General features: G+C 46.2%; 1 protein-coding gene and 1 long non-coding RNA gene across 2 annotated transcripts; both read right to left on the bottom strand.

Moving 5' to 3' along the window:
• Positions 1 to 29,506: 29,506 nt before the first annotated feature.
• LOC132243930 (uncharacterized) lies at positions 29,507 to 31,436 on the bottom strand. The gene is made up of 3 exons (XR_009455487.1): positions 31,407 to 31,436; positions 30,353 to 30,448; positions 29,507 to 30,259 (listed from the first exon to the last, which is right to left on the bottom strand). It is a non-coding gene; the product is annotated as an uncharacterized LOC132243930 (long non-coding RNA).
• An 8,365-nt stretch (positions 31,437 to 39,801) lies between these two features.
• LOC132243798 (olfactory receptor 10A7-like) lies at positions 39,802 to 40,737 on the bottom strand. Its single transcript, XM_059714187.1, has one exon. The coding sequence runs from the start codon at positions 40,735 to 40,737 to the stop codon at positions 39,802 to 39,804; it is 936 nt and encodes a 311-aa protein (XP_059570170.1).
• Positions 40,738 to 72,089: the final 31,352 nt, after the last annotated feature.

Raw genomic sequence — 72,089 nt, forward strand, 5'->3', positions numbered from 1 at the left:
TTTTTGGACCACAAAATGATCTGCAAGATGTGCGGGCCGGGTGCGAACCTACAGCCCTTGTCGCGCTGCACGCGGGCTGTGGCCGGCAGCCCGGGCACGCCGGGTCGGAGAGGGCGGACGCCGAGCTAGAATTAGGCACAGACGCGTAATGGTAGATTTTAAAATTGTTTACTTACACCGGGATGGTCGCGGTGCAGGCTGGAAAACTTGCTTGAGTTGCGGTTACAAACAAAAAGAACACGAACAATCATGTGGAGTTTGCTAGGCTCCACGCAAACAGAACTCCGGATGCCCTGGACAAGCGCGCCATGAAGCAGAAAACTCATACATACGTCTTAAGAGAGGTTACCGCACGAAGACGGGAAGAGGTGGGAGGTGGATCAGGCCACCAAACTCCTCTGAGTCTCACACAGGGTTTCTATTACCCTGCCGTGTACCCAGAGTCCCCACGAGATGGATGTGGAGTCCTCTTCGGCTTGGGAGGAAACCGCTCAAGCCTCTTATACGGCTAGCAGGCCAATCGCTAGCCACCACGTGGGAATAATTTAGAACTAACCAATAGCGGGGAACAAATTTGCATTCAAAGAGCGGGAACTCTTTGCGCCGTGCATTTCTGTGTTGCAAAGGGAAATGCACCCTGCAAAGACAGCTGCAAAGTGGCGGGAACTCTCTCCTTTGCACGCGGGTTCTCTGTGCAGCAAAACTCCACCGTGCAATGAAGCTGTATACCCACGGGGATAATTCTAGTGCCAAAGCACACACAAAATCATACCTTTGGGTCATGACATCTCCCCTTGCTGAAGGCACAATAGAATTATACTACATGTCCATCATCCGGGTTATTAGTGGCTCTGTTAACGGTTTGTGAAACTAAACGAACAAATACAAAATTAGTTAACAATAAAAATTCATCCTCAAGGGATCGAATCAAATAATAGCCAGCACACACACATATACATAAAATCACATTCGTAACAAAAAACTGGATGATCATGGCTTCAGTGGGCGTCATGGTGGAATCGTGCGTCAGGCCTTCTCTCCTTTCAGTGATGTTGTCTTTCTCTGGGCCTCTCTCCACCACACACTCCGAATCCCTGATCTGTAAAAGAACTTTCTTAAAAAGGGTTATTTCACTAATATTTACAAAATTACACGGGACCGCATGATAATGCAGTCGATTAAACTTACTATCACTATTAAATACAGATATTTAAAACACGATTCTATGTTGGACAGCCCTTTCTCTCTTTTTACACTCAACAACTCGACGAAATCGTCGAGGAGTCGTCGTCACCCTCTTCTAGGTAATGAAGACCTAACTCGTAGGCTAGTTGCCATTGTCCTGCGTCCCCCAAAATCCAAAGCTGTCGCTTATTAAGTCCAGAACGCTACAGGAGGAATCCAAACATGTAATCGCTCCTCTTGCGCTCTCTGGTGTAATACTGGACGTTCGGATTCGTGGCGTCTTGTGTTCTGAGCCTCAGTTGGGCATTGACATTCCCGATCACTGGGCAGTTTCGGCTCCATTAGGACACGCAGTCCTGGCAACTGATGAAGGAGACTACTCACAGGGTGGTCGACCATTGGGTTAAGTGCTATTCGCAAAACCACTATGTTCCTCTGCCCATAGATCTTAAGACAACTATCTATGCTGTCGAGAGTTACTGGAACGGTTCCAGGGTCTCGCAGGTGACAATGAGGCCATGGTCACATTCCTTGGAGCGGTGTCAGTCCCAACGTACATACTCTTGGGTTCCAGGTGCAATACGAGACTCCGATGATAGCCAGTACAAGCTGCTCTGCACCGGTGTGCTCTGGTCGTCCGTTGTGCCATGCGTGGGCCTTTTGTTCGATTACTCCTGCCACAAGCGCTGGAATTGGAATAGGCCAGTGGACACTAAACGACACCATGTCAATGTCAGTGACATGTCCCCTACTCCATGAAGCTTGTCTCACCAAGAAGCTTGCCTCTTCCTGGTCCAGGAGGTCGGACCCAAGCTCCATGACCAGATGTCCCAACCACACAGCCAGAGTTTCCTCAGGTTGGATCCTGGATTCTCTACACAAATTTTGCAGTTCGGCTCTGGAGCGAGCGTAATAGGTAGTAGCATGAACTGCACTCTGTGGACCGATGACTTGGCTGCTTGATGCTGCAGGCTGATCAATTTCTTCACGAGTCGTTGTTGTTGTTGTCTCTGTTGGAGCTGTAGTTATTGTTACTGTGGGGGTTGTTGCTGTTTCAGGTGGGAGGGGCGGATGCACTCCTCCGCTTGACTCCCCCTCCCGTTGGCAGAGGGACGTGGTCGGCAGAATCGACGCTACGTTGCTGGGCGGAGTCACTGGCCGAACCCTCGCGGGTTCCTCTGAAGTTCCATCCCTCTTTTCCGGCTTCTCCACGTGGTCTTCTCTCTGCTCGGCGCCATCTTGTTGTGGCATTTTAAGATCCCCTCTCTCAGCCGTTTCTCCGACCGCCCGAACGGCCATACGCAGCTGGGTCTTTAAACTTAGAGTTTTGTTCATTAGATCCGTCATGGTTTGAAAAGTTGCATTCAATTCTCCCCCCTTGTCGCACCGTAGGACCACTCTCTCATCTACGGCGCGTCCCTCCGTATCCGGGTCCTCGCGGAGCTCAGACGGAAGATCGCGACCCCTCAGTCTAGGTATTACCACGCAAGGGGAGAGCCAGCCGATCGGCATTGGCTCTCCCATCTCCCGGGCACATCGCGAGCAACGGACACACTCCCGGGTGAGGGTCGGGCCCACTGCGCTCGCCGGGTCGACTTCGGCAAGTGTTACAGCATCGAGGGGCCTGTACAGGACCCGCTCGTCACTCATGATACACCCGAACGCCCCGGGGTGAAGATACACTTCTCTCCCTTCTAGGGCTCCATTTCTGGGAGCTCCCTCTTCTCCCTTTAGCGAAAGGCATCCACTGACACATCTCCTGCCCGTTCCGCCCGCCTGATGGTACGCGATGTGCGCCTCCAGTTCCGCAACACTTGCTACGTTGCGTCTCTCACTTTTCCAAGGGCAGTTCTCAACTAATTCTAACTCTAGCGAGCCCTCTCCTGATCCCATCCTTGTCGCCATGTGCGGGCTGGGCGCGAACCCGGGCCCTTGTCGCGCTGCACGCGGGCTGTGGCTGGCAGCCCGGGCACGCCGGGTCAGAGAGGGCGGACGCTGAGCTAGAATTAGGCACAGACGCGTAATGGTAGATTTTAAGATTGTTTACTTACACCGGGATGGTCGCGGTGCAGGCTGGAAAACTTGCTTGAGTTGTGGTTACAAACAAAAAGAACACGAATAATCACATGGAGTTTGCTAGGCTCCACGCAAACAGAACTCCGGATGTCCTGGACAAGCGCGCCACGAAGCAGAAAACTCATAGATACGTCTTAAGAGAGGTTACCGCACGAAGACGGAAAGAGGTGGGCGGTGGATCAGGCCACCAAACTCCTCTAAGTCTCACACAGGGATTCTATTACCCTGCCGTGTACCCAGAGTCCCCACGAGATGGATGTGGAGTCCTCTTCGGCTTGGGTGGAAACCGCTCAAGCCTCTTATACGGCTAGCAGGCCAATCGCTAGCTGCCACGTGGGAATAATTTAGAACTAGCCAATAGCGGGGAACAAATTTGCATTCGAAGAGTGGGAACTCTTTGCACCGTGCATTTCTGTGTTGCAAAGAAAATGCACCCTGCAAAGACAACTGCAAAGTGGTGGGAACTCTCTCCTTTGCACGCGGGTTCTCTGTGCAGCAAAACTCCACCGTGCAATGAAGCTGTAAACCCACGGGGATAATTCTAGTGCCGAAGCACACACAAAAATCAGACCTTTGGGTCATGACACAAGATATGGACCGCTCTCTTCGTGCATGGTGCCAATGATACAAACATAACAGATCAGGGATGGGGAAGAGACTCAAATCACCCAAATTCTGAAACCACCCAGCAAACAAGCAAATGGAAGAAAACCTGTAACAGGGAAGAGCAAATGAGAGAACAGATTATGCTGAGGATGTTTGGCAAGTACTTATTATTGAGGGGATTTGCTAAGGAAAAATTGCAAACCCAAAAGACAAAAATCACATTGGATTTAAGAAGATCAGGTTGCTCTTTTGTACCCAGGAATCTGAGCAGCTAAACAGCACACTGTGTCATTGTCTTCTCTGGAAAGAAGGCACCAGATAGAGCTAAAATTGTCCCAGACACCCCATCTTCCTCCACCCATCTCAGATCAGTGGGGGAACAAAATAAGTATTGAAACTCTCATTCAGTTTCTTTGCAGCTTTTCTCAGAGCTCCATGCATGTTCTTGTTTCTCAAGCTGTAGATGAGGGGGTTGACCACGGGAGTCAGGACAGTGTAGAATATGGAGAAGACCTTGTCCAGGGCCCTCAGCCTTTTGGTTTTAGGGAACAGATACACAACAATTAAAGTCCCATAGAAAAGGGTCACCACAATGAAGTGAGAAAAGCAGATGGAAAAGGCTTTCTGTCTCCCAGTAGTGGAAGGGACTCTCAGGATGGTGTTAATGATACAAACATAAGAGATCAGAGTTAATAAGAGAGAGGGAAGTGTTAATGTGGAAGAAAATTTGGTGAGAGAGGCAACGAGCTGCTGGGAAGGGATGGCCTCCACCTCTCTCTGCTGGGGAGGAGGCTCTTCTCAGCCAGACTGGCTGACCTGTTCCACCGAGCTTTAAAACTAAGCCCACTGGGGAACGGAGGGACTACCGCCACTGCTGGCCCACTGAGCAACCCTTGCAAAGCCAGCAGGCCAAGGCACTGAAGGGAGCCCACCCCTGGAACAACTGGCAGGCAAGGCAAGGGCCCTGAAGGGGCTACTTGCCTGCCTGTACACAAATGCCAGGAGCTTGAGGAATAAACAGGAGGAACTTGTCCTCCTACTTAGTGCAAAAAATTCCAATGTCATAGGGATAACAGAGACCCAGTAGGACTCCACCCATAACTGGGCCACAGGTATAAATGGCTATACCCTGTACAGGAGAGATCAAGTAGACAAAAGGGGAGGAGGTGTAGCTTTCTATGCTAAGGAGAGCTACACATCCCTGCAAGCCAACATTGGTGACCAGGGTGGATGGCTGGAGACCCTCTGGGTTAAAATCCATGGGGAACATGGCACAGGGGACACAATAGTGGTAGTCTACCTCCCACTTGAGGTCAAGAGCTTGACTAGTAGTTGACCAGGGCTGGGGCCACATGCTCTAGTTCCACGGTTGTCATGGGAGACTTCAACTACCCAGACATCTCATGGGAAGAGCGCTCGGCTAAATCCAAGCAGTCACAAAGCTTTCACTTGTGCATGGATGACCTCTATCTGACACAAGAGGTCTGCGGGCCAACAAGAGGTAAAGTGCTGCTCAACCTGGTACTGGCAAATGGGGATGACCTAATCAGTGACCTAATGTTTGAAGGGAAGCTGGGCGACAGCGACCATGAGTTGATAAAGCCGGCAAGTCAGTCAGCAATACAGAAGTCGTTGACTTCAGGAAAGCTGACTTTGACAAGCTCAGAAGGCTTGTCGGGGAGTCCCTAAGGGACCACAATCCCAAGGGGAAGGGAGCACAGGAAGACTGGTTGCTCCTCAAGGAAGCGATCCTTGGTGCACAAGCTACTGCTATTGTGTCCTGGAGGAAAGGCAGCAAAGGGGCACAGCAGCCCCCCTGGCTCTCCAGGGAACTAGCAGACCACCTACGGCACAAAAAGAAAGGTCTACAAAGGATGGAGAATGGGATTCACCTCCAAGGAGAAATATTTCACACTGGTCTGGTCCTGCAGGGACTCTGGAAACAGACGGACGAGAACCTGAAGGTGTTTAACATCAAAAAAAATGCAAGCTTCTCCACCTTGGGAGGAGAAACCCGCAGCATCCTTATAGGCTCTGTAGTGCTACACTGGCTAGCACCACAGATAAAAGGTACTCGGGGGTCATGACTGACCACAAGATGAACATGAGTTTTCAATGTGATGCTGTAGCCAGTAAAACAAACAAAACTCTGGTTTGCATCCATAGATGCTTCTCAAGAAAATCCCAGGACGTCATTCTCCCATTGTACTCGGCCTTGGAGAGGCCACAGCTGAAGTATTGCATCCAGTTTCGGGCTCCACAATTCAAAACGGACGTGGAAAAACTTGAGAGAGTGCAGAAGAGAGCCATGCACATGATGAGGGGTAAGGAAAACAGACCTTACGCTGACAGGCTGAGAGCTATGGGACTCTTTAGCCTGCAAAAGCACAGGCTCAGGGGCAATCTGATGGCCATCTATATGTTTATCAGGGTTGCTCACCAGGACCTGGGGGGACAATTGTTCACCAGAGCACCCCAAGAGATGACAAGGTCAAACGGTCACAAACTCCTGCAAGACTGTTTCAGGCTGGACATAAGGGAGAGCTTCTTTACTGTTCAAGCCCCCAAGGTCTAGAATAGCCTGCTGCCAGAGGTGGTTCAAGCATCTACTTTGAACGCCTTCAAGAGAAATTTGGATGTCTTTCTTACTGGGATCCTATGACCCCAGCTGACTTCCTGCCCCTGGGGCAGGGGGCTGGACTTGATGATCTTCCAAGGTCCCTTTCAGCCCTAATGTCTATAAAATATGTAATCTATGTAATATGAAAATATGAAAGCCAGCAGCTCTACCAAGTGCGTTTCATTACAGGACAGTCTGATCAGGAGGTGCTACTTTACAGTCAGGGCGGCTAGGATCTGGAACCAACTTCTAAGAGAAGTGGTGCTGGCTCCTACCCTGGGGGTCTCTAAGAGGAGGTTAGATGAAATCCTTGCTGGGGTCATTTGACCCCAGTGCTCTTTCCTGCCATGGCAGGGGGTCAGACTTGATGACCTGTCAAGGTCCCTTCTGACCCTACAAACTATAAAACGATGGGTAAAGTCAAAACAGGAGTAATCAGATTTACTGGGCCCACAGAACTGCATTTGTGACATTAGGCATATGATTATAGGAATACACATAAATCCATTCATCCAAGAAACAGCAATGATCCAAGATACACAATCTAGCATTCATAAGAAATGTGTAATGCAGGGGTTTTCATGCTGCTACCTACTGATCATAAGGCATGGCTGCAAGGAGATAGCGTTCTGTATCTGCTGAAAAGCCAAAGAAAGCTGTATGCTACAGCTTCTGACAGAAATGGTTCTGTCCCCAGTCAAGAAGGTAGCCAGCAGTCTGGGCAGGATGTTTCTTGTGTAGCAGGTCACCAAGCAGGACAAACTTCCCAGGAAGAAGTACATGGAGGATGAAGGAGCTGATCAGCCACAACCATTACAATTATAAGGGAGCTCCCAGAAGCAGTCACAGTGTAGATAGTTAGGAAGAGAAAGAAGCTGTAGCTCAGGGACATTCCCAAATCCTAGGAGGAGGAAAATGACTGTTTGATTTCCCCATTAAATTTCTGCCATGGATTATATCTAGGAAAAAGGAGACACAAAAGCGAAGGAAAAAAAAAAGAAAAGATGAAATCCTTCTGTGAGATACCTTGAAGAAGATCAGTCTAAATTTTAATGCGATAATACCAGTTTGTCAGTAGTATTTTCTCAGCAGCCTAAAGGGGTGAGGTGTGCATCTCTTATGAACACCATTCAGTTACTGGTGGCATCCAAGAGGATGCACCTCTCTTATACCTGTTCCTTAATGTGTTCCATGAATACTTTTCCCCTTCCGTTAACTGAGCTAAAGTGTTGTGCTACATTGCCGTTACATCAGGAAAACGGCCAGTTTGTGTTATGATTAGGTAGCAATCTAGTGGGGAAAAAACACCCTTCCTTCCAGCAGCCTCCCAAACACAGGTTTTTATAATCCAAACACAAGATTATGGATTTCCATGTCTTGATGTGTAAAAAATATAATTAGGCAGTGTCTCTCCTTTCTTTCTTCCAGGTGGCTGGGGGGGGGGGGGGGGGGAGAGGACAGGGGGGACTGGGACGGGGACGGGACCTATGTGGCTTTTTGAAGGATTTTCCACAATAGAATTATAGAAAATGAGGATTGGAAGGGACCTCAGGAGATCACATCTAGTCCAACCAGGTTGACTAGATGTGTAGGGAGTGCATGGGGGTGCATGTGCACCCCCTGAGAGTGCCAGGGCTTTGTCAAGCTGGACCCTAAAAAACCTCCAAGGAAGTAGATTCCAGCACCTCTCTAGGTAACCCAGTCCAGTGCTTCACCACCCTCCTGGTGAGAACGTTTTTCCTAATATCCAACCTAATCTTCCATTGCTGAAACTTGAGACCACTGCTCCTTGAGACAGAAAGCCAGGTTGCTACCTCCCCTCTGTCAGGACTTCTGTACATTCTTTCTCCACTTCAGATTGCTGCCCTCAACTCCCCCTGTCATTCTGTCCTCACAGGGCCTGCCTGCACTGCAGGGGGATACAGTAGGTATTCTCAGCACAAAACATTTGAGGAACCTCTCCAGCAGGACCACAGAAATACTAAATAATGAACACCTTAAAATACAAGTTACCAATATCTGTTATGTTGTGAGCTGCTGCCTATTATTATAGAGTAAGTTCTGCATATGCTGCTCTTCTTGTAATTTTTTTATTACAAACAATCTTTTGCATGTGCTTCTTCTGGAAGTAGAAGCAATCATCAAAGATACCCAAGACCAAATTTATACCAAGGGTGGAATTCTACTTCCCCATTTCCTAGTGGTTGTTTTTTGGGCAAGTAAGTTCCAAAAACACCACTTACACATAGGGAGTGATTCTATTTCCTAAGCAGTGCGGATGCATCAGTTTGCATGCACACACACAGCTACTCATTGGCTGCAGAGATACACACCCACAAGGAGCCCGTGAATGTAATGGAATCTAAGGTCCAAAAATGTATTCAGCCAGAAACACATGATGAGTGCCTAACACACTACAGAGGAGACGAAAAGCCAGAGTTTCTACCTGTCCATAAATGTATGGATAATGTATATATAAAAAAAGAAAAAAAAAAAGAGGGTGGGGGGGGTGTTAAAGTGCTCTTCTGTGAAGTCCATAAAATATTCAGATTTTCATGAATTCTATAGACTGTTGGCAAATCTGTCCCCTGATGCTACCCATTGGGTCCTTATGAAGTTTCCAGAAATGCTTCAGGTATTGTGCTTGCTGGAGTGGGGCTTCCTGTCCATTTGCTCTTGCAGGGAGGGAGGGGACCTTGTTGGCAGGGAGCATAGCCCGAAGCACAGGGATGAGGTTTCGAACGTCCCCATCTCACACCGTTTCCTCCCTCCCATCAATGTTGTTCTGCATGTACATCCCCTGTGTGTCCCACCAGGGGAGGAAGAGGTTGTTTGCAGGTGCAAAAGATCTAGGAGCAGCAGTTGTAGCAAAGAGGGGGCTACTAAAGGCACCTACACATATTCCAGATGTGTTCAGCATCCCTGCATTTCAAATTGCAGGAGAGGCACTTTAGCTAAAGCTCAAACAAGCTTTGGTTAAAGTGCCCCCCCCCCCCCACCATTTTGAAGTGTGGGATGCTAAATACATGTGATGCTGAAGATGCCAGTCACAGCAGTAGCAAGCTCCTGTAATGGGAGGAGCAGTGCAGAGATCTTTTGCACCTCCGCCCTCCTCTTGAGGGTGTATGCAGTGATTTGGCAGAGGTGAGACTGCATAATAGGGGGTTAGAGACATATACCCCTGCCTTCCCTACACTAACATGGGAAGTTCATTTGGGGAAGAGCAGCTGATGAAACTTCTAGTTGATATATGCAGGGAGGTTATTACCAGGTAAGGTAGTTGTGAAAAGTTGCCTCTGGATTCAGCACTGGATTTTTCAGCACGCTGTTTTGTGCCCAGCCAGGCTTTAGCTCTCACTGCTGGAGGAATGATTTTGCTGCACAAAAACACAGTAAGATTCTGGGTGTGACAAAGCACTGAAAATTTCTGTATTTAATATACAGGAAATTTAAAAAGCCCTGGGTTTCTGGAGGAGCAGGGGAGGGGATTATAGTCTGCCTATAAACTGAACAAATAGAGCATATATTTTGTACTTTTTTACATTTTACACAATGTAAAGGATGTACAAAGTCCATACAAAGTTTGCAGATTGTCAAAAAAGGGGGGGAAAAAAATCTTGCACTGGCAACCCTGAGAAAGGTCCTCCCAGGCTTTAACTCCTGAAAACTGAGTACTTTGGACCCTAATATAGGAATCCAGGATGCAGGCGCTCAGCCTCTGTAGAGAGGGTTTAAAATGTGCATCTCCAATTCCTAAGCACAGTGCTCTGATCACCACTATATAATTGAGGCTTTATTCAGAAACTTCTCCAGTGCTCTTTTTGAAGCTGGGCCCCAGGGCCACTAAGAGAGGATATACCTGAGTCCAAGAAAGAGGCACCAAGACAGGGTGTGTGGCTCATTTAGATGGTCACTGGTCTGAAAGAAAGGATGTCACAGCTTCTAGCCTGGACTCTTATATGTAATGAGATGAGACAAATGATCTCTCTCTATTAAAGAGTCCTCCTTCCATTTTAGCCAATGACTAGCCAATGGAAGGAGGGCATCAGTTTCAGAAAGGAGCACTGGAGAGGGGCTTTGTATAATGCATGATCTGTGGTACAGTGGTAGATTGCTGAGGGAGGAAGGGGTGGAAAACCAGAATAGAGGGGGAACAAGGAGGGGTGTGGGATGCATTTGTGCCCACCATTTGGCTGTGTGGCCCATGCGGTGACTTGTGTGAGCTCATCAGTTTCTCAGTGTGGCTCATGTTGGAGCTGCTGCCTGGCAGAGTACTAGAAGCCAGGGACTGAATGCCATTGTTGCAGCTAAAGCACCAGCTCCAGCAGAATGCATGGTGACTAGCTGGTGAGCTCAAGGAATGCAGATGAGTCTTCCTCCCTTTCCCTCTCCTCCTCCCCAAAATTCATTTTCTGAATCCACCCCTGAATCAGAGCAATACAACTGGGGAATGACTAGCTAGATTGCAGTAATGTAGGCAAAAACCTGGGGATCACAATAAGCAAGCTGGATATGAGCCAGCAGTGTGTTCTTGTGGAAGAGGCCAAGATTACCTTGGGCTGCATCAACAGGAGTGCCATTTGCAAATCAAGAGAAGGGTTGTTCCTGCTCTGTTCAGCACTGGTGAGGCCTCACTTGGAGTACTACGTTCAGCTCAGGGCCTCACACTTCAAGAAAGATATGGACAGATCAGAAAGCAACAAAAATTATTAGAAGCTTTAGAAACACAACTGATGAGGACAGGCTGAAAGAGCTTGGGTTATTTAATCAGGAGAAGGGAAGACTGGGGGGCGGAGGGTGGAAGATTTGATAACAGTCTTCCAATACCTGAAGAGCAATTACAGAGAGGCTGGATATGGACTTTTCTTTGTGGCCATAGGGGATAGAAATAAGAAAAAATGGCTTCAAACTTCAGCAGAGGAAATTGAGGTTGGAGATTTAGAAGGAAGTTTAACTATGAGGTTAGTCAAGCATTGGAGCTGGGCGCCTAAACAAGAAGTTGTGGAAACTCCATTGCTGAAGATTTTCAAAAGCAAGTTGAACAGACATTTGGCTGGATGGTTTAAATCAGGCATGATCCTGCCTTGAGCAGGGGATGCACATAATGACCTCGTGAGGTTTCTTCCGGCCCAATTTTTTTATGGTCCAAGTTCAACACACACTCTGGGTAAGGAGGGCTTAAACTTGATGGGGGCCTATTTGGACAAGTACCCCAATTCCTTAGCTATTGGGGCTAAAGTACTGATTGGCCCTCATCTACAGGCACAGGATGGTGCATCTAAAACCATAAAAGTCAAGGCAAAAATGGCAAGATAGACCATTATAAATCTGCCACTTAGATGTGCAAATAGAAATATGAATCCATTTCTCTAGGTTGCTCAGTACTTAACATTACACACACAAGACAGTTATGCATTTGGGAAAAAAAGAAAAAAAACAAAACAAAACAGTAATTAAGCTTTATCCTAAGAAGCATAGTTATCTAAATAGTATAGATAAATATATAGATACAGATAAATTTATTTACATAGCTATCTAAATAATAGCATGTGTCAACACTATTTAACTTAAATCTAACTTGGGTATTCCTACCCACATTGAACTCACAACTTTGACTGCAAAAAGGAACCTTACCATTGTCTCTGCATATCAGGATATCTATGTTTTAAATGGAAGAGTATATTAACTTTTCTTCATGATGGATATAGAGTGCACCTCTGAAATCCTTCCTCCAAAAGGTTTCAGTCACTTTGCTCTTGAATAACAAACTGGTTAGAAAGTGATAACCATTACAAATTACATTGGCGTACCAATCACATGGGAAGGTATCTAGTAGGGCTGTGTGAAGCTTTGGGTGGTGATTCAATTCAGAGGAGATTTGGCCCAATTCGGTGCCCGAATCTTTCAATTTAATCAGGGGACCAATTTAAAGGTCTGTATTGATTCAAAGCTCTCCAAATCTTGGGAAAAAGATTTGGAGAGCTTTGATGATTCAGGCAGTCCCTGGTGGCTGCAGCACGGAGCTGCAGCTGGACTCCAAGCTGGTAAGTACTAGGGGCAGGGGAGGGGGACAATGACCCCTGCCAGCCCCCCGACCACTGCCCCAGCCCCCCCCCCCCCCCCCAGGCTGCCCACATCTGCCCCAGATCGGTACTTAAAAAAAAAAAAAAAAAGCCCAGGGGGTCACCAGATGCTGCTTGGCTTGGGGGGGGGGGGGAGCGGGGAATCCCTGCTGGGAGCTGGGGCAGGTAGGGCAGCTATTGCTGGTCTGGGAGAGGGGCAGGGAATGGGGCTGACACCGGGCTGATTTGGAGATTCAACAGTAGCCAAATCTGTGAATCAGATTCAGCCGAACCGAAAAAAATCGGGACAGTGATTCAAAAATCACCAAATCGATTCACCGTCTTCCGAACTGAACGAATCTGAATCCAAGGCAAATATTAGCCACTTCGCACAGGCCTAGTATCTAGCCAATTTCATTAGAGATGGGGCTTTAGCCAAGTTTAAACATTTAGTGCCTTACAGATAGGTTGGTTGGAAGACCTGGTCACATGTCTGCTACTTACTGAGTAAGTTTACTTGAAAGTGGTCACATCTACACGGAGACACTGACTGCACAGTAGCCTTGTGTGGCAGAAACCATGATGCAACTTTAATGTGCAGTAGTCTCAGGCTATGGTGCAGTCAGCATCTCAAAAAATACCATTTGTCAGCACTACTGCACAGTAACTTGAGTGACTGTACAGTCACTTAATACTTGTTTGTACAAGCACTAAATAACTGCACAGTAATTGTCTTATGTAGACATGGTTAGCAAGATCTTTGCTGCATCACAGTGGGGTAGTTCTGTTGTGTGCCTGCACCCAATGGCTTTAGCCAAGAACAGCCATAGAACCAGATTTACACTATAATGACAGCCACAGCCTTGGTTCAGGTAATAGGCTCCTATACAAATGCAGGGGGCAGTGAGGAGAGGCACCTAAGAAATAGTCCTGTAACAAGTGGAAGGCTGAGCAGTGCTCCTGCCTGTCTGTGTAGCATTAAGTGTCTGTGGTATATTAGTCACTTTTGGGATAGCTATCTTAGATCCTACCTGACAGACAACAGAAGTCAAGGGGAAATGTCCACTAACTTCCATGTTACAAGAGCTGCCACATAGTATATCATGCCTCTGAATGGTCTGCGATACATTAAGGCCATTCTTTTGCAATTTAAGACCAGCTGGCCTGTAAGATGATCTAGACTGACCTCCTGCAATAATACAGGATGCACATTTACCCAGTTTCCCTTGGGTTGAGGTCAATAACGTGTGTTGGACTAAAGCTTTCACTTCTACTAGTTAGGTAAGGGGTAGGGCAGGGCATCGCCTTATAGACTTAACTAATTAGGAGAGGCCTGGGTTTTCAAAGACAATAGCCCATGTCATTATATACTAGGAACTGATTAGCAGAAATTGGAGAGGGGGGGGAAGGGAAAGTGTATAGGGAGGGAGGCTGGAACTAGTAGTAATAATCTCATTTTTGGCAATGATGGGTTAAAAAAAAAAAAACAACCCACAAAACAAAACATGACCCCACCCCCATAAGAATTAGTGTCACTTATTTTGGAAAATAAATAAGTTCAGGCCTAACATATTTTTCCTGCATTGTTAAAGAAATTAAAAGTGGTTTCAATTTTTTCTATGTTCACTGAAATTAAAGGATCAGACATTTAAGGTTGCATACATTTATAAAACTGTAGAAAGCAATCTTTACTGGTGCAAATGCCTTTTGATTTTTTGTTTTGTTTTTAATTTGAATAAGATGAAAAAGGATATTCCCTGAAATGAAATAAAAAAAAAAAAAAACAACTGGACCAAAGAGGGAATGTTTACTTATGGTATATACTTGTGAACTAGAGCTGAAGTAACCAGATATATACATTACATGTTTAATTACTTCACTACTATTCTATGGCTGTTTTCTCTTTCAGTTCAACTTGCATAATGTTATTCAAAATTGTATACTGCACACAGTGTTATTACAATTTTTAGAAATATTTTCCATTTTGTATGTAGTCAATCATGAAATGTATGACTGGAAACACATTTCATTGCAATCACCATGGATTTATTTTTCTACATAGGTGTCCACGAATTCACTGGAGCTGTAGCACTTCACACCAGAAAATGTGGTTGATTCAGTACAGTTTACAGCCTCTTGGAGCTAGAAGCTTTTAGTCTTAGCTTAGCCGTCAGGAGGAAAGAATCTGAAGTCAATGTGTCAGTATATTTGAATATATACTTACCTCTAAAGCAGGTGTACAACAAAGTGGAATCTCTTCACTCAGCAATTTCCTAGTCCAACTGAAAAAAATGTTTTCCAGGACTATGAGACAGTTTCCACATTATGTCTTCAAACCTCATTGCCTCTTGAACTTCATTTCCCCCAACAGAAGATTGATGTACCAATAACGACTTATCCTGAGCTTGTGGTCCTACTTAGTTCATTGCATTCTATATCCACCACCTGTTCCATATCAATGCTCCTCCTGAATCTCTCTTGGTCCATTAAATGAGTGATGGAACTCTCCATTGACATTTTTGTCAACCAATATTTTTAATGAAGGTAATAAAAAAGTGAACGTCATTGTCCTTTTCTAATGACAGCCAGAATTAAACTACTCACTTCTAAGCTTGGGGGCAGGGCAGGGGAGGGGAAGGAAGAGAAGTGATTTATAGACTCATAGGATATTTCTTTCTATAGGGTAAGTAAGCTTAATTATGAGTAAACAAGCTGAAAAGTTCTGGGTCTAATGATTCAGCTCCCCACTAAAACACTTGTCCCATTTTATGCACTTGATTAGGCCCTCAGTGGGCGGGGGGGGGGGGGGGGGGGAATAAAAAAAAAACCCTGTACATTTTAAAACAACATTGGCTTGCTTTACTGTTCAAATATTTTCCATCTAGGTGGAATAGGGTGGACTTAAGTAAGGTTTTCTGGTGAAGCTCCATATGTTATTCTCTTAAATAAACTGGAAAAATATGGGCTAGAGGTGGATATTCTCCTTTAGGGGTATAAATAACTGAAGTAATTGCTGCTTATGAAGTATGAATTTGAATGGATCCATTTTAGAATGCCAAAGGTTGTATGCAGAGTTTCTTGGAGATCCCTTCTTGGTCCTGGCATGTTTAACATTTTCACCAGTAATTCAGATGCAAGAAGAGAGTTTCAGTTATGCTGCTGATGCAAAGCTGGAACCACTTTATAGGTAAGATTAGAATTCCAAAAAGAAATTGATAGATTAGAGTACTAGGCTACAGAAAACAGAATTAAAGTAAGGTGTTACCCTTAAGGAACAGAAAGAGTTGGTAAGTTCATGTAGTCAACCCTGTGCCCTGGACAGGAACAGGTGCCGGGATCATATCACCCCAGCCAAATATCTGTCCAGCCTCCTCTTGAAGACCCCCAAGGTAGGAGAGAGCACCACCTCCTTGAAGCCCATTCCAGAACCTGGCAGCCCTAACTGTAATGTCTCCTGATGTCCAGCCTTAACCTTCTCTCTAACAATATGAGGCCATTATTCCTAATAACCCCAGGTGGTGCCTGGGGGAACAGAGCCTCCCCCAATTCCTGCGGTCCCCCCCTGGTGAGTTTGTAAACAGCCACCAGATCCCCTTTCAGACTTCTCTAGTGGAGACTGAATAGGTTCAGGCCCTTTAGCCTCTCTTCATAGGACCTGCCCTGCTGCCCCTGATCATGTGTATGGCCCTCCTCCGGACCTTCTCAATCCTACATCTGCATGCCCAAAAGCTTTTAAAATCATTATCAGATTCTTAATAGCAACCATCCTAAGGAAAAGTGCCCCTGCATTGTGAGAATGAACTTGAGTCAGACAAGGATGTGCGATTTCTTCAATGCATTTGTGTCTTTATCACAGCCATTCCTTATCTCATCTAGGACAAACTTCTATCTGGAGTCAGCATCTAATATCATATTAACAGAACCATTTGATGTTAAAGAGGTCCATGGTTCAAATCCAATACCTCCATTAGTGATCTCCAGTGACGATGGTCACTCAATTGAAGAGCTTCCGGTCACTCCTGATTGCTTTTGTAAAGCATATGGAGTAGACTCACTATCAGCTTCATTAAAACCAAGATTCTTCATCAGTCCACTTCAAACCAACCAACTTCTCCTTCATGCATTACAAGTAGAGGACAATCTTTGGAGAGTGTTGAATATTTCTCCTACCTGAGTAGCCACCTTTCCCAAAAAGTAAACAGACAACAATATTCAACATCAGCTAAAGTCTAATAGTGCTGCATTTGGATGCCTGCAAAATCATACTCTTGATTATTATGATGACATTGGGACCTAAACCAAATTTCTTACCTACCAGACTCTGGTCACCCCTACCCTACCCTGTTGTAGGAGTGTGAAACTTGGGTACCATCAGAAATACCTTAAAGCTTTGGAGCATTAACAACACCAGGGACCTCAGAAAAATCCTCTATATAAATCAGAAGGACAGAAGAATGCCAGAGTTCTGGCTCAAGCAAACATCACCAGCAGAGCCATATTTATATGGTGCCAGCTCCAACCAGACAAGACATACCATAGCGATACCTTATTACCAGCTCACAACACAAATCCTTTACTCCCAGACTGCTAATGATTGCAGCTGTAGAGGTGGGGAAAAGGAAGGAGTCGGGGCGCCTCGAAAGCCAATTCAGAGAAATGCAATATGATGTAGCAGCCTTTAATAAATGGACCCACCTGAACAGAATGGAAAGAGCTGCCTGGCAGAGACAGAGTTTGTCCCCAAGTGGACACTGTAGGCTATGAGGGCAAGTGAAGCTGTTTGGGAGCAGCCCTGTTGGAAGTGGGAGGGGTGATGTAACCCCAGCACAGTTTGAAAGACAGCCATTAGCAAAAGCTCGGGAAGGGCCCTGAGCTGGGATTGGCTGAGAGGCTTGGATAAAAGGGGGAACAGTTTTTCCTGTGGGGGGGACAAGAGAGAGAGAGGGGGCTGATGGACAGGCTGGAGACCGGATTGAGAGTCTCAGCACAGTGGTCCCTTGGAGAGCCCCTGAGAGAGGCCTGCAGGAGCAGCATTGGAGAAGCTGCAGCGGCAGGAACAGGCAGGGACTGCTGGTGTGGAGAATCCAAGCCTGGAGAGACCTGACTGCAGCTGGCGTGGCTGGGTGAGCACAGAAGAGCCAGGGAGGACTGCTGGAGTCTGCCCTAGTTTCCCTGAGGGGTGAGGGCCCCCAGGGGTAGGCAAAGCCCAGGGAGGGGCTGCATTTGCTGGGGCTGTGAGGCTGTGTGGGGCAGGAGGGTTGCTATAGCCTGCAGCCCAGACACTACTCACAGCAGAGCCAGGGAAGGGGTCAAAGGCAGGGGAAGGCTGTCTTGTAGGAACTACAGAGGAGCCACTGCTTGCTGCGCAGAGACTCCAAGAGCACGGAGACAGACACCAGTGCCAGGCAGCGTCCACAGACCACGTGCAGGACACAGGCAGTCCAGCTCCCTGAGATACCCCTCAGGGGCAGTGCACTTGGGATCCCCAGTACACCGTGTGCAAGTGAGAGACTGTAAATAGTTCTTGAGGGTTTATTAGACAGTATATCCATGTGCTTATTTAATGATTATTTCTTATGATGTAAATAATTAAATCTTGTAAATAGTTTGAGAGCTGTCTGCAAGGGTGCTTGATTGTATGGGGAGGCTCTCCACTCGGGGCACTGCAGTAGCTTCCCGGGGGGCTGGGCAGGGCTACTGGCTACCAGGTACCCCAGGATCCCATTATTCAGGTGAGGGCGCATGTAGTGTCGTGCCCAGCATTACAATTACAATACCTAGGAGACTCAATACTGAATCATCCCCAGTGGTGCCATGATGTATGATGATGAGGCATCAAATCACCAAGTAAATTCATTTCACTTTGGAGGCGGATAGTGGAGATAGACAAAGGGAAAGAGCTGTGACCTCACACCACCTAGATCTCATCCTTACTCCTGGAACTATCTGACCCATCTACAGGATTAGCCTCCTCAGTCATCTACAGCCTCACTGAAGACTTCCCCATTTCCCAGGGGACTGTCAACAAGATGAATAAGCATTATCAAAAGTTAGCATGTGTTCTGAGCAGTTGCACGGTATTGCTTACTATGATCTCCCAAGCCGAGACTCTGCTGCTAGCAGTGGGAGGTATGGGGAGGTGAGCCTGGCAGAGTGCTAGTCCTGGAATTGGAGCTGACTGGAGGCTCTGGTACAGTCCTGAGGTTTGGAAAGATAATCAGCTGATTGCCAGTCCCAGCCTCATTCACTACACCAGAGCCAGTTCAAGACTGCTGGGGCTGGGATTAACAGTTTTATCTGGAGTCTTGAACTGGCTTTTCTAAGATACAAGGGCTGGGACGGGGACCAAAAAATAGCTGGTCCCAGCTCTGGTACCACAATGTTCTTGTCAACCCCAGAACTAAGTGGAAAAGAGCCTGCAATATAAAAGAGCAAGCATCAATAGATACATTTTAAGTGTGACATGTTAGTCTCTGAGAAACTGTCTGAGAGCTGCTCAGGAAAGAAAACTATGAATTCAAACAGACAAGGTCTGTTTATTGTTTTAACTGGGAGGGGGAAAGTAGATGGCAGAGTTTCTCCTGCTCCCCAAACAAGTACCCTAACACCTTGATGCAGCAAAACAACCAACCAGCCAAAAAAAAACACCCAACACAGACACACGCCACATAGGAGGAGTCCCTTTTTCTCCCCGATTTCGTTTCTCACACCTGTGACAGCTGAAATTATTTCTGTGTGATAAAGGTGCTTGCTGAAGGTTGTATGAAGATTAGACTAAGAGTTTTTTTTTCTGTATTTGTTTAGATATTAAGCTTTAAGTTGTTGCTAAAAGCCTATTTAAAGATTAAGATGTAGTGAGGCCTTGTATAAAGTAAGGCCTAGTAAATTTAACAAAGCCTTGAAGTAGTAAGGCCCTGTGAGATAGTTAAAATTACCTTAGCAAAGGAATGCAAAGCTTGTACTGCTATTGGTCAGTCTAAAGACAATTAAAGTAAAAGGAATCTGAGTAGTTGTACATTATCAGAACCATTCAAGAACTTTAAATTGGCTAAAATATCTGAAAACCATTCAGAAGGAAGATGCAGCGCTGTGAAAAGGATTAGTTAGGTGTTGCCTGGATCCGTGGGCCCGTGGAACTCGAAGAGCCCAAGGACTGTATTCCAGGGTCCTTCCCAGTACCTGTTGGACAGAGCTGTTTGGGGACACCTGACTTCACTGAACTTTGTGGAAAGAAAAGCTTGTTGTGTATCGGGCATCAGAGGGGACTGCCAATAAGTTGCCAATGTGAATTACTTTTGTCTGTCATTGTTTGTCTTGTTACTATGCGTAGTTGTGTTTTTGTTAAGTCAATAAACCTTTCTTACCTTTCTATCCCTGACCATGCTCTCAATCCCAGACACTACGCAGGTGGCTGGGACATCAATTGGCACCACAAACAAGATTGAGAGGCTCTGGTCCAGAAAAAAAAGGTCAGAATGTAGGGAGTTGTATGGGCCCCGTTAGTGGCATTGCTTAAGGAGGTGATGGGGATGGAGAATCCTGGGTGAGATAAGGATAGGTTGAACCCTGCCTAGAGTGACCAGGGAACTTAACCCGATCATTGGGCTAGGTTTGCTGCTGCTGCCCTGGGCAAACCCAGGAAGGGACTGCGGATAGGGGTCGACAAGAATGCCCAGCTCTGAGAAGAAGTCACCTGGCTGATTATCGAGTTAGAAGATGTAAGAGATTCTAACATCATGGTGTGCAAGGCTGTGCGAGCTATACAGAGCTGCTTGAAAAACATTAAAATGGAAGGAAGGAAAAAATATTATCCCGCGCATAGCCGCTTCCCTCCAGAAGAAAGTGCACTTAGCACAGGCTGTGGAGCGATCCTCCCACAAGTGTCTGTATAGAGATAAACCAAAAGGTAAGCTCTGGGAAGGTCAAAAGAAAGAGACTGATGGAGAGGAGGAGATTTATGATGAGCCTGGTGCTCAAACACCCCCGTATGTTCCTGCCCAGAGGGAGGAACCTAGCCAGGCCTTTCCCACGCCGAGCGAGAAACTCAGCCAAGTTTTTCTCATGGTGATAATTCATTCAAGGCCGCAAGTAGGGAATCCCCAAGCAGAGCTGCATTCCTTTACCTGTGCAGACATTAAAAATATTGAAAAGCAGCAGAAGTCCAAGCCAGGAGACCTAGTAATAGACTGGCTAGTTCAAATGTATAGTGAAGAAGCATTTGCAATTTCAGTGAGTAGAGCTGAAGCTGCAAAAATGGTTGTATGCCCTGAGCTCCAGTTAAATCAGTTTGCAGGAAGTAATGAAATGTTACTTTGTTTTCTGCTGTTCTCCAAGCTACTGCAGACAGTTATGGTAATAGAGAAGAAAAGCTTAACCCTTCCCCTCAGGCATGGGCCAATTTAAAAGAGGCTGTCCACTGCTTGTATCTTTTATCACTAACTGAAATAATTTGTGCAGCGGTTTGGACTCACACGCCAAATGCAGAAGTCGTGACAGCACCGTTGTGAAAGAGGTTTTGCTGACAACCACCAACAGAGCACATCTCAGACTTGTTGGCCTTGGAGCCAGAGGCAGTTAATCACCTGGTAAGAGATGCGAATCAGCAAATAGTGCAGCTTTTACCCATTTTGCAGAAGCCAAGGCTTACCAAGCTGATGAAACTGCCAAGGCCATGGCAGTGGTCTCAGTGAAAGATAAACCCCATGACCCCCCTGAATTTTTGATAAAAGCTGGGAAAGGCCATCCCAAGACTCCACAAGCAAAAAGTGTGGAATGACTTGTTAGCTGCCTGTTACAATTAAGTGCAAATCAATAAACTACCCATCAATATCTTGAGAGGGCTAAAGGCTAAACACTGTATCAAGAGGGCAAAACCTAAAGCAGAGCCGTTGCCACCACCACCAGTGTCACTAGAGAGATTTTCTGCCTTGAGAGCAAAACTTTCAGCATTTTCCCAGGCACGTGCAGGGCCACCAGCCTTTACCCCACCTGATCACATGGCCTAAGGAGTCTGGCCAACCCAACCCCCAAAGAAAGGAGACACAATGCCGGTAGTAGCAGACCAAGGACCGGTATCTAAAGTTAACATTGGCCCCTTAATTCAGATACCTGTACAGATTCAATTAAGTGAAAAGTCATTTGATATGCTATTAGACACAGGTGCCCAGATTTGTATTTCAGATTCTGCAGATTGGAAGGGGGAAAAAGGAACCCCTTTAACAAGTAATTAGAGTCGAAAGCACCAGATGACCAGGACATGTAGTCTGAGCAACCTTTGCATTACCTAATGGCTCTAAGGTAAGAGCAGCAGCAGTAATACTTAAAGGGAGACCAAGCTTACTGGGATTTAATGTATTAAAAGGACAGCGGTTTGCCCTTGAACAAAAAATTGGCAGTTTGGGTGCACAGTGCCTCACCGAAACAGAAGCAGCAAAAGAAATGGCTATAACAGCTGTAACTTGATGTAGCATGATCCCACTCCCCCTGCCTCCCATGAAAGGAGTACACAGACCCCAGTATCAAACTCCCTGCTGAGGCCATACAACCTATCCAGTGTATTATCAGTCAGCAGTTAAAAGATGAGACTACTATTCAAACCTACTCTCCATATAACAATCCAGTGTGGCCAGTGTGCAAGCCAAATAGAGGGTGGCAGTTGACTATTGATTTTTTATCTTTGAATGCTAATACTGACCCCTTGACAGCTGCCATCCCATCACTAGCAGCCTTGACAGAAAGCATTCAGAGTTATAAGCCTGCATGGAGAGAATCCATTAGTATCAAAGATATGTTGCAACACTATGTGTTTGTAGCTGTAAAAGTTGTAACAGAAATAATGTTTACCTCAGCTAGAGCTACAGCCCAGGACACTTGTAAAGCACTAGAAACTTTATTAGCTGTGTATCCACCACCTATAGAACTACAGGGCAATAATGGTCTTCATTTCCACAATCATCTTGTGTATGAGTGGAGCACGAAACACACCATGTTATGGACATATCACTTCCCATACCATCCACAGTCTAATGGGATTGGTAGAGTAAGCCAATGGCACCCTCAAATGCAATTTGCAGGTAGGCACTGGCCCAGCTCATAAAGACTGGGGCTTGAACCTGAATCGAGCTATCAATTGGGCCAATAACCGGCACCATCAGGAGGTAGCCCTATGCAACAGGCCTTTTGATTGGGGGGTCCCCGCGAGCTGGCAGTAGAGAGACCTAGGCATGGTGACCTGGGAAAGCTCCAGGCAGGAGATTGGGAAGTAGTGAATCATCCTGAAGGAAATAAAAACGGGAGGGGAAACTATTAGCAAAAGATATGCATAATACATGGTGAGTCTTTAAGTCAGATTTATCTAACAGGAGCCAAGCTCCTTGTTGTCTTGTTCCTACAGAGTGGATCTGTCCACAAGTGCAACCATAACCATTTCTAATTGAGCCTGCCACTGAAGAAGAGTCCTTCTCTGTCACCAGTCTAAATTAACTGGCACCATGAAGTGGTGGACTGTTATGATTGTACTCTTTTTATTAACACCATATTGTGTTTCCTGGGTAGGGCATGTCTACTATCCTTCTTATTAGCCAAATATTAATGAACTTGCTCCTGAAGACCTCAAGGAGTGGCCTAACCCTGAAGAGCATCCCCTGGAAACACGTTCAGATGGCCCTCATGTGGTCCAGCTGTAGTATCCATACTAGAAGAAAACTCACCACCCTGGAGCAAGTGAAGTCCTGGTCTCCAATTAGAAAAAAACAAGATAGTTGACTGGCAAAGTAGTAACTGTCAGTGCACCTGTGGCACCAGTTATTATCTTGGGTTCATTCCCTACCTGAAGGCTGGAATGGCTAACTATGGGAGGGGAGGTGATTGTTGTATCTCTTCTTGTTTGAGAGTTTGGTGTTAAATACTTCCCGAGGAAAACCCCGTTGAGCTCAACCTCCCCGAGTTTGTCCCCCCAATAATGCATTCTGCATCTGTTCAGCCTCTCAAGCCACTGCATTTATGGGAGAATCTGCCCCCTCCCATGTCTATGGCTTACACCACTCTCCAACAATGGTGTGAGGCCCACCAGGTAAGAAAGTGCATTACAAATTAAAACAAAGTTATTACATGGTTTGTCAACCATACTTACACAGAGGCGTGGTGGAATGGTACCTACTTTAATACAACCAGAAGGGGGCTGTATCTGCAAGTCTCCACCACTTATCCTCATCCTTTTATACCAGTGGAGTTCCTGAAGCAAGTCAGTGCTATGATTCTGCCTGGACAATGCTGTTTCATTAACCCAATATAGCATCGTCTCCATGGGCGACAGTGGAAGCTCTTCCGCTCTCTGGGAGCGGAAGCATGGTTACAAGCTCCCAAAGCGGAAAGATAAATGTGATCTGTGAACAACAAAAAAAACAAAAACAAAACAAAAACAAAAAACACAGGGTGCTCACTACTATCTCTGGCCATTCCCCCACGGGAGGGCCCGACACCGCCCATGTATAACTCCACACCCTGTTGGAGGTCACAAGTTAAAATCCCAACCCTCCTAAATGCTTTGTTGCTCACTGCCCAAATATTGTTCTGACCAGAACAATGGTATGTCCAAGCTACTTTTCCAAACTGTTCAGCAAGAGCTCGAGTAGCAGAAGGGTTACTTAGATGAGAATGGCCAGTCATTTTCTGTTCCATAAGTGCACTTAAGACCCGCAGACAAAGAGATACTCCAAGTTATCTTTGAGACAGACTTAAATCCACTATGAATGTGTGGAACTTGGATAAATCCCCAAAAACAACACTGAAGGAGTAGCCAAACTCTGACACACAGCAGGGCTGCTCACTAGGGGAGGCATGCTCAAAGGAAAAATGTTAGAGCACACTGATACATTGCTAACAGATGTAGGATTAAAGGCAGCCTGTCTTGCCCAGGTCATGATGGACACTGCTTTTAAAGCAGGCAAAAGTCAAACTTGGAGTACTGCATGTGCACAAGTCCAGTTATCATTGAATATGCATTTTTTCCCAGATAATAAACAATGTTAAAAATAAAGAATGGCCCCCTGGCTTAGAGAATAATGAGATGCCTGCAACATTTAAAGAAAGATACGCCTACCAAAGTATCTGGATTACCACTTGAGAAAGCTGTAATAAAGGAAAATGTTCATTCCTGGTGCAAGGAGTAAAGAATAGAAACTAGACCACTGCTTATTTGCTAAACATGGAGCTGGGAGAAAGATGCCTTTAAGACTGAAATCTGCATTGCCCCATGTCAGGACCCAGGGCAGCCAGCCAGCAGCTCTCCCTGACTCCCACCCAGGCAGATAAGGGTCTGGGGCCTTAGAAGGCCATCAGGTGGGTACTTGTGACGCTTGGAGTGGAATTAATTAGGCGGATGCTTATCGGTTGCAAAGCAAGATTGTTTACTCACGTCAAGGTGGTGTAAGATGGAGGTCAGAGATACTTAGTTAGTTACAGCTTAGAGATCGTCGTTCAGCAGATATATATATACGGGCCGGCGGTCGGCTTATCGGGCATGTGGGGCAAGGGTACGCCAGGGAGGTCGCGGCGGGAAGACACTGACAACTGATCAAATTGTCAGATTTACTCCAAGGTGTGGGCAGAGTTGTCTTCAACTTTGTGAAAAATGTAAGCGGGTTTCGTTTGTATGATAGCCAATTGTTTTTCGCCACGTCATAAATCTAATTAGACTCGCCAATTATCTAGCAGTCTTCGCTAGGGTGTTATCTCACAGGGTTACTCCCTGTTTTCTCTGACCAGTTATAATGATTTATGTACAGCACAGAAGGCTAAGTTTCATTTCTAGTTAGTGTCGCAGTTATAAATCTCTTTTTGACATGCGCAGCAAAAAAACAAAAACAAAAAAAAAAAAAAAACAGCGGTTACTATCATTATTGTTAACCCTTAGTTAACCCAGTGCAGAAAAAAACTGTTTTGAATGGTTTTACTTGTTTGTGACATGGGCACTACTTAATTTGGTTGTGGCACCCCATATGGGAAATAGTTACCCCTGACGGCCCTCGGTATGTAGCACAGTCCCCCTTAGTTCAAATTAGTAGCACCTTAATTAAATTAAGCACCCTATGGAGAGGCTAGCCTCTCAGCCCACCTAACATGACCTGAGTATATGAGTTACCTAATGTGTCATATGTAACAATAGGGCAACATGTTTGATGGGAAGAACCAGGTCATTTGCTGTATGAAAATGGTACCACCTGGACTTTATGCAATTCCTGTTGCTTCGGAGCTAAAAGTGGAGCCGTTGTTCTACTGCAATTAAGTAACTGTACTATTGCCCTAAAATAGCCAGAAGTTTCCTCTGAGACTATACCTCTCAACTTTATGATACCCACTTCATGGTTATCAAATGTAGACTTGCCACAATTAAAAAACTGGAATTAAGTGAAAAATAAGCTGCAGAGCCTTGAGGCAAAGGCTCAGCAAAGCACTCAGTTGGTTCTCCTTGCTCGAGAAGGTGGGTGAATCATCAGTCAGGCTGTCAACGTGCCCAAGCCTTGTAAATGGTATAATGTAATCTATACTATTCGTGTGTCACCAAGTGCCACATCAGCTTCATAGCTAACCATCTTAAGCATCATAGTATTCTGCATTGACCTATTGGCAACAGCTAAATAGTGTTTTAATCGTTGTTCTTGTAAATCTGTTCATATTATGCAAGTTAAATTTATAAATCCCTCCCCATTTCTCTGATGTAGCGCATGTGCCTTTAGTGTTTTAACTGTAGCTATCATAGTGCTTCAGCAAGCAAGAAGTAGAGTGTGGCAGCTGAAATCACGTCTGTGGGATAAAGATGCTTGCTGAAGGCTCTATGAAGATTAGACTAAGTGTTTGTTTTTTTTCTGCATTTGTTTAGATATTAAGCTATATGTTGTTGCTAAAAGCCTAATTAAAGTTTAAGATGTAGTGAGGCCTTGTATAAAGTAAGGCCTAGTAAATTAAGTAAAGCCTTGAAGTAGTAACGCCCTGTGGCATAGTTAAAATAAACTTATCAAAGGAATGCAAAGTTGTACTGCTATTGGTCAGTCTAAAAACAGTTGAAGTAAAAGGAATCCAAGTAGTTGTACATTATCAGAAACATTCAGAAGCTTTAAATTGGCTAAAATATCTGGAAAACATTCAGAAGGAAGATACAGATCTATAAAGAGGATTAGTTAGCTGTTGCCTGCCTGGATCAGTAGGTCCATGGACCTCGAAAAGCCCAATGACTGCATTCCAGGGTCCTTCCTGGTACCCTTCGGACAGCGCTGTTTGGGGACGCCTGACTTCACTGAACTTTGTGGAAAGAAAGATTGTGGTGTGTCAGGCATCAGAGGGGACTGTTGATAAGTTGCTGACGTGAATTACTTTTGTCTGTCATTGTTTGTCTTGTTATTACACGTAGTTGTGTTTTTGTTAAGTCAATAAAACTTTCTTACCTTTCTACCTTGACCATACTCTCAATCCTGAACCCTCCGCAGGCAGCTGGGACAGACACCTAGGACCTCTCAGTAAATCTTTTTTACCAAAAGCTGAAATAGACCAAAAAAAAAAAAAAAACATGTATACACTTGTGTGCAACCATATTCTTGTGACTTCTGCCAACATTTAGATTCTTTTTAGAAGAAATGACTGATGTCAAGATTTTTTAGCAGAGTTGCTCTAACAGAGATTTTTTTTTTAATTTCACCCCACCTTCATTGAAGAGAGGATACTTCCAATGTCAGTATCCCAAACCTTAAATAACAAGTCCCTTTTCAGAAGATTTTCTAGACAACATGCAGAATTCCAGGTGCCCAGAGGCCAAGCCTCAGAGCCTAAGTTAGGAAGTGATGCATACAGTGACTAACTTGTTAACAGGGGTGGGCAAAATGCAGCCTGCAGGCCATATGCGACCCACCAGATCATTCTATCTGGCCTGAGGGGCCCCTAAAAATTTAGAAAATTAATATTTATCTGCCCTGGGCTGCTTTTCATGTGGCCCTTGAGGGCTTGCCAAAACTCAATAAGCGGCCCTCCACCCAAAATAATTGCCCGCCCCTGGGTTAGAAGTTTGGAGCACCCAACATATCAGGCCCAAGCTGGGCTCTTAGGATGTTATGGCCCAAATCCTTTTGTGACCTTTCTGATGAGACTGTGGAGATTTGTAATTAGACTGAAGATACAAAGAAACCCTAGGGAATTTCTTTCAAATAACTTGCCATTCATAGTTTCATAGTTGGAAGGGTTGGAAGGGACCTGAGCAGATCATCAAGTCCGACCCCCTGCCATGGCAGGAAAAAGCACTGGGGTCATACGATCCTGGCTAGGTATTCATCTAACCTCCTTTTGAAGACCCCCAGGGTAGGAGCCAGCACCACTTCGTTTGCACGTTGGTTCCAGATCCTAGCCGCCCCGACTGTGAAGTAGCGCCTCCCGATGTCTAGTCTGAATCTATCCTCTGCGAGCTTGCGAACATTGTTTCCAGTCACTCTTAGTAGAGCTCAGGGGAAAAGGGACTCCCCCAATGCCTGTTTCCCCCCCCCCCCCCCCCGACTAGTTTGTAAGTAACCACTAGATCCTCCCTCAGCCTTCTCTTGTGGAGGCTGAACAGGTTCAGGTCCTTTAGCCTCTCCTCATAGGGCCTGCCCTGCTGCCCCCTGACCATGCTGGTGGCCTCCTCTGGATCCTCACCATGCTGTCCACATCTCTTCTGAAGTGTGGCACCCAGAACTGGATGCAGTACTTCAACTTCAGCCTGACCAGTGTTGCATAGAGGGGGTTGCACCTCCTTAGACCTGCTTGAGATGCATCTGTGGATGCATGACAAGGTGTGGTTGGCCTTCCTGACCATGTCCTCACGCTGTCGGCCCATTTTGGTATCAATAATGACTCCAAGATCCTTTTCTGCCTCTGCACTGACAAGAAGGGAGTTCCCCAGCCTATAGGTCTGCTGCTGGTTCTTCCTCCCCAGGTGCAGCACCTTGAACTTGTCAGTGTTGAAACCCATCCTGTTCTCATCTGCCCACTCCTGTAACCTGTCTAGGTCTAATTGCAGCCAGTTAACGACTCATTTGACTGTGTAGGTGTCAACACCACAGTCCCCTAGTTTTTTTTTTTTTTTTTTTTTTTTTTTTTTTTTTTAATAAGAATAGTGTGAGAGACAGTGTCGAAGGCCTTCCTCAACTCCAGAAAGACTACATCCACTCCTACCCCTCCATCTAAGGATTTGGTGACCTGGTCATAGAAGGCCACCAGATTGGTCTGACAGGTCCTGCCTCTAATGAACCCATGTTGGTTGCCCCTTAGCATAACCTCCCCTGCTGGCCCCTCGTGGACATGCACCAGGATAATTCTCTCAAAAAGCTTACCCAGGATCGAGGTAAGACTGACTGGCCTATAGTTCCCTGGGTCCTCCTTCCTCCCTTTTTTGAAAATGAGAACCACATTGGCCCTTTTCCAGTCCTCTGGCACCACACCAGAGCACCACAAGTGCTTGTATAGCCATGCCAGGATTCCTGCAATGACCTCTGCTAGTTCCCTCAGCACTCTGGGGTGAAGGTCGTCAGGAACAACCGATTTAAATACATCCCATCCTTCCAGAAGTTCCGAGACTAGATCCTCACTGACCCTAGGCCTAGGTGTGCCTCCCCCAGGGCCTGAAGGAGTCCCAGCAGATGGGCTGATCTGGTCCCTGCTCAGGAAAATGGAGGCAAAGAAATTGTTAAATAGGTTAGCCTTGTCGTCTGGTGCAACAACCAGATTTCCTAACGTGTCTTGCAGAGGCCCCACGTTACCCGGTACCTTCTTTTTGCCCCCTATGTATTTAAAAAAAGGACTTCTTGTTCTCCTTGATCTGGGTCGCAAGTCCCAGTTCCATCTCCACCTTGGCCTTCCTCACTGCCCCCCTGCAGCCCCGAGAAACCAAGGTATAGTCCTCCCTGGTGATGGCCCCTCCCTTCCCATTGGTGCCCACCCTGCCCCAATTTTTCTTTTGAGCCAAGTACTTGGTATTTCCTTTTCTGATATGTCATAGCTAGGTCCACAGTCAAGGACTTCATTAGTGAAAGATGTGGTGAAGATCAAAGTCCAGATATCCTCATGGCTCCTTCAGGGTCACTTGCAGAACTGATCTTCCAGAGCCCAGGCCAGGGTAAGGCATAAGGTGTGGAGAGGGTCTTTTCCATGTCATGAGTGCCTGTGCCTTTAGTATATACAGGAACACATTCTTTTACTCCAATTGATTTAATGCAGAGTGGGATTATCTGGGAGCACTTTGTGACCTGGAAGGAGCGGTAAGAAAGCCTTGCTCCACTAGTCAGAAAGTTCTGTGCACCTGGGGTGTGGATAGACAGAACTTTAGAAGCATTTAAAAAAAAAAAAAAGCTGCTACACGGACATACAGGTGGGATAAAAATCTTCTCTTTTTGGTCAGAGAAGCAAATTACTGGAAAGTAGGAAATGTAAATTAAAAAGGTGGGAGAAAGAGCCAAGATTAGCATGTCCTAGGGATGTGCCTTTATCATTAGGCTGAAAAGAAGGACTGCTGCCTTCCCCCTCCAGGTGCCAGCTCCAACCTCCAGGTGCATACCAGGGATCATTTTTGGCCACCAGCAGATATACAATCTTGGATCCCACACTTCAAGTAGTATATAGGAATATCGGAAAGAGTTCTGTGCAGAGGCACATAAGTGATGGGGGCCAGGCCGGCAAGACTCATGAGGACAGGCTGAAAAAACAATGGTTATTTAGTTTGGAGAAGAGAAGACTGAAGCCGGGGGGGGGGGGGGGGGGGGGCAGGAGCTGATAAGTCTTAAAGTACCTGAATGACAATTAGAGGATGGAGAGATGGGCTTTTCTCTTTGGCTGTAAGCAGACAGAACTAGGAACAATAGCCTCAAGCTGCAGCTGAGCAAGTCTAGGTTGGCAATCAGGAGGAACTTTGTGATTATGAGGGTAGTCAAGAATGGAACAGGCAATCCAGGGAAATTGTGGAGTCTCCATCCCTGGAAGTTTTTACAACCAAGTTGTACAGACATTTGACTGGACTGGCTTAGTCAGGCATAATCCTGCCTTGAGCAGTGGACTGGACCTTTTGAGGTCCCTTCTAGGTTGTAATGGACTGGGTTATGGGTGGTCTGGCCAAGTGGTTAGGCTACCAGAACAGGATCAAAGATAGGGGCAGAATCCAAAACACAGGCCCAACCCAGAGTTAGGAAACAGATACCAAGGGCCTTGTTACATGGGAATTTTGGGCAGCTCCTTGACTTTTTAACCCCTGGATTGCCCGTACATTGACACCTTAAAAAAGTTTTAAGCACTAATTAGGCAGCTCAAAGCTACACTACTCCAGGGCAGGCTAGAGTCATACCACTCTACAGTATGCTTTAATACCCCACCCACCCCCGCTAGCCTGGATCCTGCCACTGCCCCCCACCCCCCTGCTTACTTATCACCACCACTTCTGATACTCTCTGATGAGAAGAGCAGCAGCAGCTGCCTGGTGCACACGTTAATCCTTTCCTGGCTGCTCACCTGGGACAGGCAGCCACAAGTAAGTAATGTCCCAGGACCTGGTATGGGGGAGCTCCAGCAGGGGGGGGGGGGGGGGGGGCTACCCTGCCTTTCAGTCCTCAAAGCTCCTCCTGGCCTGAACATGCAACAGCTCTAAACTCAAGCTAGCACTAACACTGATCAACATTTGTGTGGCTCACAGCATAACATGTAACAATGCCCCAAGTTACCAGATCCAAATCATAAGCCAAGTCAAAGTTTTAGAGTTAGAGGCACAATTACCAAATCTAAAGGAAAATCTAAAAACTAGAGTCCAGGGGGAAAAAAAAAAAAAAGTAGCAAGGTCAGGGTATCAGACTTACCAGAACAGATCTTCCTCAGGAACCACTGGCTGGCCTGGAGGCTTTTACCACAGCTGAATATAAATGGGGAAGCTGTTCTCCTGGCAGCTGGCCAGAGTCATGAGCTAAATTAGGGCTACCAGTCAAAGTCTCAGTCAGATGTGGCCCACTAGGCAATTAGCTCAAGCTGGGCTTCTTGTCAGGCTGCCTGATAGCCTTGCTTTCCTATGCTTCTGTGAACTGCAAATAATGTCACTTCTGCTTCCCACCCCCTTCTACATCAACATGTTTCATGAATTAGACTTCAGTGTTTTTGCTGATCTTGCAAGGAAAAGAAACTAGCCAGGCAATCATGACTGTTAATAACAAAGGGGTGTTAAACACACAGCCCAAGGGCAGGATTTGGCCTGTGAAGCCCTACCATCCAGCCCAAATCAGTCTCTTGAAATGGACTACCCCTTTATCACCAGTCAGTGTGTGCTGTTGTGTAGCTGCTTGCAATACCATATTGCTTTATTCAAATGCTGCATTGCAAACCAGTGGAAATTAATTAGTGCAATTGCTTCTATTTCATTTCCTCTTTTTTCAGGCATTACATAATAAAGCTGCTGCTGGTGTTACTATAATTATAATTATCACCATCACCATCTCTTAGTGGCATTTCTTTTCTTTCCATTTTCATAGATTTCATAGACATTAAGGCCGGAGGGCACCTCGGAAGATCATTGATTCCAGCTCCCTGGCCCAGGGACAGGAAGTCAGCTGGGGTCACAGGATCCCAGAAAGGTAAACGTCCAATTGATTCTTAAAGGAGTCCAGATTGGGTGCTTGCACCACCTCCAGCATCAGTCTGTTCCAGGCCTTGGGGGCTCGGACAGTAAAGAAATTCTTCCTTATGTCCAGCCTGAAATGCTCTTGCAGGAGTTTGTGACCGTTTGACCTTGTCATCCCTTGGGGTACTCTGGTGAACAGGTGTTCCCCCAGATCCTGATGCACACCCCTTGTGTACTTATTGGCAGCCACCAGGTCCCCCTTGAGCCTGCACTTTTCCAGGCTTAAGAGTCCCATAGTTCTCAGCCTGTCAGCATAAGGTCTGTTTTCCTGACCTCTGATCATGTGCATGACTCTCCTCTGGACTCTCTCAAGCTTCTTCACATCCTTCTTGAATTGTGGAGCCCAAAATTGGATACAGTACAATTTTTTACTACTTGCATAAAACAGATGAACAGCAAATGGTGGAGAAGTTCTGCACACTGGGAGAAGGGGTAAAACCAGAATATTCTTCCCAGAGAAGTAAGTGTCCGTCTCAGTGAGACACACTCATTCTGGCTTTCTTCCCTCTCGTAGGCAGTTGGTGGTCCAGCTGCCCATTTCAAAAGAAGATCTAGAGACAGACTTAGACAGTGCCTAGACAGCTTCAAGTAGATGATTCAGGTTCAATTGGCCTGTAGCTCTTTTACTGCTATTAACAAAAAAGGGGAGGGGGAGGGGTGGAAAAATGGCAGAGGAGAAATACTACTAGACAGATGGAAAGAAACACCAAGAGAAAAGTTGAGGAAGATAGGAGTGGAGTGAAGAACCATGGAATGAGCAACACAGAAATAGAATTTTTCTCTTAAAAATTGTATAATTCAATACTAAGTTAAAGAAGGGGGGAAATGTGGAAGGTATGTGGCCCTTGAGTTGGTTATCTGACTAGCTGCTGCCCCATTATGCCTGTTATTTCCCACCTGTGGCCCTGCAGCATCTGAGCTCTGGAGCTTGATTGCCTCCTGCATACCTGGGACAGAGTGGCTGCTCCTCTGAGTTTCTGTATCCCCAGCTGCCTTTGTATTGTCTTCAGTGGGGTCTGAATGGGGTCTGCCTTCAGCTTTCTAGTTCTCCTCTCCTCAGTAGTGGGGCAGGGGTCAATTACTGCCATCAATGGCCCCAACAGTTTGGGAACTCCAGACACTCAAAACCAGCCATGAGCTCCTGTGGGCAGATGAGGCTTATGAGCCTTGGGGCCATTACCTGCTGCATCACCAAAATCACCACTCATGTTGTCAGTCCCACCATGGGCTTATAGAAACAAAGAATAATAGAAAATTAGAGTTGGAAGGGACCTCAGGAGGTCTTCTAGTTTGGGGATGGGGAAAATGGTGGATCCAGCTCCACTGTTTTAGACTGGCTAACAACTGTCTGTAACATGCCTACCTTCCATTTCCAATCCGATTTACTTGCTTTACTCAGAGAACCTATGCAACCCACTGACTATACTGGACTTCCCAGTGAAATTAAATTTGGACTAAGTGTGGATCCCATAGAAGCTCTAAAGTGAGTTTTTCAGTATTTTCAGCCAGAAGATAACATGTTAGGTTTGTTTTATTCTGAAAAACAAAAGCCTGGAGAACATGCAAGCGTCTTTCTTGATAAGAAAAAAAAAAAAATAGCCCATTTATCAGAAATTATTCCACCCCTAACTCTGGATCAACCAGTCAATTATGACACCACTGATTTTAAAACGGCAGTAATACAGTCACTAAATAGTGACATGAGGCTAGTAGCAATTAACTTTCCACTTGGCCTCTCCCTAGCCAGTATGCACACAGGGCTTTGTGATGCCCATAATGCAACCTCTGCAATGGCACCTATCCAAAAGAATAAAGCTAAGGTTGCCGCATGTTGTGGTGGTCATGGGCTGATTGAGATGGATTCAGAGTTAACACTACTGATTCTTTTAGGACAGAGGTATGGTGCCAGTTACTACAGTATGAACCCCGAGATGCCATTGATGGACTGCCCACACATGAGCTTCTTTGCCACTTGGCTAGCCTCCAGGATTGCAGCCTACAAGGCAATGCTAATGGTGCCTCACCAAATGCCCCCACTCACACTGAACATTAGGTCAGCCCGGTCTCCCCAGTCCATCCTGTAACCACCTTTGTGATGATAATACATGATCAGTAGGGACAGCCTAAGATCCAGGTCTTTTGGAGAGATCCAGGATCTCTGGGGAAACTGAGGAGCAGGAAATGTTTTTAGATTCTGGCACATCCTTGTAAATTTTAAGTTGTGAGGAACTCCCGACTTCCCAAATTAAAGGTCCCCGGGTTATAATCTTGAGGGATTTAATGGCCATTCGACCATTGCCTCAATTTCCACTCCTTTACAGTTCTGGGTTGGTAGACCAACTGTTGTGCCCACAAGTAAGGCTGTGTTTGCTTTAACCCCACTAGAAGGAGTTCGCATACTAGAAATGAATGCATTAAGGGCCCTACAGGCTGTTGTGGATCTTTCTAATTCAACAGCTCATGTTCAGCTGGGGTGCAGCATGAGAGAGCAAGACACAGAGACCATATTATCCAAGCAGTGCATCATTGTTCAGCCCTTAAGGGGCCTGAAATTCTAACCCGACACCACATCTGGCCCACTGATGTTCAAGGTATGGCAAATGCCGTTCCAGAGGCCTGGGACCAATCAAAATTAGATTATGGAAAGATTAATGCCCTTGAAAAGGTAACAGGACTAAATTTACCCCTCTCCCCCCACCGCAGTGACAATGCCACTTCCCAGCTGCAGCAGAGCCCGGCCTAGAAGAAACTGTCAACAGTCTACTCCAGCAAATTATCCAGGACAAGGGGTTTCGAGTTAATCCTCCAAAAGCGCAGTTAGTCCTTATGCAAGTCCAGTACCTTGGAGTTTGCTGAGATTGTTCTAAACAAAGTAATATTGTTGATGTGTATGCTTTAGAACCATGTGTCATGTAGTGTTAGTTAACTCGCAAAATCTATCTTTAGAAGAAAGTTCTAACTGTGTTTGTAATGTTGTTGAAATTTCAGGATGTGACCTTAATTTCAGTAGACAAACATTTAGTCAACAGTCTTTTACTTGAGGTTTTCGTATTTTTGATCAAACAAATTTAAGTGATGTCCAATTAAGAATGTCTTCAGAAGAGTTACAAAAATTAATCCACCATCCAGATTTTTATCTAAAAGTTCAAGAAGTGCAAAATTCAGCAAAGAACACTGTTGTCACAGTACAGCGTATAAGTAAGACAGTTATCAGCTTATTACACAAGGCAACAGAAGTTACGTGACATCAGTGGTGAGAAAGCCTCCTTGGATGGTCTCCTACTGCTACTAACATCCTCAATAATGCTTTGCACCCCACTGTGGTGACTTTAGTTATTGGCATACTGCTAGTAATATTACAATATATTCTAGCATGTAAGACCCGGCAGCTGCTCTTAAGAGTCGAATCCCGTGCCTGTGAAAGAAGAGCTGCGTGCTCTACTAAGGCGAACATAAATGCAGGCTCACAGGCGTGTCTGGCAAGAAGACATGACCTCAGAGATACCAGAGGTATCTGCCTTGATGGTAATGCCAGAACGTCTAGGTGATGACACATAAATGCTTTATGGGCATCAAGGGGAGAACTAATGACTGAAACTCATGCTAAGCTTGGGCCTACTCACAAAAGTTAAAATGCAGAATAATGATGTTAAGCGCATATTGCAATAGGATGTGAGATCATGGCTAGGCCTTCTAAGAAGGAATAATGAAGTATCTCTTCCAGCTTATATTGCTATATCCAGAATGATTTCAAGCAGACTCCTAGGTGTCTGGTGTGTAATCGTATGAAATGTCTATCCTTGATTAATTAGTATGGTAAATATTTCTTTTGCAACTAACTCCTGTTTATGTGCAGGAAAAGACATTCTCCATATGTGATAGATGTCTCCTCCTGATTCAGTATGTTTTTCCTGGCTGTTAATCAGATTCTTGATATGTTTCAAACTGGATCACCTCTTGTTACCGAAGAAGGTAACTCATTCAAATAAAAAATTTCTGATAACCAGTAATGAGCAGGTTTTTCCTGTCAAGTAGTGCTTGCAACTCTCTCTTGATTTACACAAGTAAAAGAATGTTTTGAAGATGCTAAGCTAAGGGTATAAAAAGGCATTAAAACAGCAAACAGCGCGCGTGCTTCCCGAGTGAGAAACCTCTCTGACAGCAGTTGCTGATGAGCCCGACTTACTTGAGAAGTTGAAGAGAAACAGACCACCTTGTCGTCACCTGTTTGGTGAGAAATCATCACCTTATAGCTAATTGCTGGACTTTGATTTGGTTTGGGCTCACTTGACTTGATTTTAAATACTTGTAGTAAATAAAGCCTTTCTGTCACTCATTGAACGATGTCAATCTCTGGGCTAGTCTGGAGTCCTAAGTTTTTATTGCTAACACTAGCCAGGTCTTAAAAACCTTGAAGGATGGAGATTCCCAGCCTCCTTGGGTGACCTGTTCCAGTGCTTTACTATCCTCCTAGTGAAACAGCATTTCCTAATACCCAACCTAAATTTCCTTGATGCAGTGGAATGCATATATGGCTGGTAATGATGACAGAGGATAGAAGGGAAATGAGATGGGAATGAAGTTGAAGAGAGGAACAAAGATTTAAATATGATGTGCTAAGTTAATGCCGGGCTAGGGGATGCCAAGTGTGGTGGTGTGAAGTCTTACCTGCTTCAGGGACTCCCAAAAGTCCCTGGAAGATGCTGCCATGGTGCAGTTTGCCCATGGGTGGGGACACAGGGCTCGAGGCACGGGTCACATTTCCTGCACCCCACTTTGCCAGTTCCTAGTTCCACCAACACCTGAATCTGCCATGCATTGATGAGGGCTCTGCTTACTGAACTATCATGTAAACAGGGTGTGAGGCCCCTCCTGCTTTGCCTGTCACCCCCTTTTTGTGAGTTTCCCTGATATATTTTGGGCCTTGCCTAGTTTTACATGTTTATCTTAGCTAGTTTCTTATTTGGCTCAGATGTTTGGCGCAATTCCTTTCCTAATGAGCATGCACAGGGTTCTAGGGTTTTTACCAGTACTTGCAGGGGCAGGCACCCAGTCCCAGGTGCTGGCTTCTGGGGGAAGGGGCACAATTAGCCACCACCTTAGTGGTTGCAGATTGCACTGCTGTGATCAGCAGAACAGCAGCTCACTTTCCCATGTGCATCCTGGTTGCTGCAGGTGTGGAGCTGTCCAGCTCTGCCTCTGACTCTTAACCCTGGTTTCAGTGCTTTGAATGCTTTCCATGTAAAGGAGAAGTCAAACTCCAGGCAGTTTTTAATGCAAAATGAAGGAATTATTAACCATGAGCAATGGAATGATTTCTTGTCAGAGGTAGTGCTGAACCTGGGTGGCCAGTCCTCACTAGATGGAGGGGAATTTGGGATTCCCAACAGCTCCTTCAGTGGACCCTAAACAATCCCAACACCTCAGGGTCTTCTATATCCTGTCAATCTCTCAGTGATTTTCCACTCATCTGTTTGTCCCATATATCTGTCCCATGACCTTAAAGTAACAACTGTAAGGATTGAACAATGTTATTGTAATCAATTTTAAAACAGCAGATAAACAATTTACAGAATCCCGAATCCAGAAGCTCCATTAATCTGCACAAGGCTCCATTGTAAAGTGTGGTTCAACAGGGCAGACAATGCTGAATCTCAGACTTGGCTTAAGTGCTTCAGACACCAGTTTTGCAGCTATTTATGCAGCACATGGCCACAAAGAAAGAAAAAGGATCTAGCCCTGAGTGATCAGAAGGGTTATAGGAAGGATTCCATAAGAAGTGTGTCTACACGCATTTGACAAAAATGTGTTTATCCAAAATAAGAAACAAAAGCAAAACAAAACAAAAACAACCCCCCCAACCATTTATGAACATGATATCTATATCTCACATTTTCTCTTACTCAGCAATGGGAAAAAAATAAAGATAAATTATTTCCTGAAAAACAAGCAGAAAGGAATAAGGACCATGCCTAGACACCTAGGATGTATAACAGGCACTGGGTCAATTTTATAAGCATTTTATTGAAAAAAAAACCCATCTATTTTGGTTCGCTCTAACTGCAATGCCATGTCTAACAAATGACAGAGATGAGCATGGTGGGATGGGCAGAACTTCACCCCACTGTGCTGTTTTTTTCCAAACTATTTGCCCCCCCACCCCCACAGCCCCTTTTCATACCTGAGGGGGCAAACACTTCTCTTCCAGGGACTCAGATGCTGGAGACCAGAGCCACACAGATGCACAGATGCTCCTGCAGACCCCAGCAGCATTGGAGGAAGAAGACAGGACTGGGGAATGAACTGGGGTGAAAAGTGCAGTCCCACAAGCCCATAGACTCCCATCTACTTGAGTGTGTGCAGCACAGCAGTGTTGGAGAGCATGGGAGCAGCTGGGCAGGAGGGCAGGAGAAAAACCTAGAGCAATGTGTGTTGTTACAAGGCCTAATCCTCAGGAAGGATGAGAGGAGCATGTCTTCTGAATTAGAGACATATATATTTAAATAAACACTGTCAGCCGACTTTGTATTCAGTTCTGGGAAACAGACATTCCTAGAATAAACAGCCAGTTTTCTTAAAGAGACACCCTTGAAACTGCTGGGGCTTTTTTGTACCATTGGGAGCAGGAAAAAATAATGATTTGACTGGGCCCACACAGTCATGTTTTTTCAGTGTATATGATTCATTGTTTCTAGAACACAAAAGTTATCTGATCTGGACTCTTCCTGAAAAAAAGAAATCCCACCCCCCCCCCCCAATTTCATCCAAACACATGGCACCTTAAATAGATGAATACTTCAGTAATTGCATGGTACAGGTAGATGATCTAGAACTTGATTTATCTTACATTCATCAGGTTTGTTGAGTCTTAATTTGCACAGGTCTCCAACTGAGTTATTTGTAATTTATACTGGCTTTAGGGACAGAGTAACCCAGTCTACTGACAGTGATGAATTTCCCAGTGACTCAAATATATGAACTTTAAAGGAGACTATTGTACTTATCCAGCCTCACTTGTACAAAGGCCAGAAGACTAAAAAAGAAGGGAAATATAAGACATACATTGGAAAGAGTTATTTTTTTAATAATTGATTTCTCTCACTATTGAATATTATAATCTAATTTATTTACATAACATTGCTGGTTTCATTTTACAGCCAATGGAAAATGATTGATTTCAGCTGGATTATGATTAAGCTGAACATTACAGGTTGTTGACCTTCCTTCACTACATACATCTAAACTATGATTTAGGCTTATTAATACCCATCTTCTCTACAAATTAAAAAAATATATAGTGGTTTCTTACTATCATTTTAAGGCAGATTCTCCAGGATACAAAATAGTTTACATTCCTTTGAAAAGAGTCCAAATTTAAGATCACCTTAAACTGGATGGACATGAAAACTGAGCCCAATATTCTAATAATATTCCCCCCAAGTTTCTGTACAGTTCCTCTCTTTGCACTGCACTGAGACATAGGAGATTCACCTCCATTGACTGACTCTAATGAAGGTTTTTGTTATTGCTTTTGGTTTTGAATCTGAGGCCCTTAAAGAAGAAATTCATCACATGGTCCCTTCTTATCTGAACACTTTTTGGCTTATCATTTTTCTAACAGCAGATTTTACCTCCTTATTTCTTAGGCTATAAATAATTGGGTTAACCGTTGGAGTCAGTACTGTATATACCAGGGAAAAGAACCTTTCTTTGCTCTGCGAATGGACCGAACTGGGTTTCATATAAACAAATGTTCCTGACCCATAGAAGAGTGAAACCACAATTAGGTGCGAGGAGCAAGTGGAGAAAGCCTTTCTTCTGCCCTCCGCTGAAGGCATTTTAAGGATATTGGAGATAATGAAGACATAAGACAAGAGGATAAGCAAAAATGGGGCCATTAAGAGTATCACAGTAAGAACAGTAATAGAAACTTCATTTTTGTGGGTGTCAGTAGAAGCCAATGTCAACACAGCAACCATTTCACAGAAGAAGTGGCGAATTGTATTAGCCCCACAGAAGGGCTTTGTAAATATTGAAACAGTATGGCTGAAGGCTACCAAAGTACCAATGGTCCACGCAAGAGCAGACAACTCAGTACAGGCTCTCTGGTTCATGCGGAGGGTGTACTGCAGGGGGTTGCATATTGCAACGTAACGATCATATGCCATGATAGAGAGAAGGGAGCACTCTGTGACTGCAAACAACAGGAAGAAAAACATCTGAACACCACAACCCACAAAGGAGATTGTCTGGGTCTCTGAGAGCAGGTCCACCAGCATCTTTGGGGTTGTTACTGAGGTGTAGCAAACTTCCAGGAAGGATAAATTCCTAAGGAAGAAATACATGGAAGTGTGAAGGGCAGGATCCACTAGGGTGACAATAACTATCAGTGTATTCCCTAAGAGGGCAAACACATAGAAGAGCAGCACTAGGACAAAGAGCAGCACTTGGAGTTCTTGGAAGTCTGAGAATCCCAAGAAAACTACCTCAGTCAAACACGACTGGTTGGTTTTCCCCATTTCTTCAACAGGCTTGAATTCTTCAGTCCGCATGGTTCCTGTGAGCAAAATGAAGCACATAGCTGCATATATTTAATGTTGTGGAAAAAAAAAAATCAAATTTATTTTCTCCCATTCCTTTTCTCTCAATTATGTCACTAACGGAGTTTCACTTTAGGAACCCATGCAATCCATCAGCATATTCTAGCAGGCACCAATTCATATATTGAAATCTCAGATGTGCTCATAGAAAATTCTGACCAGGTGACAAAGTTGGCTGTTGCCTACTAAAGAGATTTTGCGTCTCCAAACTAATTAGCTACTAAAGTATTACTCTCCCTACCTGTTGAATGGAAAACCCAAGAATCCTACTTTTTCTCATCCCTTACATATGCCAATTGAATAGGAGATTCCCCTTTAAAAGGAGTGGATAAAATCTGAATTAACCGTTCTCGCTTTGCTAACACTGATTTCAATGCAGTTAGTCAACTTGAGGTATTCCTCAGTTAAAAAGAACTGACAATGGAGCCAAAATGATGAGGAATCTTGGACATATATTTATCTGCTTATTTTTTTTCTCAGCATAATATACTCTTACAGCACAGACATAGAAATAAAACAGGAATTTATTCTGCATTAGCAGCCTTTTATTTGACCCCACTCATTTCTTTATCCATAGATTCTTGGTTTTTATGATCCCTTAAGTCTCTGACTCTCTGCTGAGGAATTTAAAAAACAAGGTTCAGGGTTTTTAGTGTTAGTTATTTTACCATGGCATACATAGTTAAAAATGAAAGCAGATAAACTGAAAATAAAAAAAGATGTACCAAAATAAATTAAGAAGATTAGGTACTTACCTCCCTTGTAAAAACAAGGGGAATGTGGTGCATAATGACTGGAAAAAATATGAATCTCACTAAACATAAACTAGTCTTCTAGCCACATGGATATCTTTGTAAATCCAGCACTGGGTAATTAAATTAGTAAGACTCTTAAAAACATATGTCCATATATCCAGTTACTATAATTTCCATACTTCCCAGCACCCCTAAAGAGAACTGCATATATTGCACTTGCACCATGGCACGGCACAAGCAGCTAGAAAGTGTTTTTTCTCCTACCTCTGGAAGAAAAACCTGTTCTCCACGCTCTGTGACTGATGGTGTTCTAAGTAATTGTATTCAAAGACAAAGCTTTAACTTCTTCTAACAACCTCAAGAGAAATAGTAATTAACAAAGAGCAGGGAGCTTTACTCCATGGTATGTCCTGCCCATATGCTCCAAACTTTCAGTTTCAGAGGGAAGTTTTTCAACAACAGGTAAGGGATATAGGAGCACAAATCTCAGTTAGTAAGCCCTTGTGGTGCTTGCAGTGATGGGTTGACACAATCCTGAAGACTGAAATCTTCCCTCCACATAACATTGACTCAAGGGTTACTAGTGATCAAAACATGGCCCATCAATGTGGTGTAAATGTCACAGAATGGAACATCCCTGATAGACCATAATTGTGTGCAATTACACCAGAAGTAATTTTGGGCCCCTAATTCAGTGGAAATTATTAGTACTATTTTTAATGCTTGGGTGTTATTTATTGCAATTAATGCTCAGTGGACTTCCATATAATTAGTAATGAACCTGCTCAGAAGGGAGAAGATGACATTTTAATGATTTCTCACCTCAAAATTTTTGCAGTTTTCTAAGTACCAGGTCACAAGTTTGGGATAACCAAGGAGCCTGTCCAGGGCTCCTCTGTGAGCTGAGTCATTGAACTGTGTAGTTGCCAAGTATTGGGCAATGAAGACATATAATATCTGTATTGCTTTAAAAGCAAACTTAACATTTTTATACAACTATGAACTACAAGCAGAGATATTAATGGTTTTGCAACCATTTCAAATCTGGCCAAAATCTACCAGGAGGAACCAGTTATTATGATTATTTCCTAAATTACTTCTGTAAACCTTTTATGGTACAGAAGCCCTTGACAAGGTCTCAGTAGATCCTTTAGCACTCCCCTGCTATGGACCCATGTGGCCTTTCTGGGATTTGGGCCAAACTCTATTGCCTTAGGATCACAGATAATATGCAAACTCAGCCATATCTTTATTTTTAAACATGAAAGTGTTCTAGCTTTTGTGTGCCATGTTCCTCAGTAACACAGTTGAAGCCAGCAGCAGAAGTTCATAGATTTCATAGATTTCAATGACATTAGGGCTGGAAGGGATCTCAGAAGATCATTGAGACCAGCCCCCCACCCAAAGGGCAGGAAGTCAGCTGGGGTCATAGGATCCCAGCAAGAAAAACATCCACATTTATCTTGAAGGTATTCAAAGTAGGTGCTTGAACCACCTCTGGTGGCAGGCTATTCCGGACCTTGGGGGCTCGGACAGTAAAGAAGTCCTTACTCATGTCCAGCCTGAAATGGTCCTGCAGGAGTTTATAACCATTCGACCTCGTCATCCCTTGGGGCACTCTGGTGAACAAATGTACAAATATTCCCCCAGATACTGGTGGTCACCCCTTATAAACTTATAGGTGGCTATGAGTTCGCTCCTGAGCCTGTACTTTTCCAGGCTGAAGAGTCCCATAGCTCTCAGCCTCTCATCATAAGGTGTGTTTTCCAGACCTCTGATTGTTCACGTGGCTCTTCTCTGGACTCTCTCAAGCTTCTCCACATCCTTTTTGAATGGTGCAACCTAAAACTGGATGCAGTACTCCAGCTGCAGCTTCAGGAAGGCCAAATACAAGGGTAGAATGACGTCTTGGGATTTGCTTGAGAAGCATCTATGTATGTAAGCTGGGTTTTGCTAGCCGCAGCATCACAATGAAGGCTTATGTTAACCTTGTGGTCAATCCTGACCCCCGAGTCCCTCATGTCTGTAGTGCTAGCCAGCGTAGCACTGCCGAGCCTATAAGCATGTTGCAGGCTTTTCCTCCCAAGGTGGAGAACCTTGCATTTTTTGGTGTCAAACACCATCAAGTTCTCGTCTGCCCATTTCCTGAGCCTGTAAAGGTCAGCCTGGATTGCCCTCCTGTCCTCAGGTGTGGATGCTTTACCACAAAGTTTGGTATAATCGGAAAACTTGGCCAGTCTCCTTCTGACTCCAGTGTCCACATCATTAATGAAGATGTTGAAAAATATATGTCCAAGGATAGAGCCTTGAGGGCCCCCACTGGTCACAGGGCACCATGATGGTTGATTTCCATCAACCACCACCCTCTGGGTTCGACCACGGAGCCAATTCCCCAGCCAGTGGATCATGGTGGACCTGAGGCTGCAGTTGGCCAGTTTTGCCAAGAGGTGATCATGGGATACCAGATCGAAGTTTTTTTAAAGTCGAGATATATGACATCAGTCTCCTCTTCCTTGTCCAGGTGATAAGTCACTTGGTCGTAAAAGGAAATAAGATTGGTCAAGCAAGACCTACCCGCAAAAAAATGATGCTGGCTCTCCCTCAGGAAGTTGCCATCAGCTGGTCTGTTAAGGATGGCCTTTTGATAATCTTTTCTAAGACCTTCCCGGGGATAGAGGTCAAGCTGATGGGCCTGTAGATTGCCGGATCCACTTTCCTCCCTTTCTTGAAGATAGGCACCACATTGGACTTCTTCCAGTCTTCCGGCACTATGCCGGAGCGCCAGGATTTTTCAAAGATCCATGCCAGGGGCTGAGCTATGATGCTAGCCAGCTCCTTGAGTACCATGGCGTATAAATTGTCAGGGCGGGCCAACTTGAAGGTGTCTAGCCTCTCAAGATGTTCCTTCACGTGGTCAGCATTGATAGAGGGCAAGGAATCACCCTCAACCAGGCATCCCTATCTCATAATGGGCAGGGACAATCCATGGGACTTGTGAAAGTCTGATGCAAAGTACCCATTTAGTAAGTTGGCTTTTTCCTGGGCATCGGTCATCCATTGTCCCTTCTGGTTTAGCAGGGGTCCAATGTTGCCCTCCTGCTCCCCACATATCTAAAAAAGGACTTTTTATTGTCTTTGATACTTGTAGCCAGTTGGAGTTCAGTCGCAGCCTTGGCTTTCCTGCTTCACTCCCTACAGGTCCTGACCAGTTCAGAGTATTTCTCCTTGGAGGTGGATCCAGTCCCCAATCCTTTGTAAGTCTTTCTTTTTAGATGCAGGAGGTATGCTAGTTCCTTGGAGAGCCAAGGGGGCTGCTGTGCCCTTTTGTTGCCTTTCCTCTGAGACAGAATACCCTTAGTTGGTGCATCTAGGATCGCTCCCTTGAGTAGCAACTACTCTTCCTGGACTTCTTGGGGGTCTCACCTACAAGACTCCTGAGATTGTCAAAGTCAGCTTTCTTGAAGTAGAGGACCTCTGTACTGCTGACTGACTTGCCAGCTTTTCTGCAGATGGTGAAGGTGATCAGCTCATTGTCGCTGTCACCCAGCTTCCCTTTGATCGTTAGGTCGCTGATTAGGTCATCCCCAATTGCCAGTACCAGGTCGAGCAGCGCTTTACCTCTCATTGGCCTGTAGACTTCTTGCATCAGATAGAGCTCATCCACACATGTGAGGAAGCTTTGTAACAATTTGGATTTGGCTGAGTGCTCTTCCCATGAGATGTCTGGGTAGTTGAAGTCCCCCATGATGGCCATGGACTGGGAGCGTGAAGCCTCAGCCAATTCTCTGACAAACTCCTCATCAGTCTCTTGATTCTGGGAGGTAGGTCTGTAGTAGACTCCCACCAATGTATCCCCTGTGCCATGTTTCCCATGGATCATAACCCAGAGGGTCTCTAGTCATCCACCCTGGGCACCAACGTCAGCTTGTACAGACACATAGCTCTCCTTGACATAGAGAGCTGCACCTCCGCACCTTCTGTTCACTCAATGCCTCCTGTAAAGGGTATAGCCATCTATACCCGTGGTCCAGGAATGGGTGGAGTCCCACCAGGTCTCCGTTACCCCTATGATATCATAATTATTTGTGTTAAGCAGGAGGACAAATTCCTCCTGTTTATTCCCCAGGCTCCTGGCATTTGTGTACAGGCATGCAAGTGTCCCCTTGGGGGCCCTTGCCTTGCCCACACCTCACTCTAGGGCTGTTGCAGAGGTGGGCTCCCTTAAGTGCCTTGGCCTGCTGGTTTTGCAAGTGTTGCTCAGTGGGCCAGAAGTGGCGGTCGTCCCCCCGTTCCCCAGTGACGTTAGTTTAAAGCCTGGTGGAGCAGGGCAGCCAGCCTGTCTGAGAAGAGCCTCCTTCTCAGCGGAGAGGGGTGGAGGCTGTCCCTTCCCAGCAGTTCACTGCATCTCTCTCCAAAGAGCTGACTGTGGTCATGGAAGCCAAAGTCTTCCTGATGACGCCAGCACCGCAGTCTTTGGTTCACTACCTGGATCCTTCCCTCCCTCCTGAGCCCGTAGCCCAAAATTGGAAGAATCAAGGAAAACATCACCTATGTCCCCAACCCCTTAAGCCCTGCTCCCAAATCCCTGTAGCGTTTCATGACCCAGCTGGTAGGGCTCCAAGCCATGCTCTTCTGGGCCTGCAAGAGGCTTGTACCTGTTGCAAAGCTCCAGTGGGGCACAGACCTTGGTGTGCTGGGCCTTAGGGCCCTTGACCTCATTGGTCCATCCCCTTGGCTGGACAGGATGAGATTTCCCAGTGTCCTCCCTTTTTCTGTAGAGAGACCATGGGCTATCCTCTAACTCCTGGGGGGAATGGCCTGGCTGTTGGAGTCAATCTCCTGTTCACAGTCCCTGGTGGCACACAGGCTCTGGACTGTGAACTGGAGCTCCTCCAGCTGGCACGCCAGAGACCCCAAGAGGGAGCAGACCCCACAAGGGAAGGTGGCCATGCTCCTGGACCTCAGAGCCTAAAAAAGTGACAGGAAGCCCCTGCACCTACGAGCCAAAAGCTCTGTCTGTGTGGAGCCCTGAACCATGGTCTCCTTCTGGGTAGAGGCCTCTAAGGGACCAGACGGGGTGGCCACAGACCTCAAGGGGACCCTCCAGATGTGGCATGTGCCCATCTGTGGCATGCTGCCGGGAGGCCAGCTGCAGATGGGGAGGGGCCTATCGGGGGGAGAGGGGTAGGCTGAACAGGCAGGGCCTCAGGCCCTCCTGCTCACCATCCTGTGCAAACTCTGTGCTAACTCACGCACTTGGCAGGCAAGCATGCCTTTTTGCATGGCCTGTTTGTGAGGCTCTGGTTGCGTGGCTTTCACCCGTGCATCCATTTGGATTCCATTTGGTATATGAGACCAGTCAACAAGCTTATGGTCCACCCCACCTGATTCCAGGGCATCCTCTGGGCAAGCCAACAACTGGAGTAGAGAGATGATAATGGACCTGGTCCCCACGTGGCATTCAGATCAAACCATTAAGTGCTCAGAATGAGTCACCAGAACCAGGTCATCTCTGAGCATATTGCTGCCAAGACAGCAACTTAGAGAAATGGCCATAACTGGCAACATAGCGACTCATAGTTTCATAGTTTCATAGTAGGTACGGTCAGAAGGGACCTGAGCAGATCATCAAGTCCAACTCCCTGCCATGGCAGGAAAAAGTACTGGGGTCAAATGATCCCAGAAATGTGTTCATCTAACCTCCTCTTAAAGACCCCCAGGGTAGGAGCCAGCACCACTTCACTTGGAAGTTGGTTCCAGATCCTGGCCACCCTGACTGTGAAGTAGTTTCTCCTGATGTCTAGTCTGAATCTACCCTCTGCCAGTTTCTGACTGTTATTGCTAGTCACTCCTGATAGTGCTTGGGGGAACAGGGACTCCCCCAATGCCTGCTGGTCCCCTCTGACTAGTTTGTAAGTGGCCACAAGATTGCCCCTCAACCTTCTCTTGTGGAGGCTGAACAGGTTCAGGTCCATTAGCTTCTCCTCATAGGGCCTGACCTGCTTCCCCCTGATCATGTGAGTGGCCCTCCTCTGTACCCACTCCAAGTTTCCACATCCCTCCTGAAGTGTGACGCCCAGAACTGGATGCAGTACTCCAACTGCGGCCTGACCAGTGCTGCATAGAGGGGGAGGATCACCTCCTTAGACCTGCTCAAGATGCATCTGTGGATGCATGACAAGGTGTGGTTGGCCTTCCTGACCATGTCATCACACTGTCAGCCCATGTTCATTTTGGCATCAATAATGACTCCAAGATCCTTTTCTGCCTCGACGATCACAAGAAGGGAGTTCCCCAGCCTGTAGGTATGCTGTTGGTTCTTCCTCCCCAGGTGCAGCACCTTGCACTTGTCAGTTTTGAAACCCATCCTGTTCTCATCTGCCCACCCCTGTAACCTGTCTAGGTCCAATTGCAGCCTTCTCTTCCCTTCTAGTGTGCCCACATCCCCCCACATCTTAGTGTTATCAGCAAATTTGAACAGGGTGCTTTTTACCCCCTCATCTAAGTCACTGATGAAGATGTTGAACAGTGCAGGTCCAAGGACTGAGCCCTGGGGGACCCCACTGCCCACATCCCTCCAAGTTGAAAATGACCCATCCACCACCAGTCTCTGGGTATGGCCCTCCAGCCTGTTAGTGACCCATTTGACTGTGTGGGTGTCAACGACACAGTCCCCTAGTTTTTTTTTTTTTTTTTAATGAGAATGGGGTAAGAGACAGTGTTACTCAATGATAAAGATCCTTTAACTCTAGTATAAGAAGGCCCAAAATTTCAGTTATATCTCCAGCACTTACAGGGTGATGAGCACCTATTCAGAGGAGCTCTCATGGTGCCTTTCTTGGAATGACTCTGTCTAGCCCTCCTTCATGGCCAATACCACCATCCAGGGTCAAGCTCTGAGGAGGGACTCTGATGCCACCCAGGACAAGGAGGAGGAGGCCTGCCCTCAGCCTTCCTCCATGACAGCCCAGGAACTGGCACACTAGGGCATAGTCCCTTTCAGAAGATGTCCTACTTCTCTTTGGTGGTGAGGAAATTGAGTCTTCCAGCACAAGATGAACATTCAAAATGAGATAAGACAGGGCTGTCCACCTTGGCGCCCATAAGGAATTAACTAGTGACCAAAAGAGCTTTTGGCATGGACCACATTAGCCCTTTTCCAGTCCTCCGGGACCTGGCCCGTGCGCCACGAGTGTTCAAATATTCCCGCCAGTGGCTGTGCAATGACATCAGCCAGCACCTTTAGTACCCTCAGATGGAGCTCATCTGGACCTGTCTACTTAAAGGCTTCCAGTTCCTCCAAGTGACTCTGCACTATCTCAGGGTCTACGCATAGCAATCTGGCGCCTTGCTGCTGCCTCTCTACAATCCCAGTGAGAGACTTGTCTTGCCCCTCACTTAGGAACACTGAGGCAAATAACTCATTGAGGAATTCAGCCTTGTCCCCCCGCCCATCACCAATTGCTTCTGCCCATTTAGTAGGGGTCCTATTTCTCCCTGGGCCTTCCTTTTACTCCCTATATATCTAAAACCCATTTTTTTGTTATACTTGACTTGGGATGCCATCCTCAGCTCCATGCTAGCTTTGGCCTGTCTAACTGCCTCCCTACAAGCACGAGCAGAGGAGATATACTCCTCTTTGGTAATCTCTCCCTGTTTTCACTTTTTATATGCTCCTCTTTTAGCCCATAGGCTGCTCTGGATTTCTCTGGTCAGCCAAGGAAGCCTCCTGGCCCCTTTTCCTCTTTTTCCTCACATCGGGATCGTCTCCCTCTATGCCCGAAGGATCATTTCCTTAAGGCACAACCACCCTTCCTGGGCTCCCATCTCTTCAAAACTCCTACTCTGCAGTGTGCCCTTGACTAATTGCCTGACCTTTGTCTTTGGAAGTCCCTCCCCTTCCCCCTGGAAGTACTCCTTTGGGGAATAGCGTTTGCCATCTTAGGGGGAAAAAAAACAAAAACAAAAACAAATCACATACTAAAAATCAAACATGCAAAATAATATATTTCTATTTAATTAAAAATATGTCCTGATTTGTGTGTGTTTGTGGTGCATACGCAGAAGTGATTGTGTATGGGGGTTTGTGGGGATGTGTAGATGTGTGTGTATGGGTATGGATGTGGGCATGGGAGCAGGTGGGGCGGGATGTGGAGCAAAGTGGAAGCAAGTGAGAGGGCAGTGCCTGCACTGATTTCCCAGGGCCAGTGCTGGCAGGGCCCAGAGTAGGGCAGTAGGAGCACAGGGTGTGGGCTGGCAGGGATCTGTGGAGCCAGCTGGACTGGCTTCAAAGAGCCCCTGATGGCTGGGACCCTACACTCCTGTTTCCCTGCTCTGGGCCCAACTCGTTCTGGCCCTGGGACACCAGCAAGGGCCCCAAGCTCCCACTGAGCTGCCACTGGCTCCCGTGTGTCTGCTCACTCCCAGTGCCCCTGCCCCAGGTCTGCACAGCCCTGACCTCATGTGCCCCACATTTGTCTGCAGGTAGGAACTGGTGCTCAGCACAGGGAAAAAGTGGCCCCCCCTCCCTGTGGCTGACACCCCATGCTGCAGCTGCTCGCAGCCCACGCAGGGCTGTCCTGCCTCTTTGCCATGTCACTGCCACCCTTGCAGGGTAGCCTTGGCAATGGAGAGCAGGCATAGGCAGCCTTGCATGGGGTGCTGGCCATAGGGAGGCAGAGTGGCTGCTTTTCCCCTGCACTGAGCACCAGTTCGTTCCTCGCTGCTGCTACTAACCTGGGTCCTGTGCTAGCTCCAGCCTTGCCCATTGAGGCTGAGTCACAGCAGCAGCAGCTGGCCAGAACCTGTTGTTTGGTGCAGAGGAGAGCGGCCCCCCACTCGCTGTTGCTGGTCAGTGTTTGCTGTGGCTACCTGCCCACAGCCCACGCCGCACTAAGCTGTGGTGTGGAAGCCTCACTACCGTCTCTGTGATGCCCAGTGTGGCAGCAGTGTGGTAGCCATGTGCAGCAGCCGCTGGGCAGCACAGAGGCAGTGGTGAAGCAGCTGCACCGTAGCCTAGCAAGGTGCTGCTCCGGGCGACTAGCTGCAGCAGCAGTGAGCTGCGAGGCGGGGGGGGGGGGGGGTGGCGCTTTCCTCTGTTCTGAGCATCAGTTTCCAGGGAACAAACTGGTGCTCAGTGCAGGGGGAAAGTGTCCGCTCCTCCTCCCTGTGGCCGGTGCTGCAACTGCTTGGAGCCCATGCGGGGCTGCCTGTGCCTGCTCTGCATTGCCACCGCTGCTCCAGCAGGACTTCAACTTCCACTCTCTCCCTGTCAGAAGAGTGGCCAGCTGGGGGTCATCTGACTCTCCACTTCTGCCATGTCAACCTATGTTCACAAACAGAAACAGGAATTGTGCAGGCAACAGGGTTCAACCTGACCCAGGCCTGTTTTGCTGCTCCTTTCATCTTGCTTTCTACCTCCTTTCTCTGCTCCACCTCCTAGCTTCTGTGACAGGTTGTTTGTAAAACTTGGTGTGAGATACATGGTTTCTACCCACAAGGGATATGAATGAGACTAATGAACTGGATGGTTATCCTTTTTTTCCCCCACATTCTTCTCTAGTGCTCACTGACTGAATTGTGGAGGTCTTTCTTGTGCCATGTAGAAGGACATATTGAGACAGAAACATTGAGGTCTTAGAGTTTCAGTAACTGAGAAGAATGGTTTCTTCCATAACAGCTTCCAAGGCTGCACAACTGAAAAGCCTGTGTCTAAGATCATTCATCAAAAGAACTGTTCTGGGGAAGAAATTTGTAGTTTGAGAAAATTGTCATATTTGTCCAAAATGAAGAAGTGGAGGGGTTGCTGGCTATTTTTAGTGAGTGCCTCAGAGCATATATGGTTAAAGAAATGAGTATGAAGCTGGAATCCTAGAGTGCATTTCCACCTCTTGAATTGTAGTGAAGGAAACTTAGATGAGATAGTGGATAGTGAGGCAGTGGGAGGTTGTGGTGTCTCCTTCATTGGAGATTTTCAAGAAGTGGCTAGATAAGCATTTTGGAATCACATTCCTACATTTGTACAATGGGGTGGTCCAGGTGACCCCTGCGGATTCTTCTGACCATATAATTTTATGATGGACCTCTTTGTTGTGCTGGCTTGAAGCCAGAAGGTCAATGACAAGGTATAAACATAATCCTGAATGAGTTATCTGCTGGAATCAACCCCCTCCTAGGAATGAAATACAGTTTCATCCCCAAAGGACAATGAACATCAGTCTTTCTCTTCTATAGATTCCACAGCAGTAGAGTCTCTTGCATGTCATACAAGAGCTTGCAGGAGTTTGTGTGTGATAAAAAAAGAGCACATGCATGGAGAATTACATCATCCAATGGACCTTACATGTGATGGGGACACCTATTACAAGGTCACTCAAGCTTCTGTGCACACAAGCTGCTCATTATTTTTTAGAGAATTTGAGGCTTTCTTTCTTTAACAGGGTGGTCTGTCCTTTGATATGACATTGAAATTAAGTTTTTAATAAAAAAAAAATAAGAATTAAACAAAATAAAAGGGTTTGACTCTGATTTAACTGCCTATATTATATACTCATCTGTAGAATCAAGCAGTATCACGTTAGGCAAAACTGTCCTAAAGGAAATGTCAGCATTTAGGAGTGGCATTGTAATCCCAACAGAAAGCCTATTCCAGAAGGACATTAAAAACCTAAAAATAGGAGGTTTTATTCCTACACATTTCAAACCACTGATTTAATATATATACATATGTTTTATCATAATCTTTCATATCTATCTGTATCTATCTATATACTAAAATTAAAATTTTGGGAGGCACAGAGAATGCAAGACAGTCTCAAACAGTTCCAAAACAAAACTTGCCGAGTAGAAAGTACAACGGTCCCTTTGGGTCTGACCCTAGCACATAACATGATCCGTTTCTGGTAGCAAGCTTGTTTGGGTCACAGTTCACCCCCTGTCTGCAAACTGCTCTTTTACCAGGTTTGCTTCCTTCTGCTCCCTTCTTTGGATTTTAAGTTGACACTCCCTTCTTATCTAAATACCCACAGCTAGGCTTCTCCAAAAGGGCTGTCCACTCCCTCCCTAATAAGGTTAGATCTGCAGCTGTCCATCATTTTGTTCCATAAGTTTAGTTGAGTTATCCTCCTTAATTTTCCTCTCAGTTGACCATACTCAAAGAAATACTAAATTGCTTTAAACAAGGCTAGCTCTTACTTAGATAGACTTATACGAGCTTGCAGTTGTTCCTAGTATGGAAAAGGCTGTTTGATAAATTTGACCCAAGGAACCCTGAGATCTAATAAGAGGAACATCCTTCAGAGACTTCTAGGCCTGAAACTACAGCTTAGGCATGGCTGACTTCTTGATTAATGCCTTAAGCAGTTGTTTCAAGTGCTTGGCCTGGAGTTTGTAAACTAATGCATCCTGGTGTATAATGTGTTGCATTTTAATCGTGATGTGAAAGCGCCTAAGGCGGGATGTGATGAGTGCCATACCATCCTTCTCAACTTGGACCCTGTAACAGGATGGTGTCCTAGGGGTCACCGTGCTCCCCCCTAATGCTCCCTCACCATGCCAAGTTCACCAAAAGGGCACCCTCAATTCTTGTCTGCCACGTTTTTGTGTTAAATATATACTAGGGAGGCTGCCTTTCTGTCCTCTTGGCCACAGCTTCCTGCTATACACTGGCCACGTTCCGTAATGTTCTTTCTGTGCACCCCAGCCCTATGGGCTATGCATGGCTCCAACCACCCATTTACCATTCCCCAAGCCTCGCTGATGTAATGGGTGTTGTTCTGTCTTGCCTGATGTCTCACTGGTACTTGGGCTCTCCGCAGCCCTGTCTCTTTCTGTGCCTCACCAGTGCACGGGCTCTCCACAGCCTTGTCTCACTCCATGCCTCACTGGCACCTGGGCTTTCCACAGCCTTGTCTCGCTCCACGCCTCACTGGGCGCTCAGGCTCTCCTCAGCCTTGTCTTGCACTGTGCCTCACCAGAGCTCGGGCTCTCCACCGCCTTGTCTCGCTCTGCCTCACTGGCACTCGGGCTCTCTACAGCCTTGTCTCGTTCTGTGTCTCACTGGGTACTCGAGGTCAGCACACTCCCAATGCTGTGTCATCTCTGGCACTCGGGGTTGGCACACTCCCCAAAGCTGTGCCCTTTCTGGTGTTTGTTGATCGCTGCCCCCTCTCTGGGGCTTCTCAATCGTTGCCCCCTCTCTGGGGCTTCTCAATTGCTGCCCCTGCGCTGAGGCCGGAGTCCACATGCTACTGTGAGTCCCTTATGAGGCCTCCTCCTTCCCCTAATAGCCTCGCCCAAGCCACCGGTCAAAACAGTAAAAAAAACACAAGCCCCTGGGCTATAACATAAATCCTAGCCACCTGGCTACAACATTATTCCAGCCACACCAGGGGTGCTCCATCCTTCCCCAAGCTCGGGCTGTACCTGCAATCTGGCTTCTCTCTTCTCTTTGCTCTGGGAGAGCGCTTTCCCCTTTGGCTGCTGGCAGCCAACTCTCTCTGGGCCTCAGGCCTGGAATTTATATGGAAGCCGAGCCCTGTCCCTTCCAGTCAAATGATCACTGGCAGGTGTGGGTCTCTAGCTTCCTCTGGATGCCCTAGCAACCCGCACCTGGGTAGGTATCTCCGCTTTATGAGTAGCAGGCACCTTAGTGCCCTGTTATAGACCCCCTTCCCTCAGCCCTCCTTCCATGACTTGGTGTTTCTAGATGAAAGGAGGGGTTCAGTGGTGATCCTCTTCTTGGGGAACCCAGAGACAGACGTACTTATGGTCTTGATGCAATGTTCCATGGGGGTCCACCTCCCCTACACCCTGTCCACTCACCAGCTGATTGGGTGCAGCCTGCATTGTTCAGCCATCCCCTGTAGACTACTATTCCCCAGGGGACCGGCATCGCCATAGGTTCTGGTGGGCTAGCCCGGCTGTTATAACAGCTGGAGTCCCAGCCTCAGATGCTGATGGGCTAGGCTTCCATTTTCTGGTGTCCTCCTCCTTGCCTATGGGAGGAACGCCTCTAACAATCTTGGAAAGTAGATAGCTGAGCGGGGGTGAAACTGACTCCTCCCTCACAGCCTAATACAGGGACACAGCTTTCCCTGCTCTGGATGCCAGCACTAAGCTGGCTGCAACACTCCTGCCAGCCACTGGAGCCTCACCACACCTGGCATGCTCCCTGCTGGCATGCTCCCTCTACTCTTCCCTCCCAGGTTCTGGTGGGGCTTTTCAATCTTCCCATGGCAGCGTCTCTGGCTGCTACGATTGGCCCGGTATTTCCCCACCCCAGGAACAGTTGTTTCTAGAGCCAGCGTAATGCTAGCTTGCACGGCCATGGCTCCTGCTCCAGCTCCAACCACACTCTCAGAGGTCAGTTGCCCTGGGAAAGGTGTGGTCAGTTTGTGTATCATGGGGCTCATGCGGTTTCCTCATATGGCCTCCCAAATAGCCTGATGTTCCTCTTCATGAGCTTGATGTGCCTTCTCGGCAGGCTCCACTGAGCTGTAGCATCTAGAGAGGACATCCACTACAAAATTATCCTTGCTGGGATGGTGCGTTACCGTGAACTTAAAAGGTTGTAGAGCCAGAGCCCAAAGATTAATACGGGTATTTTCACTTGCTTTCTTGATAAGCCACTGCAGTGGGGCATGATCTGTTATCACCAGGAATTTCCACTCCATCAAATAATATTTAAAATATTCTATCACCCAACATATCACCAGGCCCTCCCTTTCGATCGTGGCATACCTGGTTTCGGCATGGCTGAGTTTACGGCTTGCGAAGGTGATCGGGTGCTCATCTTCCCCCGACTTTTGCAACAGAACAGCCCCATGGGCACTGCCTGATGCATCCATCTGCAAAATAAAAGGGACCAAGAAATCAGGACTGTGTACCATGACATTGTGACATTGCCTCCTTCAGATCCTCGAAGCTTCTTCTCATCTTGGGCATCCACTTTAGCGCTGCTGCTGGTCCCCCTTTGAGCACATCTGTGAGAGATGCAGCGAGACCCACTAAATGTGGTATGAACCTCCGATAATAATTGATGAGCCCCAAGGAGGAACTGAGTTGTCAACAGCTGTGTGGTTCTTGGAATTGTTGCATGGCCTCCACCTTGATGGATGGTTCCCTGTCCTACCCAAAACCCCAAGTACTTAGTTTTTGTCCCTGCCAGTTTGCGGGTTTTTTTTTTTTTTTGAATTGGCGGTCAACCCAGCTGTTTGAAGCTTTCCCAGGAGTGCTCTCAGGGCCTTGAGGTGCTGGTTCTGATTGAGGGTGAAGATGATGATCTCATTGATGTAGGCTGCCACATACGTCATGTGTGGTGCCAATGAGGTGTCCATAAGCCTCTGAAAGGTGGCCGCTGTGCTATTCAGCCCAAAGAGCATCTGTACAAATTTGAACTGGTCCCAAGGGGTCCTGAATGAGGTTTTGCCATAATCAGTGGCTCGCATTGGAATTTGCCAGTATCCTTTGGCTCGGTCAATGGTCGATGGTCAAGGGGTCTGCCTTCCCCGATTCTCTCAATGAGGTGGGCAATATGTGGCATGGGGAAGGTGTTGAAGATTCGCTAAGGCATTCAACTTTCTAAAGTGTATGCACAAATGGAGTAACCCATCAGGTTTGACCACCGGTACAATTGGACTGCACCATGGGCTTCAGGATGGCCGGATAATTCCCTGCACCCGTATTTTGTCGATCTGCTGCCATACTTCCTGCTGCAATTGTTGGGGTATAGGCCTCCATTGCTTCCTGACTAGTGTGCCAGAAAGTGTCCTGATCTTATACCCAATTTCCCATGCTCGACCTGGGGTTTCCTGGAACACATGCCAGAAGGCTTCTATTACTTCCTTCAGTTCTTGTCATTGATCAGCATCCAGATCTTCAATTTGAGCCTGGTGAAACTGTGCCATGCTGGCCACCTGTTCCATGTTGATACTGTCTCAGGCTGCTTCCCTCTGTGGAGTGGGGGGTTCTCTGGACCAGCCTTCCCCACTTCTTAGTCACTTTCTCTCCTCCTCAATCACTCGTACACGTTCCGGTACCATGTAAAATGGCCCCCATTCTCATTCCAGGATCATTCTGCAGGCCACAGCTGGCACCAAGCCGACCCATAGTTCACCTTGGAACTCCATCACTTTCAAGGGAAGGTAGCAGCTCTGAAAACACATCTCACCACCCAATATGCAAGTCATTACCAAAGGTCCAGCTTCCTTTGCTCCAGTCCATGGGGCCAAGTCTGTTCAGAGGAGGGACTGTGAGCATCCCATGTCTAGGGTTGTCCTTACCACCCTATCCCTGATACAAGCTGTCATGACAGGGCAGTCTCATCCTCCCTCATGTACAATGGAGCCAAAGCTACAGTCCATGGGCTCACCTCAGTCTACTTCCTTTCCCCTTTCTCAGGGTGGGGTGGATGTAGTCAACCCGCACCCCAGTTTGCTAAGGCCCAGACCACATTCTCTGGTGATATGCCTGGCTCTTCTGCAACAGTAGCAGATAACACCCCTTGATGTCCCCTTCTGTAAACCCATTCGCCTCTCTTCTTCTCTGGCCATGCCTCCCATTGGGGCATGGAGGCCTCGTCCATGACCCTGCTCATTCTCCGAGCTGGCAAAAGCCACTGCCAGGTGGAGGGCTTCCTCACTGGTCCAGGATTGATGTCTCCTTATTCACAACCGGGTGTCCTCCTCCAGGTCCCAGAGAAATTGCTCCAACAAGATCTGCTCTATGACCCCCTCCCAGTTGAACTGGCCTGTGGGTAGCCATTTATTAAGTGCATCCCACAGGTATTGCAGCAAACTGTGAGGCTGCTTGACTTCTTTCAATTTTCAGGCTCAAAATGCCTGTCTGTGGCTCTTTGGGGAGATCTTGAGCCTGTATAGGATTGCAGCCTTTATGGTGTCATAATTTCAGGTATCCTTCATTGACAGGGCCTGATAGGCTCCTTGAGCTTGTTCTGTCACCAGAGCACCCGACTGGTAGGCCCACTGGGTGTGATCCAAACCGGTCTGAAGGATGGTTCTTTCAAATTGCTCTATGTAGGCCTCAAGATCATCTTCCCATCTCATTCACGGCATCTTAAACAGGGTGGAATCATGCTGCATCTACTCCTGCTGGTGGGCCCCCTGCATTGGCCGTATCTCTAGCACCTGCCCTATGGCTTGGATGGCCTGCATTAGAAGCTCCACATGGACTACCGCCAGTGACTTCATGTCTGCTTTGACTCAGGTTGGGATCTATAATCTGCTAATGCCAATGTCTCAAAATTCCCAGCCAATGCACCACTGTGAAGGTGCCTAAGGTGGAGTATGCCTAAGGTGGGGGTCTTAATAATAATGCTGGACAATAACATAGAAAGTTAGAAACTTCCTAATTTTGTTCATTTGGAGCTGCATCTGAACTTAATGAAACACATACTTTGGGTCCCATATGGCTTTACTAATATTGATGTGAATCTGAAATTGTTCTACTGAATGAAGAGCATTATTTATCATTTAGTACCTGGTATTTTTAGCAGATTATGAGCCATTATACTTTCTGAAATGGAACATGACAAACACAAATTAAAAGAAGTATTAGCTATCATCATCAGTAAAAACAATAACAAAAACAAAAATAAGAATAGCAATAGCAATAAAAGCATTTTCACTACACACATTGAAAAAGGAAAATGTTTCCAGCTTGTTTTGATTTTTTTCACCTGCAAAAGAAAGAACTTCTTAAACAATGGTGATGACATATGAGACCACTGTAAGTTCATTCTCCACTTCTTCACATTTACAGATTTTCCTCTTCCTGATGGTTTTGGTTATTTATATTATCACCCTAGTGGAGAACTAAGTGATCCTGCTGGTGACACAGGCTAACCTACATCGGCATACCCTGAAATACTTCTTCCTGAGGAACTTGTCTTTTATTTACTGGACCATGGGTATAGAAGGCTATACCCTGTACAGGAGAGATCGAGTAGATAAAAGGGGTGGGGTGTAGCTCTCTATGTTAAGGAAAGCTATACGTCCCTGGAAGCTGATATTGGCAACCAGGGTGGATGACTGGAGACCCTCTGGGTTAAAATCCATTGGGAACACAGAACAGGGAACACAATGGTGGGAGTCTACTACAGACCTCCAACCCAAAGTCAAGAACTTGACCAGGATTTTGCCCGGGAACTGGCTGAGCCCACATGCTCCAGGACCATGGTTGTCATGGGTGACTTCAACTACCCAGACATCTCATGGGAGGATCACTCAGCAAAATCTGAGAAGTCACAAAGCTTCCTATCATGCGTGAATGACTTCTACCTGACTCAAGAAGTCTATGGGCCAATGAGAGGTAAAGTGCTACTTGACCTAGTACTGGCAACTGGGGATGACCTATTCAGCGACTTAGTGATTGATGGGAAGCTGGGTGACAGCAACCACAAGCTGATCACCTTCACCATCTGCCATAAAGCTGGCAAGTCAGTCAGGAACACTGAAGTCGTTGACTTCAGGAAAGCTGACTTTGAGAAGCTCAGGAGGCTTGTCAGTGAGGCCCTAAGGGACCATGACCCCAAGGGGAGGGGAGTTCAGGAAGAGTGGTTGCTCCTCAAGGGAGTGATCCTCGATGCACAAGCTAATTCTATTCCATCTCGGAGGAAAGGCAGCAAGAGGGCACAGCAGCCCCCCTGGCTCTCCAGGGACCTAACAGATCTCCTGAGGCTAAAAAGAAAGGCCTACAAAGGATGGAGGATGGGAGTCTCCTCCAAGGAGGATTATTCTGCACTGGTCTGGTCCTGCAGGGAGCATACCAGGAAAGCCAAGGCTGTAACTGAACTCCAACTAGTTTCGAGCATCAAGGACAATAAAAAGTCCTTTTTCAGATATGTGGGGAGCTGGAGGAAAAGCAAGGGCAACATTGGACCCCTGCTAAACCAGAAGGGACAACTGATGCCCAGGAAAAAGCCAACCTATTAAATGGCAACTTTATGTCGGTCTTTCGGTAGTCCCACTATGGGACAGGGAGGTCTGGGTGAGGGAGACCCCTGCCCTCCATCAATGCTGACCTCGTGAAGGAACACCTTGAGAGGTTGGATACCCTCAAGACAGCTGGCCCTGACAATTTACACCTTAGAGTACTCAAGGAATTGGTGAGCATCATAGCCCAGCCCCTGACATGGATCTTTGAAAACTCCTGGCACTCTGGTGTAGTGCCTGAAGACTGGAAGAAGGCCGATGTGGTGCCTATCTTCAAGAAAGGGAGGAAAGTGGACCCAGCAAACTACAGGCCCATCAGCCTGACCTCTATCTCAGGAAAGGTCTTAGAAAAGTTTATTAAAGAAGCCATTCTTAATGGACTGGCTGATGCCAATATCCTGAGGGATAGCCAGCAAGGGTTTTTTGTGGGTAGGTCTTACTTGACTAATCCCATTTCCTTTTATGACCAGGTGACCTATCACCTGGACCAGGGACAAGACATTGATGTCATATACCTTGATTTTAAAAAAAAAAAGTCTTCATTCTGGTACCCCATGATCACCTCTTGGTGAAACTGGCCAACTGTGACCTTGGGTCCACCACGATCCAGTGGCTGGGAAATTGGCTCTGTGGTCAGACCTAGAGGGTGGGAATTGACAGAAGTCAATCGTCATGGTGCTCTGTGACCAGTGGGGTCCCCCAAGGCTCTGTCCTTGGACCCATATTTTTCAACATCTTTATTAATGATTTGGACATTGGAGTTAGAAGCAGTCTGGCCAAGTTCACAGATGACACCAAACTTTGGGGCAAAGCATCCACACCTGAAGACAGGAGGGCAATCCAGGCTGACCTGGACAGGCTCAGCAAATGGGCGGATGAGTACCTGATGGTGTTTAACACTGAAAAATGCAAGGTTTCCTCTTCCTTGGGAGGAAAAATCTGTAACTTCCTTATAGGCTCAGCAGTGCTATGCTGGCTAGTACTATGGAAGAAAGAGACTTGGGGGTCGTCATTGACCACAAGATAAACATCAGCCTTCAATGTGATGCTGTGGCCAGTAAAGCAAGCAAAACGCTGGCTTGCATCCATAGATGCTTCTCAAGCAAAACCCAAGACTTCATTCTCCCATTGTACTCAGCATTGCTGAGGCCTCAGCTGGAGTACTGCATCCAGTTTTGGGCCCCACAATTCAAAATGCATGTGGAGAAGCTTGAGATACTTCAGAGAAGAGTCCTGTGTATGATCGGAGGTCAGGAAAACAGATCTAACAATGACAGGCTGAGAGCCCTGGGGCTCTTTAGGCTGGAAAAGTGCAGGCTCAGGGGTGATCTAATGGCCACCTATAAGTTTATCAGGGGTGACCACCAGTATCTGGGGGAACATTTGTTCACCAGAGCACCCCAAGGGATGACAAGGTTGAACAGTTATAAACTACTACAAGACCGTTTCAGTCTGGACATTAGGAAGAATTTCTTTACTCTCCAAGCCTCCAAGGTCTGGAATAGCCTGCCACTGGCGGTGGTTCAAGCGCCTACACTGAACACCTTCAAGAGAAAATTGGATGCTTATCTTGCTGGGATCCTATGACCAGCTGACTTCCTGCCCTTCAGGCGGTGGGCTGGACTTGATCTTCTGAGGTCCTTTCCGGCCCTAATGTCTATGAAATCTATGAAAGTCTATGATATCTTTTATTCCTCAGTCATAATCCCAAAGATGGTGCAGACCTTATTGGTGGAGAGAAAAACTATTTCATTCAGTGGCTGCATCACACAAGTATTCTATTTTTTCTTTGCTACAATTGAAGGGTTAATATTTACAGCGATGATGTATGATCGGTATGTAGCCATATACCACCCTTTGCATTACACTTCAATCATGAAAGGGTGGATTCATGTCCAGCTGGCATGTAGTACATGGATAACTGGGTTCTTCTATTTCTTCCTGAACACCCTGATAATGACTGACTTGCATTTCTGTGGACCTAGTATAATTAACCACTTCAGCTGTGAACTCCCCCAACTGTTCAAGCTCTCATGCAGTGACCCATTTACCAATAAGATGGTGATTTTCACTGTTGGTATATCACTGTGGGGAAGGGCTTTTCTTATCACAATGTGTTCATATGTTCATATCAACTCTGCCATCTTGAGATTTCAGTCAGTGGAAGGAAAATGTAAAGCTTTCTCCACTTGCTCTTCCCATTTGGCAGTAGTGATCCTATATTATGGACCAATTTTATTTACGGACCTGAAACCCACCACACAGAACTCAGAGGATCAGAACAGGTTTATCTCCATGATTTACAGCATTTTAACATCCATGCTGAACCCTGTCATATACAGCCTGAGAAACCAAGAAGTGACAAGGACTTTGGGAAATGTTTTTGGCAAAACAGGGTGAGCACATAGAGTAGCTTGAAAAATCACGCACATTTTAAAGAGCAGCTGTTACCAAACAAGCCTTTTTTTTAAAAACCTAGTGTTCTCTCTGTGAGTTGTCCTAGTGAACTAGTCTCTCTTTAGTAATACAAATAAATATTTAACCCTGTTCACTGTTCAAGCTCAACACAGTTTAGAGTAAAAAAAAATGTTAAAACCTAGGTGGTATTTTGGATCTTGTGTTACACACCAAATAGTTGCTGCCATTCAAATACCAGATAATTCAGATCAATTCTTCCACCCTGTACATTTTTTACACGCCAATGGAATATTATTGCCATTTATGTGGCTAAACATATACACAATTTCCTAATCGATTAAGTCACATTTTTGTCACTTATATAACAGTTATATTTTTGGGGGGGGGGGGTTACCTCTGAAGTGCGGGCACACAAGTGTGCACAGATAGACTGAGCATGCTCATCTAAGCACACCCACTCTAGACATGCAAATCATGAAAATGTGGCCTGCCAGAACCCCATGATTGCCCCTTCTTAGATAGCAAACGAAGAGGGCCTGCTCACATTTTAGTGCCAAGAACTAAGTCAGTGGTGCTCAACATTTTGGTCCTGTGGGCTGAATGAGTGGTATAGGAGTGGTCCGTGGGCCAGATTGGGCCCTGCACACCAGGATCATGCCCCACTCTGCCCCAGTCCCACATTGCTGGATCAGGTCCTGAATGTCACCTCTATATCCTGTGCTGCTGTACAGAGCTGTGTGCCACTCATTAGACCCCTCTGTGTGTCCAGATTGGGCCACACATCACTTCCACCATGCCAAGACTGACACCACATAGCCCTACGTGGCATACCTGGATCAGCCTCTGCCTGTCTCTGCTTGACCCTGTGTGACCAAACTAGTGTTCAGGGCTATGCTATCTGGCCTGCAGGGCTCCCCATGTTTCCAGAAATGTGGCAGCAGGAGGGCTTCAATTAACACTTTTATCATTCCACTGCTGCCAAATTTTAGGACCCACAGGGAGCACTGTGGACTGGATGATAGACCCTTGGGATGGATCTGACCCACAGACTGGGGGCTGAGCACCTCTGAATTAAGCAGTTAGAAACTGTCCCACAAACTGGGAAATGTTCTAAGCCTCCCCCAGGATTAAATTTCAACTCTGGCTTCACTGTGCAGTGCTCTAACCACCATGTCATAGGTCAGGCTTTACCCAGTCACCTCTCCAGCAGTTTGCCATAAGCTGCACAATGACGTCTTCCATTTGATAATCCCTGGATAAAATGGAGGAAGAATAGCAGACTGGAAAAGTTTCTTCTCCAATAGGAGCAAGTTCTAGCTTAGAACAAATGCACCTTTCTGTTGGGAGCAGCAACAGCTTTTGCCATCTTAGTGAGCCATACCCCACCTCACTTGCTCTTTCCCTTGCAGCATTTTCAAAAGTACCTCTGGCAGCCACTTCTACTAACCATGGTATAATGGGTAAAGCACTACGGTTTCCAGGAGCTTCTCTAATTAAAACACCCCCACCTCTGAGCATTTGGGCAGCCTGTGTTTCCTGATTCCTGGGCAAGTGCTATTGAATTCAAGTGTGACTGGAGCTACAACATGGAAGGGTTGTCCTCGTTGCTTTTTTCCAGATTTACATTTCAACCTTGTGCATAAGCATCAAAAAAGCACAGCTTATATGTCTAGAAAACCACTGTATAAGTGCACAAATGCAACTAGAATTCTGCCCTTGTGGAGTATTATACTTGTGTTCACAAAAACATTACTGATTTGAAGAAAATTTATGCATGGATCCTTATGAGTAAGGGAGGCTCAGGAAAACTTGGTTCTGTGGCCTTGGTTGAGATCTGCAGGAGCTATTGCTATAAGAATATAAAATTTATAGATTAAGTTTATGAATTAAATTAAAAACATCAAAATATATATTTTTTACTTTTCCCCTTATCACTTTTTAATGATTCTTTTTTTTTCTTGCTTGTTTGTACATGAATTAAATAGTAGAATGATAGTTAAGTTATTCTCTTCCTTCTTTTTCTCAATACCCTAACTGCTCACTTTCTCTCGAAATTTGGATAAACTATGGAGAGGTGTAGGTAAAAACTGAAACTCTATATCTTTGATGGTCTGTAGGGTTTTTCTTCATCACAAAAATTGAAGGGTTTTTTAATGGTAAAGGCATAAAAGGTGGGGAAAATTGAAAATGTGTGGGGAAGAGCCCAGAGATCCTGAAATCTTCATTTAGGTGTATAAATGTGACGGCAAAAATCAAGAGAGGAAGAAGAGAATGAAAGGAAATGTTGTGAATGAGAGATCTTTAGAAAATACTTTTCTAATTCAGTTTTACACCATTTTAAACCTATTTTAATGCTAACACCATCATTTTTATTAAAAAAAAAAAATGTTTCTCCTTCCTCCCCCTGCATTTTTGGTCCTTAAGCATTAATACTTGATTTTCCTGATAATTTCCCAATCCAGGCTTAAGGAATGAGTTTAACTGGTATCTCTCTGAGTTCAGTGGAAGCTTTCCTTAACTAAACAATGGTTCAGGATTCTTTAGTTAAGTATGTGTTCAAGTGAGAGGGTGCTTGATAAAGACTGAATTATGCTTACTGATTATTTGTACAGAAAGTCAGCTGATGGTCTATATTGCTTTTGCAAATTGCTCTTCTCCGGACCATGAGTCACCTGCGGAGATTCCTGTTGCTCTGCAGAAGGAAACATCCTAAGAATGAACTGTAGGGGAATAGGAACATCATTGTCCATTCCTATTGCTGAATTGTACATCGGACAATCATTGAGTAAAAAACAAAAGTAAACATACTGTCATGGATCTGAATGCAGAACTCCCTCTCCCATGAATACTCTCGTTATTAGACTACAAGGGCAGATTCCCTCTTATTTCTCTATTCTGGCAACATGTCTCTCGCTTATTCTTCTATACCAGTAGCTCAGCTTCAACAAGAGGATGGATACTTTCCCACACATAGGGAACATCCACACATGCAAGCACGTGCATTGCAGCAGCTCAAATAAAAGCGGTGCAAATTTGAGCCAGGGCTTTTTGCTTTAGTGCATGTGCTCGGACATGCATTTTGTTGTGGAGCAAATTGTGCTACTTGGGGCACGATAACCTTGCCTGGCTCCTCCCGGATCTTTAGCCAGGGGGAGCTAGACTAGAACCCGGGGCCAGCACCTGTGCAGTCCCCAGCAGTATAAAAAGCTGCTCTGTCCTGGCCCCAGCAGTATAAAAAGCTGCCATGGCAAGTAGCTCAGGGCTACTAGCTCTCAGGAGCTTCTGGGGCCCAGCCAATTGGTACCTGGGGATACTACCCCTTGTGCCAGCTGGACTGCTGAAGCAGCCCAGAGAGTTCCCAGCCCCCTCTACCCACTACAACAGTCTGGCAGTGGGGGCTGCTGCCTGGCTGTGACCTGCTGTGCACCTGCCAGACTTGGATGGGGACTGCACAGCCAGTAAAGGCATCTGCTCCTCTGGGCCAGCTGCCAATAGACTGCAGTAGCAGGCTTGGCCTTTGTGTGGCATTACTGCCACTTGTGCCCCCTGCCCAGCCATCTGGGCAGCTATCACCCAGAAGATGTTTTGGGTGTGGTGGCCTGCTATGAACTGTCAAAGCAAGTCCTCCTGGCCCCATTTGGCCAGGAGGTCAGCCACAGCCAGATGGGTACAAGGTGCCAGCTCTAAGCAAGTAGGGTCCTCCCACTGGCCTCCCTAGCAGGAATTTTGGTGTTCCCTATTGGAAAACTGAAAAATCCCTGATAAAAAAATTCCAAAGTCACTCTGTAAAAAAAAACCAAATCCATGTTCCTTCACAAGTAAAACAAAAGACCACTATAATGAGAGAGAGCAAGAAAGAGACAGTGATCAGTTGGACAGTGTTTTATTGATATATCTACAATGTTAAAGCAAGTCTTTAATCATAATATTTAAGTGAACTCTAAATATGTTTCATGAATTCATGGACACATGTTTTGCTGCATTCCCACAGGGCGATGGCCCCCATACAATGGGTTTGCCCCCCCCAACAGGGGGTTCAATCCCCACACAAGGGGTATGGGCCCCTAACAGAGGATTCAGCCCCACAACAGGGGGCCCACGCTGTGTGGGCGGGGCCCCAGTCAGCCAGACGTCGGCTGCAGATGTTGGTAAGTGCCATTTTTTGTTTTAAAGTATGGGGTAAGGGGGCAGGGATTGGGGGGATGGGGATGGCCAGGGCAGGGGTTGGGGGCCTTGGGGGGGCTGGGGGGGGAAGGGCCAGCCCTGGCAGGGGTCAGGGGCTTTGGGGTGGCTGGCAGGGGGAGGGGCTGACCCCAGCAGGGGTCGGGGGCTTCAGGGGTCCCGGTGGGGGGAGGTGCCAGCCCCAGCATGGGTCAGGGGCTTCGGGGGGGCTGGCAGGGGGAAGGGCCAGCCCCAGCAGGGGTCAAGGGCCTGGGGGGGCTGGTGGTGGTTGGGGGCTGGGAGAGTGGGTGGGACCATCAGGGTCCCCCCATGATCCCCTCCCCCCTCCTCCTGCCCCCCCCCCCAACACCTTACTCACCGGCAACAGAGCCCTGGTGCTGAAACATGCAGCCTCACTGGCAGCCAGAGCATCTCCATGGAGGACCCAGTCTCCGGTTACCTCAGTTTGACCATGCCCTACACCGCTCTTTTAAAAGTCATTTTTTTAGACCCCTGATTATCCCTGTGCTGCAAACTTGCAACATGGCGAACATTTTTTGGTTTCTGCACATGCCTGTTTCCCTGCCTCATGTGGACGTGCCCATAGGGTCTGTGTGTGCCCCTGGCTGTGCATTTGGTACTGCACGGTCATTTAGTAATTGCTTTAGCAGGTGGTGCATGGCTATTTTTAAACACTGTGTTGCCATAGCAATGAGCTATGGCAATGTAGTTCATTGCTACATTGATGTGGTGTCAGCATCATGGTTTGTGTCTGCTGATGCAACATTGCTATAGTGACGAGCTACACCACAGTAGCTGATCACTACTGCAATGTAACATCTCATGTAGACATGTCCACAGGCTAATTCATAGTCTGATGGTCAGGGTAGTCTTCTTGTGGGATGGAAGGAGTTAGTACATTTTAACCGCTTCAAGGGGAGAGAGATGTGGGTTTGAATCCCTTCAAGCTGAGGAAGATTTAGAACCCTGGTCTTCCACTCTATCCAGGAATATTAGGCTGCTCTGAGAAAAGTAAGCACTACCCCTACATCTTCAGTTGGCCATGTGTTAAAAGATAGGCAACTTTAGTAAGGTGCTTAACTTCTGAAAAGGACTCTGTAGTCTGCAGCTGTGGATGGAAGCACTTGGGGCAGAATTCTATTTCACCTTGTGGATGACCAATATGAAGCTTGTGATCAAGTGGATCCTGCAGGGAGTGAACCAGGAAAGCCAAGGCTGCAATGGAACTGCACCTGGCTACAATTATCAAGGACATAAAAAGTCCTTTTTTTAGCTAGGGGAGGGGGGAGGCAGAGAAAAAGCAAGGGCAATATTGGACCCCTGTTAAAGCAAAAGAGAGAACTAATGACTGACGCCGAGGAAAAAGGAACTTGCTAAATTCCCCTTCTCTCCCTGCCCCTCTCCCCCATCTGTGTCTCATCCATTGACTCCTCAATCTACATTTTCTCTGACTGCCTATCTTGTATGCATAGCAGACCAGCCTCTGGCTTTTTTACTTTTCATTCCATCCAGGAAGAGCACACATCAACTGCAGTAACTTCCTTAGCCTGACAAAGGGTTTTTGAAACCGAAAGATTGCTTAATAATTGTTTTCCAACTATATAAGTTCATCTAATAAAAGATATCAGATTCACCCAAAGAACCTTGTCTGACAACTGGCTAAATAAGTACTTTGCATCAGTCTTTCGTAAGTCCCATGGGATGCCTCTGCTGATTATGGGCCAGGGATGCCTAAGTGAGGGTGGTTTCTTTCCCTTCATCAATGCTGACCTGAGGGAACAGCTTGAGAGGTTAGACGCCTTCAAGTCAGCCAGCCCTGACAATTTACACCCCAGAGTACTGAAGGAGCTGTCTAGCATCATAGCACAGCCCCTGGCACAGATCTTTGACAGATCCTGGTGCTCTGGTGAAGTGCCCGACGATTGGAAGAAGGCCGATGTGGTTCCTATCTTCAAGAAAGGGAGGAAAGAGGATCCAGAAAAATACAGGCCCATCAGCCTGACCTCTATCCTTGGGAAGGTCTTAGAAAAAATCGTCAAGGTGGCCGTTCTTAAGGACTGGCCAAAGGCAACACCCTGAGGGATAACCAGCACATGTTTGTTGTGGGTACATCATGCTTGACCAATCTCATTTCCTTTTACAGCCAGGTGACCTATCACCTGGACCAGGGACAAGAGATTGATGTCATATATCTTGATTTTAAAAAAGCCTTCGATCTGGTATGCCATGATCACCTCTTGGCAAAAACGGCCAACTGCAGTCTCAGGTACACCACGATCCCTAGGCTCGGGAATTGGCTCCGTGGTCAGAACTAGAGGGTGGTAGTTGATGGAAGTCAATCATCATGATGCCCTGTAACAAATGGGGGCCCTCGAGGCTCTATCCTTGGACCTATATTGTTCAACATCTTCATTAATGATGAGGACATTGGAGTCAGAAGCGGACTGGCCAAGTTTGCTGATGACACCAAACTTTGGGGCAAAGCATCCACACCTGAGGAGGGGGGGGGGGGGTGTAATCCAGGCTGACCTGGACAGGCTCAGGAAATGGGCAGATGAGAACCTGATGGTATTTAACACTGAAAAACACAAGGTTCTCCACCTTGGAGAAAAAACCTGCAGCATGTCTATAGGTTCGGCAGTGCTATGCTGACTAGCACTATGGATGAGAGGGACTTGGGGGTCAGGATTAACCACAAGATGAATATGAGCTGCAGTGTGATGCTGCAGCCAGTAAAGTAAGCAAAACCCTGGCCTGCATCCATAGATGCTTCTCAAGCAAATCCCAGGATGTCATTCTCCCATTGTACTTGCCCTTGGTGAGGCCACAGCTAGAGTACTACATCCAGTTTTGGGCTCCACAATTCAAAAAGATGTGGAGAAGCTTGAGAAAGTTCAGGGGACATACACACACATGGTCAGAGGTCAGGAAAACAGACCTTATGATGAGAGGCTGAGAGCCACTGGACTCTTCAGCTGGAAAAAGTTCAGGCTCAGGGCTGACCTGAAGGCCACTTATACATTTATAAGGGGTATTCACCAGGATCTGGGGAAATGCTTGTTCACCAGAGCACCCCAAGGGACTACAAGGTTGAATGGTTATAAACTCTTGCAAGACAATTTGAGGCTGGACATAAGGAAGAACTTCTTTACTGTCCAAGCCCCCAGGGTCTTGAATAACCTGCCTCCAGAGGTGGTTCAAGCACCTACTTTGAAAACCTTTAAGAGAAATCGGGATGTTTTTTCTTGCTGGGATCCTATGACACCAGCTGACTTCCTGCCCCTGGGGCAGTGTGCTGGACTCGAACTTCTGAGGTCCCTTCCAGGCCTAATGTCCATGACATCTATGAAATATTCTCAAAGTGCAAGAACCCCAAGAAGTAATTACTCAATAGAAAGCAATTGCCCAACAGTAGGGAAATGTCCTCAGAAAATGAGTGGTTTTGTTGGGAATTGGCACAAACCATGGTTTGATGTGGTCTTCTCTAAAACGAAAGATGATTTAATAAATGTGTTGAAGGAATACATGACTAGAAATGACTGTGCTATCTGTAACAGACTATAAAAAATATACAGAAAGGAGAAACAAGACAGATCCATTGATTGTAAGGGGCTGCAAGGGATGCCACAAGATCATTGGGCCCGCCCCTCTGCACTATACAGGAAAGACAACTGTGGCCAAGTGACCCCAGTGAAGTGACTGTCCAGTCTCCTCTTGAAGATTTCCAGTGAAGGTGATTGCATCATCTCTGGTGACAGCTTATTCCACAGTCTGGACACACTAACTGTGAAGATTTTTTTTTTCCTAATGTTAAAGCCTGAAATGGTCTTCCAAGAGTTTGTGGTCATTACTCCTGATTTTACCCAAGAGTGCCCTGGTAAACACTTGTTTGTGGAGCCTTTGATGTACTCCCCTGATATAGTGGTAAGCTGCTACCAAGTCCCCTCTCTGCCTTCCCTTTTTTAGACTGAAGAGACCTAAGTCCCTCAGCCTTCCCTCATATAGCTTACCTTTCTAGTCTCTGATTATATGGATGGCTCTTCTCTGGACTCTCTCAAGCTTTTCCATGTCCTTGTTGAAGTGTGGCTCCCAAAACTGGATGCAGTACTCCAGCTGCAGTCTCACCAATGCTGAGTAAAGTGGCAGATTTGTTTTTTCTTGAGATGCATCAGTTGATGCATGCCAGAGTACTGTTTGCCCTGCTGGCTACAGCATCACACTAATTGCTTATGGTCTATTATTACCCCTAGGTCCCTTTCAGTCATGGTGCTAGTCAGTTTGGTGCCACCAGTAGTGGTGAACTACTGATGCAAAATAGTCATTCAGAAGTTCAGTTTTGTCCTGAGTGTCGGCAACCAGCTGCCCTGAGTTGTTAAACAATGGCCCCATGCTTCCATTTGTTTTCCTCCTGTTCCCTACATACCTTGTCCTTGATTTCCATTGCTAGTTTAAATTCACCTTAGCCTTTCTAATCTGTTCCCTACAAGTGTAGGTCATTGCTGTATAGTCCTCCTTGGGGACTGACCCAAGCTTCCAGTATTTGTATGACTCTTTCTTCTTTTTCAAGAGGACCATGATATCCCTATTAAGTCAGGGGATTACCAGCCCTTCTGCTACCTTTCCTCTGCATGGGCATGGACTTTTTTTGTGCTTCGAGGATTATGTCCTTGAGGAATGGCCACTCTTCATGCACTCCTTTCACCTTTGGTCCCTGGTCCTGCAGTGCTTCCCCTACTCTCTTGAGCCTGTTGAAATTCACTTTTTTGAAGTCCAAAACTTCAACCCTGCTAGCTGATTTGCCTGCCTTGTGATGGACAGTGAACATGATGTTTCCATTGTTGCTCTCACCCATGCTACCCTCTATATTCAAGTCACTCACCAGATCATCTCCTTTGGCCAAGACCAAGTCTAGGAGAGAGTTACCTCTGGTTGGTCCATGCACTTCCTGAATCAGGTAGAGCTCTTTGATACAGGTCAGGAAGCAACCAATCTGACCTAACTGAGTGTTCCTCCCAAGAGAGGTCTGGGTAATTCAAGTCGCCCATGATGACAATGTCCTGTGTGCACGCAGTCTCTGCCAGTTCTTGAGAGTACTCCAGATTGAGCTCCTCCCCCTGCAGTATATGCCTACAGTTAGGTCTCGCTCTCTGTATGTGTGTTTCCCCCCCCCCCCACCCCAATAGTTTGACAAAAGGATTTTCACCCACTTTTCTTTGGAGCTGATGTCAGCCTTCAACGAAATGTATGGCTCCCTCACATCGAGAGTTACATATTTCTTCCCTATTCAATCCCTTTTGTGAAGGATGTAGCCCTCTATGGCTATTTTCCAATCATGTGAGGAGTCCCACCAGGTCTCCATAATCCCTACTAGATCATAATGCTCACTGGAGAGTAGGAGGGCTACCTCCTCTTGCTTGTTCCCCATGCTCATGGTATTAGCATACAGGCACCTGAGTCCTCCAATTGAGACCCTTGATTTCCTGTCACCCTGAGAGAGAATCATTCCCTCAGCTTTTGCAAGACTGGCTCTTCTAGTGTCCTCAACTTCAGAGCTTTCTTGTGTGCTGGTCCCCAGGCATGCTCCAGGCAGTGTTTCCTCATCCCTTGGTGATCTTAGTTTAAAGCCCTATATAGAAGATTGGCCATCCTGACTGAGAACAGACTTATCCCTCCATAAGAACAGGAAATTACCCTTCTCATATCCTATATAAAATAAGGATATGGGAAAAATTGGTAGCCACAGGGAAAATAATAATAACTGACATTTTTGACAAATAATAGACAAAAGGCCAAAAAAAAAAAAAAGTTTAACAACTTATTTGCAAATTTTGAAGGAAATGGTAGCTTCTTCCTGAATGAAGTTTTATCTGTTAAGCTACAAAAAGAGCATAATCTCACCTCTGAGTTTCAAGTAAGATGGTATATACCCTTACCCAGAAATAGAAAGCCCTGGAGACTTGTTCTA

The sequence above is a fragment of the Alligator mississippiensis genome, chromosome 11 (genome assembly GCF_030867095.1).
Source record: "Alligator mississippiensis isolate rAllMis1 chromosome 11, rAllMis1, whole genome shotgun sequence".
Taxonomy (NCBI): Eukaryota; Metazoa; Chordata; order Crocodylia; family Alligatoridae; genus Alligator; species Alligator mississippiensis.

What these genes read in the sequence shown, in the direction of transcription:
- LOC132243798 (XM_059714187.1), bottom strand. Translation starts at nt 40,737, where the DNA reads ATGGGGAAAACCAACCAGTCGTGTTTGACTGAGGTAGTTTTCTTGGGA.